Source organism: Triticum urartu, chromosome 6, assembly GCF_003073215.2.
Source record: "Triticum urartu cultivar G1812 chromosome 6, Tu2.1, whole genome shotgun sequence".
Classification (NCBI taxonomy): domain Eukaryota; kingdom Viridiplantae; phylum Streptophyta; class Magnoliopsida; order Poales; family Poaceae; genus Triticum; species Triticum urartu.
The window spans coordinates 558133608-558205696 of NC_053027.1; the positions used below are offsets into that span (position 1 = coordinate 558133608).

The 72089-nt window shown below is 45.1% G+C and overlaps 1 protein-coding gene and 1 long non-coding RNA gene across 7 annotated transcripts; one reads left to right on the plus strand and one right to left on the minus strand.

The window, feature by feature from the left end:
* The first annotated feature begins 46269 nt into the window (after positions 1-46269).
* Positions 46270-47509, plus strand: LOC125512979. Its single transcript, XR_007285618.1, has 2 exons — positions 46270-46637; positions 47164-47509. It is a non-coding gene; the product is annotated as an uncharacterized LOC125512979 (long non-coding RNA).
* Positions 47510-48612: 1103 nt separating this feature from the next.
* LOC125515355 (protein FAR1-RELATED SEQUENCE 5-like) lies at positions 48613-53078 on the minus strand. 6 transcript variants are annotated; one of them, XM_048680809.1, is made up of 7 exons: positions 52748-53078; positions 52430-52473; positions 51733-51818; positions 51580-51654; positions 50754-51496; positions 49162-50037; positions 48613-49085 (listed from the first exon to the last, which is right to left on the minus strand). In XM_048680809.1, the coding sequence occupies exons 3-7, from the start codon at positions 51814-51816 to the stop codon at positions 49052-49054; spliced, it is 1812 nt and encodes a 603-aa protein (XP_048536766.1). In that variant the 5' UTR covers positions 51817-51818; positions 52430-52473; positions 52748-53078; the 3' UTR covers positions 48613-49051. The 6 variants fall into 6 exon arrangements, with proteins under 6 accessions (XP_048536766.1, XP_048536764.1, XP_048536765.1 ...); XM_048680807.1 differs by having other exon boundaries at positions 51733-51822; XM_048680808.1 differs by having other exon boundaries at positions 52430-52481.
* Between the last annotated feature and the right edge of the window lie 19011 nt (positions 53079-72089).

Sequence of the window (72089 nt, forward strand, 5' to 3'; positions counted from 1 at the left end):
CGCTTTGTGCAGCTCGACCAACTGCTTTAGTTGGTCGCTCAGAGGCATCGGGTGTTCGGTCCCAGTATACTGAGACCAGAACAGCTTCTCCATTGAGCTTCCCTCCTCGGCCTGGTAAAATTGTGCGGCATCCGACACGTTGCAGGGCAAATCTGCGAATGCTCCTGGAGAGCTCCGAATCCGGATAAGTAATCGGTAATTTACTTTTACATGCTTGCTCTGCATATAGAATGCCTTACCCGCCGTTATCTTCTTCATTGCATTGATCTCCTGGAGGGCCTTTTGGGCTCCGGCCTTGGCACTTTTTGCGCCCTCGAGGGCCGCGGCAAGCTCAGACTCTCGCGTCTTCGAGTCAAGCTCCAACTCCTCGTGCTTCGTCATGAGAGCCTGGAGCTCTTGCTGCACCTCGCCCAAACAGTGATCCGGACCTCCGCAGTCAGTGCGGCGGACGCCAGCAGCGAAGCCTGCATATGCATATTGACATACTTATATTAGACTCCCGCGATATTATTTGATCCTCTGTTCGGCTTTTCTTTGTGAACACCGAACAAAGCATCAGGGGCTACTGTCTATGCGGTAATATTTTTCCTATATTTTAAAACACTTACCTCAAAGCCTGTTAGAAGGCTGGCACATGCTTCAGTCAATCCGCTCTTGGCGGACTGAACCTTCTGGACCACCGCACTCATAATAGTACGGTGCTCCTCGTCAATGGAAGCGCTGCGAAGCGCTTCCAGCAGATTGTCCGGCGCCTCTGGATGGACAGAGGTCACCGGCACAGGCGTCTTGCCCCTCTTAGAAGGAGGCCGCTTGCCCGAGCCAGGAACCATTGGAGGTTCCGGCGCGGTGTTCGGCTGAGGGCCGAACTCGGAGCTCTCAGGGGCCCCGTCCCCTCAGCTCCCGGAGTCCGGAAGGTCGCCTTGAGGCGCCTTCGGGACTGTCTCCCCCCGACCCGGTGCCTCTTGAGACAGCACCTCGGCGTCGTCAGCAGGATGAGGGGAGGTCGCGGTCGGGACTGGATCGCTATCCATGTCCGACGAGCCCAAGGAGCCGTCCGATGATACATCGATACTGGCTCGTGGCGGCCTGCATAATTATGTTCGGCGTTATGGAAAACAGTGCGACAAAGGAATGCTATGAGTTACTCTAGTATCTGAATACTTACGATCTCCCCAGGGGCTTGGCCCTGGGCAACCACTCGTCTTCGCCTTCGTCGGCGGCGGTGGAATTGTCCGGAAGGAGAGTCCTTCCCTTCTTGGACCCTTCGCCCCCCCAGTTGGGGCGGCCTTCCTCTTCTTATCTCCCCTAGCTGGAGGGGGAGCATCTTCCTCTTCTTCCTCGTCTTCGGGGGAGGAGTGCGCCGCAGAGTCATCGGACGGTGAGTCCGACGACGCCTGGCGTCGGGAACTCTTTCGGGTTCCCTTGGCCTTCTTGATCTTCTCCGGCACCGTATAAGGAGCCGGAGTCAGCATCTTCGCCAGAAGAGCGTCTGCTGGGCCTTCGGCAAAGGAGTCGGACAGTCGATCTGTCCGGCCGTCTCCTGCCAGTCCTGTCAAAGGTACGGGAATTTAGATCCCGCATGGAGTCAATCTATAAAAAATAAGTATCCTATGAAAGTTAAAGTAGCTTACCGCACTGGCTTGGCGCTTCGCGCTGAATCCGCGATCCTCAGTAATGGGAGAGGGGACCTCGGCGCTTTTGAACAGCACCCTCCAGGCATCTTCATGAGTTGTGTCGAAGGGCCTGTTCAGAGTTCGGTGCTGCGCCGGGTCGAACTCCCACAAGTTGAAGTCCCGTAGTTGCCACGGGAGGATCCGGCGGTGGAGCATGACCTGGACCACGTTGACGAGTTTGAGCTTCTTGTTCACCATGTTTTGAATACATGTTTGGAGTCCGGTCAGCTCTCCCGAACTACCCTAGGACAGGCCCTTCTCTTTCCAGGAGGTGGGCCACGTGGGGATGCCAGATCAGAACTCAGGGGCCGCTGCCCATGCAGGGTCACGCGGCTCGGTGATGTAGAACCACCCCGATTGCCACCCCTTTATGGTTTACACAAAGGAGCCCTCGAGCCATGTAACGTTGGGCATCTTGCCCACCATGGTGCCTCCGCACTCCGCCTGGCGGCTGCGCACAACCTTCAGCTTGACATTGAAGGTCTTCAGCCATAAACCAAAGTGGGGCTTGCTGCGGAGGAAGGCCTCGCACACAACGATAAACGCCGAGATGTTTAGGATGAAGTTCGGGGCCAGATCGTGGAAATCTAGGCCGTAATAGAACATGATCCCCCGGACGAATGGGTGGAGAGGGAATCCCAGTCCGCGGAGGAAATGGGTAAGGAACGCTACCCTCTCATGGGGCCCGGGGGTGGGGATGAGCTGCCCCTCATCTGGGAGCCGGTGCGCGATGTCGTCGGGCAAGTATTCGTCTCTCGTCGGCTTCTTGATGTCTCCCTCCGTGATGGAGGATACCATCCACCTGCCTCCCGCTCCGGACATGGTGGGGGAAGGTTGAGGTGGGAAGTGCGGACTTGGGCGCTAGAGCTCGAGTGTGCGAAAATGGATGAGCAAAGGAGGAAGAAGGCGTGGATGAAAAGGTGAATCCTTATCCCTTTATATGGGCGGACAAAACTATGCGCCCCCACTAGCCTGGTAAAACTCGCTTATCCCCCAAGCGCCGTAATCGATGGCGCGGTTGGGTTACCCACGCCCGTATTGATGAGAATCCCGTAATAAGGGGACACGATCTCTACTTTGACAAGACGTGTCAAAAAAGTGCCTCGCGTTATGTGTGGGGCTAGTTAAAGTAAACGGTTCGAATAATCACCGAGCCATGACATAACGTCATGCTGCCAAAACAAGTCAGCAAATTAGATTTGCGAAAATATTATTCTCTCTACAGTGGTATGTGGAACTTATTTTGCAGGGTCGGACACTATCCTTGTATTCAGATTCTTCCGTGGTGTATTCAGAGGAGGAACCTGCCTTGCAATACCGAAGAAAATACTGCGCGCCGGACTCATCATCATTGAAAGCCTGGTTCAGGGGCTACTGAGGGAGTCCTAGATTAGGGGGTCTCCGGACAGCCGGACTATATCCATTGGCCGGACTGTTAGACTATGAAGATACGGGATTGAAGACTTCGTCTCGTGTCCGGAGGGGACTCTACTTGGCGTGGAAGGCAAGCTAGGCAATATGGATATGTATATCTCCTCCTTTGTAACCGACCTTGTGTAACCCTAACCTCTCCGGTGTCTATATAAACCGGAGGGTTTTAGTCCTTAGGACGAACAACAATCATACCATAGGCTAGCCTCTAGGGTTTAGCCTCTCTGATCTCGTGGTAGATCTACTCTTGTACTACCCATATCATCAATATTAATCAAGCAGGATGTAGGGTTTTACCTCCATCAAGAGGGCCCGGACCTGGGTAAAACATTGTGTCCCCTGCCTCCTGTTACCATCTGGCCTAGACGCACAGTTTGGGACCCCCTACCCGAGATCCGCCGGTTTTGACACCAACAACACCGGTTGTGCACACCGGCAACGCGTCGGCGGTGGCCTTCCAAGACCCAAGAGGAAGCAACCTCTCCGCAAAGCTGGCTTCTTTCTCCCCCACCAGGGCATGGTTCTGCGAATGTTGATGATGAATGGCGCGGCCGCAGGTGCAGGAGGAGCGGTACTGCACTGCCTCGTCCATGGCAGCCACGATGCCCATGCCACTGTGCTCCCAGCATGCTAGTCTGGAACAACTCATCACTCCTCCGCGAGCTGGCTTGGAGCGGCAAGTTGTAGAACCACGCGCCGGCTTGGAACCTTGCTCGTGGTACTGACGGCCGTTGTTGTGACCATCTCCTTCAAGCTTCTCATCATGCTTCTTGACGGGCAAACCAACAACAAGGTCTCCGACGCTATATAATTCTCGCAAAAGGAGACACACTGATGTGTGAGATACCCCTGGACGATGCTCCCTTCCGAACGAGACATGTTACGAGTGAATTCTTTCATGACCCCATTCATCCTCTCGAATGGCATCATGCTGTGAAGGAATGTCAGCCCGAGATCGATGATGTCATCCATGATGTGGACACACAGATGCACCATGACGTCAAAGAACGCGGGCGGGAAGTACATCTCAAGCTCACATAGTATGACAACGATCTCTTCCTGTAGCCTTCGGAGCTGCTTCACACTTATGGACTTTCGAGATATAATGTCGAAGAAGTTGCAGAGACCAATAAGTGTGTCACATACGTGCTTCTCCAATATCCCTCTAATGGCAACCGGGAGTATCTGCGTCATCATCACGTGACAGTCATCAGACTTCATCCCGCTGAACCTTTTCTTCTTAGGGTCTAGAAATTTGCTTACCTTCCCACAGTAACCGGAACAGACTTAGATTCCCATAAGGCACTTGATGAATTGATCGATGTCCTTCGCACTTAAGGTGAAGCAAGAAGGGGGCAATAATTCTCCTCCTTCTAGTTGACTTTTTTGCCCCTTTCCCCCTCCTCTGTCTCTGTCTCCATCTCCTCCATCAACTTTTTACGGTGGAGATCTTTCCTGATCTTCAAATCTTCCAAGTCGTTCCTTGCCTTCGACCCATCCTTGGTCTTCTCCGGCATGTTCAACAGTGTGCCAAGCAAGATCTCGAGGACATTCTTTGGTATATGCATTGGATCAAGGCAATGAGGTGTGTCATGATTGGGCCAGTACTCCAAGTCCCAGAAAACAGACCTCGTTTTCCATACCTTCAGTAGCGGCTTCGGCGCCTTTTTGATCTTTCCCGGCACGGGGCATTGTTCCCAGTTTCTCAACAGCTCATCGATTTCGGCGCCGCTCATCTTACGTGGAGGTCCTTGAAGCTCAGCCAACCCATTGAATAGATCTCCACGCTTTCTCCACTGGTCATCCATCTCGAGCCATCTACGATGCCCCATGTACACGATTTTCCCGAACCCACCATCTTTCATTGACGTAAGCTGCTGAGACATTGTATCATCCATGCACCTCGTGCATCGGCGGTATCCATGGCACACCTGGCCTGAGGTGAACCTGTAACCGAGATAGTCGTGCACCGTCGTCATCAACGCGACTCTCATATGGAAATATTCTCCTTTGCTGGCATCCCATGTCCATGCCTGTGTTTTCCATAACGTGTCTAGATCCTCTTGCAGAAGCCCCATATACAGGTTAATACTATTTCTTGGTTGTTTCGGCCCTTGAATCAGCATGCTCATGTGTATGTACTTTGTCTTCATGCACTTCCATGGGGGGAGGTTGTACATCCATACAAACATGGGCCATGTGCTGTGGTTGGTGTTCTGGTTTCCAAACGGATTCATGCCATCGGTACTCGCCAAGCACGACATTCCTTGGATCTTCTGCAGCAAATACATATGCGGCGTTGAATGCTCTCCACTGGCTACCATCTACGAGGTGTCTCAGCCTCGGATCATCTCCATCGTCGGGCTTCTTCCTCTCCGTGTGCCAGCGCATGAGCTTTGCTTCCTTAGAATCTACAAAATACTGCTGCAGACGGGGAGTGATCGGAAAGTACAATAGAATTTTCTGAGGAGCTTTCTTTCCTGCCTTCTTGTATCGAGAAGCATTGCACACTGGACAACTGGTTTTTCCCGCGTGCTCCCCCCGATAAATGATGCAATCGTCGATGCATGCGTGGTACCTAATGTGCGGCAAATCAAAAGGGCAAACGATTTTCTTGGACTCCTCGACACTAGTAGGACACAGGTTCCCCGCGGGAAGAACTTTATTATGTAGAAACTTCAAATGCTTATCGAGGCTTTTGTCTATCCATTTGTTGTTGGCCTTCTTCTTTAGAAGTTCGAGCGTGAAACTCAAGCGGGTCACCTCAGGATCGCAACCGTCATACAATGGAGTCCTCGAGTCTACTTCAAGTTGCGCCAGCTTGGCCTCCTCTCTAGAAGCAGCTCTCTCGCTAGTCGTACTCTTGCGAAGGAGGTCTCGAACATGAGGGTCCTGCACGACTGCACTTAGTAGCGTCGAAGACTGCGGCGTGACCGCCGCCTCTTCTCCGCCATGTCCGGACTCTTCTTCATCGTGTCCGGAATCTTCTCCGCCACCGTCGTCATTTCCTGACTCTTCCCCGCCGACATGTCCGGCGCCATCATCTTCTTGTCGATCGGTCATCTCTTCGTCTAGCCCCATGTCTTTATTCCCTGCCATGTGGACGTCCTCCTCATCATCATCTTCTTCACTTATCCACTGAGTATAGCCATCCATGAAACCATTCATCAGCAGGTGCGCCTTCAAAGTGACACGATCAAAACGGTCCAAAGGGACTCCTTCCTTGCATCTTGCACACGAACATCTAATCCTAATCTGATTATTTGCATACATGTCCATCACCGCGGATTGCATGTACTGCTCCACCTTCCATCCACTCACCTTCATGACTGACTGCATGGTATAACAAGAAAAAGGGTTATGAAATAAACAATGCATGCTTCAAAGTCATATATATATATATACATAAACACTATTCTGATCACGGGATCAGAATAATATTCTGATCACAACCTGAACTGCCTGAGTAACACACCAGAACTTCTCTCTGTACGTACCCAACCTTCGGGCTATCTTCGCAACTGTGCCTTCTACCGCGAGTTTTTCTGGTTAGTCGTGTTCCATGTGATGTAAGTGTAATCTTCAAATGATTTTTATCAACTAAATACTCGTTTTAGATAGGAATCTCGCTCATAGGTGGATTTTGCACTCGGGTCATGAAGAACTCGCATTTTTTGTGATTTTACTGCCTGAGTTGTTCGACCTGAACTTCCCCCTGTGCTAGGTTGAACTTCCCGCAACATTGCCCAAATAGGGCTGGCTATATACCGTTGGAAAGCTATGGACACGAGTATCATGACCCAAGTTAAATTTTTCGCAAAATGTAAGCGGTTTAAGAGCAGTTTTGAAAACCGTTTTTTCTTCACACAAAAACGTGAATCGTAATTTCGATCGCATTTCTAAACCGTTTATCGGAATGAGGCAAGTAATATGGCATTGGAAAACTGCTGCAAAACCACTCCTTCCACATGTTAAAAGTTTTCTCTAATTCCCTACGGTTAAAGAGTAATTTGAAAAATCGTAAAATTTCACAAACCGAACAGCCGTGTTCGTATTTTCGATTTCATTTCTAAACGGCTAATCCAATTGAGGCAAATGATATGGCGTTGGAAAGCTTATGAAATTGCGCTATTTTTTCATGTTGAAAGTTTTTTGTAATTTTAAACGGTTTAAAAGTGATTTATAAAACGGTCCAAGTTACGCCGAGTGTGTATTTTCGAGCTAATTTTTTAACCGTACGTCCGAATGTAGCAAATGATATGGCGTTGGAAAGCTTGAGGAAATGTGAAACTTTTTGGTATATATTGTTTCTCCCAATTCCTTACTGTTTTAAGTCAGTTTTGAAAATGGTTAAAAACATATTTTCGCCATAATTTCTACAAACGTTATCGGAATGGGGCAAATAATATACCACTGAAAAGCTACGGAAAATGCAAAACTTTTTCATGTTGATGGTTTTCTCTAATTCCTAGCCGTTTTCAAGTAATTTTGAAAACGGCGAGATCATTCGTTCTGCCTTTATCGCGAAACAGATTCTTCGGAAATGCACCGCGTAAAGAACTTGAACTTCTCGGCATGTTTACTTGAACTTCACTCTATTTTTCACGTGATTTGTTTTGCTCGTAGCTCTCAATCCACTACTCGTAGCTCTCCATCCACTCATCGGAATTGAGCAAGTGATATACTAATGGAAAGCTTCTGTAAACACGCAACTTTCCCGTGTTGATCATTTTTTCATACTCGCGACGGTTTTAAAAGTTTTTCTTGTGAAATTCATTCATCGTAGTAGTTGAACTTCCTGCTGTTTTCACGTTGAACTTCTGTGACATATTTTCATTTGTAATTTTCTCATTCATTCGCTAGTGTTAAACAAATGGTATTTCTTTTGTATAAACCTATCTCACAATATTTTTTTAGCTTTCTCCGACCGAGAACTTGAACTTACACAAATGATATTCCTGTCGTTTTGAAGTAAATTATAAAACGACGAGATCATGATTTCTGCCTTCATCATGAATGGAAACGCACTGCGTGAAGTAATTAAACTTCTCGGGCATGTCTGTTTGAACTTCACTCTATTTTTTGACGTGCTGTTTTTTGCACTGCGTGAGGTAGTTGAACTTCTTGGGCATGTTTGTTTGAACTTCGCTTTGTTTCACTTTATTGTATTTTTCTTATATGAAATACACACCATTTAGTACGTGAACTTCCGGTTGTTATCACTTTGAACTTCTCTCTGGTTTGAGAGAATTATGTTAAAACACAAAAAACAACATATTTTTATGTATTTTGGTCATCTAAATACACGGTGAACCTCTCTCACAATAATTTTTTAACTTTCCCTTGCCAAGCACTTGAACTTATAGCAACCATTTTTACGTTTATGAGATTGTTTTCAACAGTGCAAAAATGGCGTTGTGCTTTTTATTTTTTGAAAAGGTAAATCCTAGGTTTTAATAAACTCCGAACTTCTATGTTATTTCAATTTGAACTTCACCTTTTTATATTTTTGAGTAAAGAATTGTATTCGATTTTCATACGGAAAAAATCGAACATGAAAATACAAGATGAACCTCTCTCGCAAGAATTTTTGAACTTCCCCGGATAGAGGACTTGAACTTCTTTCAACAAACCTTTTAAGCTTTTAACTTTCTATACTTTTATTCTCATTCGAAATGCATTCCTTGCAGTAGTTGAACTTCTCGTTGTTTTCACCTTGAACTTCTTTCAATAGGTAAGAATTTTTTGAATACATCAAAACATGTTTTAATTGGTATACATGAAAATTTTAAACCGTTCATCGAAATGTGACACATAATATACATGGTGGAAACCTTATGAATTGCAGCAAGTTTTTCATGTAGACATGTGTTACAAATTCGTTCTCGATTGAGAGCAGTTTTTAAAATGGCAAAACAACGTTGTTTTTTGCCTTTTGAAACAACATGTAAATTAACGACGGGCGTCTCGTAATATATTTTTTGAACCGTGCAGGGTGGAGCACGTGAACTTCTTGCAACAGACTTTTTAGGCTTTTAGTTTTGTATGCTTTTATTCTCTTCTAAAACACATTCTGTGTAGTAGTTGAACTTCCCGCTATTTTCACCTTGAACTTCATACGTTAATTTTGCATGGAAACAAAAAAGAATTTGAGTTTGTTGTATACATCAAACTATTCCATTTTGTAATATGAAATAATTGATTTCCTTTTTTAAAATGGAATTTCTCCCAAAAAATGACGCTACCTTTTAGCAACGGAAAAAATCTGAATTTTTATAGACATCAAAACCGTTCCATTTTTTCAATTTTTGAACCTCTTTGTGTATTTTTAGAAATATGAAAAATAGGAGCTTTTGTAATAAATGACGAAATTTTTCGTTATTTTGAACCGGACTTCTTGGTTTTATTCGTTAGTAACGGGGAAATTATGAGTTTTTTAATAAATATTGAGCTGCTCCATTTTTTGAAATTAAACTTCTTGGTTTATTATTTTATTAATGAGGAGAATTTGGATTTTTCATATACATTGAATTATTCTACTTTTTTTAAATTGAACTTCTTGGTTTTTTTCAATATGGACTTCTTTGGTGTTATCATTTGTAATGGAAAATAATGAAAAAAATAATGAATTTTTAACTACTCTATTTTTTAAAAAAAATTAGCTTCCTACATGATAAAACATACACAAAACTTTTATATATATTGAACTTCTTCTATGGATTTACATTTTTCTTTTTGCTGGTAGATTAAACAATATATTTTTGTCACATATTTTTTGAACTTTTGCATTTTTTTTCTTTGAACTTCCTTCTTTTTATACGCAAAAAGAAAAAAGAACTACCCATAGCACGAAGACACACACAACCATTTTTTGCATGCATGAACACAAGTGTGCTCTGAACTCGATCATGTATGTCATATAAAAAATTCCAGCAAATTAAAATGCACACATAACAATTGAAACACTGCTACCAAGATGTTTTGCAATGTTTAATAGTTGGATCCCGTAAACCATCACTTTTGAGAAACAGGGAAATACAAGGTTTTTATACTCATTGGACTGCTCGGTTATTTCAAATTGACCTTCACATTCGCGCACTATAATATATTTCCAACATCAAGCACCGACGTGAACCATAAACAAGCATCATTTAATCACTTCAAAAAGAGCAGGCATCAAGAAAGATTGCTGCAGTTAAACAAAAGGAAATTTTATCAGCTACAAGTTTTTTTGTGCTCGCCTGCATACACACAACAATTATGAACTTCCATATAGATGGACTTCAATTTTTCTAACATGAACTTTTGATGTTGTTCCTGTATATGAACTTCTCCTGTAACCAAAGAGAGAGGATGCAACAAGATAGGGTAAAATGCTACAAAAAACACACTTTTTTGTTTGAGACATATACATAAACGGCCATCGTGTTTTCTCCAGGTTGACATTTAGAAAATATATGCTGATAGTGATCCTGGAACATTTGTTTCCTTTCAACTTCCATAGGCATGCATGAGCGTGCTGGTTCATTTACATAAAGACCTAGCATGAAAAGGATTGCATACACTCCAGAGATGAGCCTGACATCCATTTTTCTTCCTCTCTCTTTTTGCGTTGTTGATGCTTGCTAAACTAGAGCGTCTTCTGGTCAAAGAAGACAGGCCTGAAGTTCAAACATCAAGTCAATTCTTTCATAAGCAAAATACAGAAACAATTTGGTAGTTACTTTTAGTGCAAATTTGGAGAAGTTCAAATCCTCCAGTACAGAAGATATTTGTGAAGAAAGAGAGGTCAGGGAGAGGGAGGGAGAGAGGTCAGGGAAGAGATGTAGCAGCAATACTTGAAACATTGGCATCTGTCGGCCGTCGCCATGGTCAGAGTTAGGTTTGCGCCGTCGTTGAGCAGGTGGCCATCCGCGATGTATTCATGGAGGAGGAGCTACGGTGTCTGGGCGGGTGGTGCAGTAGCGGTGGCCCGGTTGGAGCAAAGGAAAGGAGGTGCTCGTGGGAACTTGATGGCTGGTGGTTTGCCAGCAGAGCTCGGGAGGGAGGGCGTCGCGGCGGTGGATCCAGGGGAAGGTTGTTCGCCGCCGCCATGGATCCGAGGAGTCCGCCGCCGCTGTGGATCCAGGGGGAGGGAGTTTTGGGCGGGGGAGAGATGGCGCCGGTTGTTGGGGCGGCAGCAGCACCAGAGGTTGGGGCGGCGTTGTCGCCGGAGGTAGTGCCAGGGCGGCGGCGCAGAGAGCAAGGGGTAGCGGGGGGCGGCACACCAAGAGCTAGGGGTAGTGGGGAGCGGCGGCGTAGGGGTTGCGGGGAGGGTGCTCCGTGGCCTGGCGGATGGTGGTGGAGGGCGGCCCAGCAGACGGCCAGGCGGCGGGATCCGGCGTGGCGGTGGCATGTGGTGGCAATAGCTGGCGGTGGGACTGGATCCGGGGGAGGAGGCATCGTGGAGGCCGGATCCGGGGGGAGGAGGCGGCGCGGCGGCCGGATCCGGGGGCCGGGCCGACTGGTTTGGGGGGGGGGGGGGGCGGGGGGGGGGGGTTTCGGGCATGGGGGCGGTGGACGTGGGTGGGGGGAGAAGTGGACGGGGTGTGCCTTTTTTCTGAATCTCAGGAACATCTCCGTCAGCGCCTATATAGGGTGCGCCGTGATCCAAATAACTATTCTGATCCTGGGATTATAATAGTGTTGTCCTATATATATATATAATTTTGGCATGACCTTGCCTAAAAATAGTGTTGGGGAACGTAGTAATTTCAAAAAAAATAGTGTTGTCCTATATAATTTTGGCATGACCTTGCCTAAAAATAGTGTTGGGGAACGTAGTAATTTTGGCATGACCTTGCCTAAAAATAGTGTTGTCCCTATATATATATATATAATTCTGATCCTACGCACACGCAAGATCATGGTGATGCATAGCAACGAGAGAGGAGAGTATCGTCCACGTACCCTCGTAGACCGTAAGCGGAAGCGTTATGAGAACGCGGTTGATGTAGTCGTACGTCTTCACGATCCGACCGATCCGAGTACCGAACGTACGGCACCTCTGAGTTCAGCACACGTTCAGCTCGATGATGTCCCACGAACTCCGATCCAGCAGAGCTTCACAGGAGAGTTCCGTCAGCACGAGGGCGTGATGACGGTGATGATGTTGCTACCGACGCAGGGCTTCGCCTAAGCATCACTACGATATGATCGAGGTGGATTATGGTGGAGGGGGCACCACACACGGCTTGGAACAATCAACTTGTGTGTCCTAGGGTGCCCCCCTGCCCCTGCATATAAAGGAGCAAGGGGGAGGCCGGCCGGCCCTTGCAGGGCGCGCCAGGAGGAGGAGTCCTCCTCCTAGTAGGAGTAGGACTCCCCTTTCCTACTCCTACTAGGAGGGGAAAGGGAAGGAGGAGAGGGAGAAGGAAAGGGGGGATCCCCTGATGTCTACTACACAACCTTCTTCTTGTAGACGTTGTTGGGCCTCCAAGTGCAGAGGTTTGTAGGACAGTAGCAAATTTCCCTCAAGTGGATGACCTAAGGTTTATCAATCCGTGGGAGGCGTAGGATGAAGATGGTCTCTCCCAAATGACCCTGCAACCAAATAACAAAGAGTCTCTTGTGTCCCCAACACACCCAATACAATGGTAAATTGTATAGGTGCACTAGTTCGGCGAAGAGATGGTGATACAAGTGCAATATGGATAGTAGATAATGGTTTTTGTAATCTGAAAATATAAAAACAGCAAGGTAACTAATCAGCATAGTGTGAATGGTTTATTCTTATTTAATCTCGAACGTGATGTTACAAATATTCATAGTGTGAATGCCAAAAGATATAAGGGTTATAATGATAGTCCCACATACTTGTGGCACTGCCGCCTTGGTCACATTGGTGTCAAACGCATGAAGAATCTCCATGCAGATGGACTTTTGGAGTCTCTTGATTATGAATCATTTGACACGTGCGAACCATGCCTCATGGGAAAAATGACCAAGACTCCATTCTCCGGAACAATGGAGCGAGCAACCAACTTATTGGAAATCATACATACTGATGTGTGCGGTCCAATGAGTGTTGAGGCTCGCGGTGGCTATCGTTATGTTCTCACCCTCACTGATGACTTGAGTAGATATGGGTATGTCTACTTAATGAAACACAAGTCTGAGACCTTTGAAAAGTTCAAGAAATTTCAGAGTGAGGTTGAGAATCAACGTGATAGGAAAATCAAGTTCTTACAATCAGATCGTGGGGGAGAATATTTGAGTCACGAATTTGGCACGCACTTAAGGAAATGTGGAATAGTTTCACAACTCACGCCGCCTGGAACACCTCAGCGTAATGGTGTGTCCGAACGTCGTAATCGCACCCTATTGGATATGGTGCGATCTATGATGTCTCTTACCGATCTACCGCTATCATTTTGGGGTTATGCTATAGAGACTGCCGCATTCACTTTAAATAGGGCTCCGTCGAAATCCGTTGAGACGACACCATATGAATTGTGGTTTGGTAAGAAACCTAAGCTGTCGTTTCTAAAAGTTTGGGGATGCGATGCTTATGTCAAGAAACTTATACCTGAAAAGCTCGAACCCAAATCGGAAAAATGCGTCTTCATAGGATACCCTAAAGAAACTATTGGGTATACCTTCTACCTCAGATCCGAAGGCAAGATCTTTGTTGCCAAGAATGGATCCTTTCTAGAGAAAGAGTTTCTCTCGAAAGAAGTAAGTGGGAGGAAAGTAGAACTTGATGAAGTATTGCCTCTTGAACCGGAGAGTGGCGCAGCTCAAGAAAATGTTTCTGAGGTGCCTGCACCAACTAGAGAGGAAGTTAATGATGATGATCATGAAACTTCAGATGAAGCTGCTACTGAACTTCGTAGGTCCACAAGGACACGTTCCGCACCGGAGTGGTACGGCAACCCTGTCCTGGAAATCATGTTTTTAGACAATGGTGAACCTTCGAACTATGAAGAAGCAATGGCGGGCCCAGATTCCGACAAATGGCTGGAAGCCATGAAATCCGAGATAGGATCCATGTATGAAAACGAAGTATGGACTTTGACTGACTTACCCGATGATTGGCGAGCCATAGAAAATAAATGGATCTTTAAGAAGAAGACAAACGCGGATGGTAATGTGACCATCTATAAGGCTCGGCTTGTCGCTAAGGGTTATCGACAAGTTCAAGGGGTTGACTATGATGAGACTTTCTCACCCGTAGCGAAGCTGAAGTCCGTCTGAATCATGTTAGCAATTGTCGCATTCTATGATTATGAGATATGGCAAATGGAAGTCAAAACAGCATTCCTTAATGGTTTCCGTAAGGAAGAATTGTATATGATGCAGCCGGATGGTTTTGTTAATCCTAAGAATGCTGACAAGGTGTGCAAGCTCCAACGCTCAATCTATGGGCTGGTGCAAGCATCTCGGTGTTGGAACATTCGATTTGATGAGATGATCAAAGCGTTTGGGTTTACGCAGACTTATGGACAAGCCTGTGTTTACAAGAAAGTGAGTGGGAGCTCTGTAGCATTTCTCATATTATATGTGGATGACATACTATTGATGGGAAATGATATAGGATTCTTGGAAAGCATAAAGGCCTACTTGAACATGTGTTTTTCAATGAAGGACCTTGGAGAAGCTACATATATATTAGGCATCAAGATCTATAGAGATAGATCGAGACGCCTCATTGGTCTTTCACAAAGTACGTACCTTGACAAGATATTAAAGAAGTTCAATATGGATTAGTCCAAGAAGGGGTTCTTTCCTGTATTGCAAGGTATGAGATTGAGCACGGCTCAATGCCCGACCACGGCAGAAGATAGAGAAAAGATGAGTGTTGTCCCCTATGCCTCAGCCATAGGGTCTATCATGTATGCCATGATGTGTACCAGACCTGATGTAAACCTTGCCATAAGTTTGGTAGGAAGGTACCAAAGTAATCCTGGCATGGAACACTGGACAGCGGTCAAGAATATCCTGAAGTACCTGAAGAGGACTAAGGATATGTTTCTCGTTTATGGAGGTGACGAAGAGCTCGTCGTAAAGGGTTACGTCGATGCTAGCTTCGACACAGATCTGGATGACTCTAAGTCACAAACCGGATACGTGTATATTTTGAATGGTGGTGTGGTCAGCTGGTGCAGTTGCAAGCAAAGCGTCGTGGCGGGATCTACATGTGAAGCGGAGTACATGGCAGCCTCGGAGGTAGCACAAGAAGCAATCTGGATAAAGGAGTTCATTACCGACCTAGGAGTTATTCCCAATGCGTCGGGCCCGATGACTCTCTTCTGTGACAACACTGGAGCTATTGCCCTTGCCAAGGAGCCCAGGTTTCACAGGAAGACTAGGCATATCAAGCGTCGCTTCAACTCCATTCGTGAAAATGTTCAAAATGGAGACATAGATATTTGTAATGTGCATATGGACCTGAATGTCGCAGATCCGTTGACTAAACCTCTTCCTCGAGCAAAACATGATCAACACCAGAACTCTATGGGTGTTCGATTCATCACAATGTAACTAGATTATTGACTCTAGTGCATGTGGGAGACTGTTGGAAATATGCCCTAGAGGCAATAATAAAATGGTTATTATTATATTTCCTTGTTCATGATAATTGTCTATTGTTCATGCTATAATTGTGTTATCCGGAAATCGTAATACATGTGTGAATACATAGACCACAACATGTCCCTAGTGAGCCTCTAGTTGACTAGCTCGTTGATCAATAGATGGTTACGGTTTCCTGACCATGGACATTGGATGTCATTGATAACGGGATCACATCATTAGGAGAATGATGTGATGGACAAGACCCAATCCTAAGCATAGCGCAAGATCGTGTAGTTCGTCTGCTAAAGCTTTTCTAATGTCAAGTATCTTTTCCTTAGACCATGAGATTGTGCAACTCCCGGATACTGTAGGAATACTTTGGGTGTGCCAAACATCACAATGTAACTGGGTGACTATAAAGGTGCACTACGGGTATCTCCGAAAGTGTCTGTTGGGTTGGCACGAATCGAGACTGGGATTTGTCACTCCGTATGACGGAGAGGTATCTCTGGGCCCACTCGGTAAGACATCATCGTAATGAGCTCAATGTGACTAAGGGTTGGTCACGGGATGATGTGTTACGGAACGAGTAAAGTGACTTGCCGGTAACGAGATTGAACGAGGTATTGGGATACCGACGATCGAATCTCGGGCAAGTAACGTACCGATTGACAAAGGGAATTGTATACGCGATTGCTTGAATTATCGACATCGTGGTTCATCCGATGAGATCATCGTGGAACATGTGGGAGCCAACATGGGTATCTAGATCGCGCTGTTGGTTATTGGCCGGAGAGTTGTCTTGGTCATGTCTGCATGGTTCCCGAATCCGTAGGGTCTACACACTTAAGGTTCGATGACGCTAGGGTTATTAAGAAGACTTGTATGTGATTAACGAATGTTGTTCGGTGTCCCGGATTCGATCCTGGACGTCACGAGGAGTTCCGGAATGGTCCGGAGGAGAAGATTTATATATGGGAAGTTGTCATACGGTCACCGGAAAGGTTCGGGGGCATATCGGTATTATACCGGGGCCACCGGAGGGGTTCCAGGGGTCCACCGGGAGGGCCCACCTCTCTCGGAGGGCCTCATGGGCCGTAGAGGAAAGGGAACCAGCCCTTGGAGGGCTGGGCGCATCACCCCCTTGGGCCCATGCGCCTAGGGTTGGGGGAAAACCCTAGAGGGGGTGCCCCCCTTGCTTGGGGGGCAAGCCACCCCCCTTGGCCGCCCCCTCTAGATCTCATCTAGAGGGGGGCGGCCCCCTTCCTCCTTCCCCTATAAATAGAGGGTCAAGGGGAGGGTTGCACAATACATCAAAGGCGCAGCCCCTCCCCTCCCCAACACCTCTCCTCCTCCGTTAAGAGCTCGGCGAAGCCCTGCCGGAGTACTGCCGCTCCACCACCACCACGCTGTCGTGCTGCTGTTGGAGCTCTCTTCCTTAACCTCTCCTTCCTCCTTGCTGGATCAAGGCGCGGGAGACGTCTCCGCTCCGTACGTGTGTTGAACGTGGAGGTGCCGTCCGTTCGGCGCTAGGATCATCGGTGATTTGGATCACGTCGAGTACGACTCCGTCAACCCCGTTCTCTTGAACGCTTCCGGTCGCGATCTACAAGGGTATGTAGATGCACTCCTCTCCCTCTCATTGCTAGATGACTCCATAGATTGATCTTGGTGATGCGTAGAAAATTTTAAATTTCTGCTACGATCCCCAACAGTGGCATCATGAGCTAGGTCTATGCGTAGTTTCTATGCACGAGTAGAACACAAGTTGTTGTGGGCGTCGATTTTGTCAATTTACTTGCCGTTACTAGTCTTATCTTGATTCGGCAGCATCGTGGGATCAAGCGGCCCGGACCGACCTTACACGTATGCTTACGTGAGACTGGTTCCACTGACTGACATGCACTAGTTGCATAAGGTGGCCAGCGGGTGTCTGTCTCTCCCACTTTAGTCGGATCGGATTCGATGAAAAGGGTCCTTATGAAGGGTAAATAGAAATTGGCATATCACGTTGTGGTTTTGGCGTAGGTAAGAAACGTTCTTGCTATTAACCTATAGCAGCCACGTAAAAACTTGCAACAACAATTAGAGGACGTCTAACTTGTTTTTGCAGCATATGCCGTGTGATGTGATATGGCCAAAAGGATGTATGAATGATATATGTGATGTATGAGATTGATCATGTTCTTGTAATAGGAATCACGACTTGCATGTTGATGAGTATGACAACCGGCAGGAGCCATTGGAGTTGTCTTAATTTATTTATGACCTGCGTGTCAACAAAAACGTCATGTAATTACTTTACTTTATCGCTAACCGTTAGCCATAGTAGTAGAAGTAATAGTTGGCGAGACAACTTCATGAAGACACGATGATGGAGATCATGATGATGGAGGTCATGGTGTCAGGCCGGTGACGATGATGATCATGGCGCCCCGAAGATGGAGATCAGAAGGAGCAAAATGATATTGGCCATATCATGTCACTATTTGATTGCATGTGATGTTTATCATGTTTTACATCTTATTTTCTTAGAACGACGGTAGCATAAATAGGATGATCCCTCGCAATAATTTCAAGAAATTCCCCCTAACTGTGCACCGTTGCTAAGGTCCGTTGTTCCGAAGCACCACGTGATGATCGGGTGTGATAGGTTCTAACGTTCACATACAACGGGTGTAAGCCAGATTTACACATGCAATACACTTAGGTTGACTTGACGATCCTAGCATGTACAGACATGGCCTCGGAACACGGAAGACCGAAAGGTCGAACATGAGTCATATAGAAGATACGATCAACATGAAAATGTTCGCCGATGATGACTAGTCCGTCTTACGTGATGATCGGACACGGCCTAGTTGACTCGGATCATGTATCACTTAGATGACTAGAGGGATGTCTATCTGAGTGGGAGTTCATTAAATAATTTGATTAGATGAACTTAATTATCATGAACATAGTCTAAAAATCTTTGCAATATGTCTTGTAGATCAAATGGCCCACGCTAATGTTGCCCTCAACTTCAACGCGTTCCTAGAGAAAACCAAGCTGAAAGACGATGGCAGCAACTACACTTGGCCCACGCTAACATCTAGCCTCTCTTGCAACCATTTAGTTTCCAAATACTTATGCCTCTTGCAAAATCTATCTTCCTAGTTAGTTATGCACTTGCAAACTCTATGCACTCCACAAAAATCGACATGCTTATAAGAGATATTTTCATCATAACTAGTGCAATCATCATTAGTACTATGGATATTCAAAGAGTTCATACTAATAACATTGCAATCATGCTCATCATTCAAAGATTTAGTGCCAAACATTCTATAGACTTCTTCTTCTAGCACTTGAGCACAATTTTCCTTTCCATCATTCTCACGAAAGATATTAAAAAGATGAAGCGTATGAGGCAAACTCAATTCCATTTTTTTGTAGTTTTCTTTTATAAACTAAACTAGTGATAAAACAAGAAACTAAAAGATTCGATTGCAAGATCTAAAGATATACCTTCAAGCACTCACATCCCCGGCAACGGCGCCAGAAAAGAGCTTGATGTCTACTACACAACCTTCTTCTTGTAGACGTTGTTGGGCCTCCAAGTGCAGAGGTTTGTAGGACAGTAGCAAATTTCCCTCAAGTGGAAGACCTAAGGTTTATCAATCCGTGGTAGGCGTAGGATGAAGATGGTCTCTCTCAAACAACCCTGCAACCAAATAATAAAGAGTCTCTTGTGTCCCCAACACACCCAATACAATGGTAAATTGTATATGTGCACTAGTTCCGCGAAGAGATGGTGATACAAGTGCAATATGGATAGTAGATAATGGTTTTTGTAATCTGAAAATATAAAAACAGAAAGGTAACTAATGATAAAAGTGAGCACAAACGGTATTGCAATGTGTTGAAACAAGGCCTAGGGTTCATACTTTCACTAGTGCAAGTTCTCTCAACAATAATAACATAATTGGATCATATAACTATCCCTCAACATGCAACAAAGAGTCACTCTAAAGTCACTAATAGCGGAGAACAGACGAAGAGATTATGGTAGGGTACGAAACCACGTCAAAGTTATCCTTTCTGATCGATCTATTCAAGAGTCTGTAGTAAAATAACACGAAGCTATTCTTTCCGTTCAATCTATCATAGAGTTCGTACTAGAATAACACCTTAAGACACAAATCAACCAAAATCCTAATGTCACCTAGATACTCCAATGTCACCTCAAGTATCCGTGGGTATGATTATACGATATGCATCACACAATCTCATATTCATCTATTCAACCAACACAAAGAACTTCAAAGAGTGCCCCAAAGTTTCTACCAGAGAGTCAAGGAGAAAACGTGTGCCAACCCCTATGCATAAGTTCATGAGGTCACGGAACTCGCGAGTTGATCACCAAAACATACATCAAGTGGATCACGTGATATCCCATTGTCACCACAGATAAGCACATGCAAGACATACATCAAGTGTTCTCAAATCCTTAAAGACTCAATCTGATAAGATAACTTCAAAGGGAAAACTCAATTCATCACAAGAGAGTAGAGGGGGAGAAACATCATAAGATCCAACTATAATAGCAAAGCTCACGATACATCAAGATCGTACCACCTCAAGAACACGAGAGAGAGAGAGAGAGATCAAACACATAGCTACTTGTACATACCCTCAGCCCCGAGGGAGAACTACTCCCTCCTCGTCATGGAGAGCATCGGGATGATGAAGATGGCCATTGGAGAGGGATTCCCCCCCTCTGGTAGGGTGCTGGGGCGGGTCTAGATCTGTTTTCGGTGGCTACAGAGGCTTCTGGCGGCGGAACTCCCGATCTATTCTGTTCCTCGATGTTTTTGGGTATATGGACATATATAGGCGAAAGAAGTCGGTCAGGGGAGCCATGAGGGGCCCACGAGGGTGGGGGCGCGCCCAGGGGGTTAGGGCGCGCCTCCCTGCCTCGTGGCTTCCTCAAGGCTTCCCTGACGTCTACTCCAAGTCTCCTGGATTGCTTCCGCTCCAAAAATAAGTTCCGTGAAGTTTCAGGTCAATTGGGCTCCATTTGATTTTCCTTTTCTGTGATACTATAAAACAAGGAAAAAATTGAAACTGGCACTGGGCTCTAGGTTAATAGGTTAGTCCCAAAAATCATATAAAATAGCATATAAATGCATATAAAACATCCAAGATTGATAATATAATAGCATGGAACAATAAAAAAATTATAGATACGTTGGAGACGTATCAGCCCCCCCCCTTCCCTAGTCCAATTCGGACCAGAGGGGGAGGGGGCGCGTGACTGATACGTCTCCGTCATATCTACTTTTCCAAACAGTTTTGCCCTTGTTTTGGACTCTAACTTGCATGATTTGAATGGAACTAACCCGGACTGACGTTGTTTTCAGCAGAATTGCCATGGTGTTATTTTTGTGTAGAAATAAAAGTTCTCGGAATGATTTGAAAATCAACTGAGAATTATTTTGGAATATATAAAAATTACTGGAAGGAAGATCCACGTTAGGGGGGCCTCCGCCTATCCACGAGGGTGGGGGCGCGCCCTACCCCCTGGGCACGCCCCCCTGCCTCGTGGGCCCCCTGACACTCCACCGACCTCAACCCTGACTCCATATATTCACTTTCGGGGAGAAAAAACAAGGGAGAAGGATTCATCACGTTTTACGATATGGAGACGCCGCCAAGCCCTAAACTCTCTCGGGAGGGCTGATCTGGAGTCCGTTTCGGGGCTCCGGAGAGGGGAATCCGTCGCCATCGTCATCATCAACCATCCTCCATCACCAATTTCATGATGCTCATCGCCGTGCGTGAGTAATTCCATCGTAGGCTTGCTGGACGGTGATGGTTTGGATGAGATTTATCATGTAATCGAGTTCGTTTTGTTAGGGTTTGATCCCTAGTGTCCACTATGTTCTGAGATTGATGTTGCTATGACTTTGCTATGCTTAATGCTTGTCACTAGGGCCTGAGTGCCATGATTTCAGATCTGAACCTATTATGTTTTCATCAATATATGAGAGTTCTTGATCCTATCTTGCAAGTCTATAGTCACCTACTATGTGTTATGATCCGGCAACCCCGAAGTGACAATAATCGGGACCACTCTCGGTGATGACTGTAGTTTGAGGAGTTCATGTATTCACTATGTGTTAATGCTTTGTTCCGGTACTCTATTAAAAGGAGGCCTTAATATCCCTTAGAGCATTACTAGTAGAACCCTCAAACCCTCGAACCCTCACTAACGTTTTAAGGGTCCAAAAATGATCTTTTTGTGCACTTTTACGGGTTGAAAAACAGGGACAAAAATTAGAACCCTCAAACCAACCCTTATAACGGAATATTCCCCATGAACGACGTTGTCGTTGCGCGCGGGAGGTCGACGGGGCGGTCGCCGGCGATGGGCGCGACTAGCAGCGGCGGTCGCGGGTGTGGGTGCGGGAGTTGGGAGAATTTTTCCCTCCCGCGCGAGTATAACCGCCAAATGAGGGTTGGGGTAGGTTTTGCTCCCCAACCCTTACTTTTGAGGATTGGGAGAGGGTTTGAGGGTTGGACCTTTAAAAAAATTTGAGGGTTTGAGGGTTAAGGGGTTCTAGTCTACGGCTTTTTTTCGACGAAAACTGTAAAAAAAGCAGTTATTTTTAGGGGTTTGAGGGTTTGAGGGCTCTACTAGTAATGCTCTTAGTTTCCAATAGGACCCCGTTGCCACGGGAGGGTAGGACAAAAGATGGCATGCAAGTTTTTCCGTAAGCACGTATGACTATATTCGGAATACATGCCTACATTACATTAATGAACTGGAGCTAGTTCTGTGTCACCCTATGTTATGACTGTTACATGATGAACCGCATCCGGCATAATTCTCTATCACCGATCCATTGCCTACAAGCTTTCCATATATTGTTCTTCGCTTATTTACTTTTCTGTTGCTATTGTTATCATCACTACAAAACACCAAAAATATTACTTTTGCTACCGTTACCTTTTACCACCGTTATGACTACTATCATATTACTTTGCTACTAAACACTTTGCTGCAGATATTAAGTTTCCAGGTGTGGTTGAATTGACAACTCAGCTGCTAATACTTGAGAATATTATTTGGCTCCCCCTGTGTCGAATCAATAAATTTGGGTTGAATACTCTACCCACGAAAACTGTTGCGATCCCCTATACTTGTGGGTTATCAGTGACCTGCCCTGGCCGGCCCTCTCTCTCTCTCCACTAAGGCCCATGTGGCCCATTACTTCTCCCGGGGGGGTTCCAGTAACCCTCCGGCACTCCAGTTTTCTCCGAAATCACCCAGAACACTTCCGGTATCCGAATATAGTCGTCCAATATATCAATCTTTGTGTCTCGAACATTTCGAGACTCCTCGTCATGTCCGTGAACAATTCCGGGACTCCGAACTACCTTCGGTGCATCAAATCACATAAACTCATAATACCGAACGTTAAGCGTGCGGACCCTACGGGTTCGAGAACTATGTAGACATGAACGAGACATGTCTCCGATCAATAACCAATAGCGGAACCTGGATGCTCATATTGGCTCCTACATATTCTACGAAGATATTTATTGGTCAAACCGCATAACAACATACGTTGTTCCCTTTTTCATCGGTATGTTACTTGCCCGAGATTCGATCGTCGGTATCTCAATACCTAGCTCAATCTCGTTACCGGCAAGTCTCTTTACTCGTTCCATAATGCATCATCCCGCGACTAACTCATTAGTTGCATTGCTTGCAAGGCTTATAGTGATGTTCATTACCGAGAGGGCCCAGAGATACCTCTCCGATAATCGGAGTGACAAATCCTAATCTCGATCTATGCCAACTCAACAAGTACCATCAGAGACACCTTTAGAGCACCTTTATAATCACCCAGTTACGTTGTGACGTTTGGTAGAAAACAAAGTGTTCCTCCAGTAATCGGCAGTTGCATAATCTCATAGTCATAGGAACATGTATAAGTCACGAAGAAAGCAATAGCAGTAAACTAAAATGATCAAGTGCTAAGCTAACGAAATGGGTCAAGTCAATCACATCATTCTCCTAATGATGTGATCCCGCTCATAAAATGACAACTCATGTCTATGGTTAGGAAACATAACCATCTTTGACCAACGAGCTAGTCAAGTAGAGGCATACTAGTGACACTCTGTTTGTCTATGTATTCACACATGTATTATGTTTCCGGTTAATACAATTCTAGCATGAATAATAAACATTTATCATGAAATAAGGAAATAAAAAATAACTTTATTATTGCCTCTAGGGCATATTTCCTTCAGTCTCCCACTTGCACTAGAGTCAATAATCTAGATTACACAGTAATGATTCTAACACCCATGGAGCCTTGGTGCTGATCATGTTTTGCTTGTGAGAGAGGCTTAGTCAACGGGTCTGCAACATTCAGATCCGTATGTATCTTGCAAATCTCTATGTGTCCCACCTGGACTTGATCGCGGATGGAATTGAAGCGTCTCTTGATGTGTTTGGTTCTCTTGTGAAATCTGGATTCCTTTGCCAAGGCAATTGCACCAGTATTGTCACAAAAGATTTTCATTGGACACGATGCACTAGGTATGACACCTAGATCGGATACGAACTCCTTCATCCAGACTCCTTCATTTGCTGCTTCCGAAGCAGCTATGTACTCCGCTTCACACGTAGATCCCGCCACGACGCTTTGTTTAGAACTGCTCAAACTGACAGCTCCACCGTACAATATAAACACGTATCCGGTTTGCAATTTAGAATCATCCAGATCAGTGTCAAAGCTTGCATCGATGTAACCATTTACGACGAGCTTTTTTTCACCTCCATAAACAAGAAACATATCCTTAGTCCTTTTCAGGTATTTCAGGATGTTCTTGACCGTTGTCAAGTGATCCACTCCTGGATTACTTTGGTACCTCCCTGCTAAACTAATAGCAAGGCACACATCAGGTCTGGTACACAGCATTGCATATATGATAGAGCATATGGCTGAAGCATAGGGAACACTTTTCATTTTCTCTCTATCTTCTGCAGTGGTCGGGCATTGAGTCTTACTCAACTTCACACCTTGTAACACAGGCAAGAACCCTTTCTTAGCTTGATCCATTTTGAACTTCTTCAAAACTTTATCAAGGTATGTGCTTTGTGAAAGTCCAATTAAGCGTCTTAATCTATCTCTATAGATCTTGATGCCCAATATATAAGCAGCTTCACCGAGGTATTTCATTGAAAAACTCTTATTCAAGTATCCTTTTATGCTATCCAGAAATTCTATATCATTTCCAATCAACAATATGTCATCCACATATAATATTAGAAATGCTACAGAGCTCCCACTCACTTTCTTGTAAATACAGGCTTCTCCAAAAGTCTGTATAAAACCATATGCTTTGATCACACTATCAAAACGTTTATTCCAACTCCGAGAGGCTTGCACCAGTCCATAAATGGATCGCTGGAGCTTGCACACTTTGTTAGCACCCTTTGGATTGATAAAACCTTTAGGTTGCATCATATAAAACTCTTCTTCCTGAAATCCATTCAGGAATGCAGTCTTCACATCCATTTGCCAAATTTCATAATCATAAAATGCGGCAATTGCTAACATGATTCGGACAGACATAAGCATAGCTACAGGTGAGAAGGTCTCATCGTAATCAACTCCTTGAACTTGTCGAAAACCTTTCGCAAAAAGTCAAGCTTTGTAGACAGTAACGTTACCGTCAGCGTCAGTCTTCTTCTTGAAGATCCATTTATTCTCGATGTCTTTCCGATCATTGGGCAAGTCAACCAAAGTCCACACTTTGTTCTCATACATGGATCCCATCTCAGATTTCATGGCCTCAAGCCATTTTGCGTAATCTGGGCTCATCATCGCTTCCTCATAGTTCATAGGTTCGTCATGGTCAAGTAACATGACCTCCAGAACAGGATTACCGTACCACTCTGGTGCAGATCTTACTCTGGTTTACCTACGAGGTTCGGTAGTAACTTGATCTGAAGTTTCATGATCATCATCATTGGCTTCCTCATTAATTGGTGTAGGTGTCACAGGAACTGGTTTTTGTGATGGACTACTTTCCAATAAGGGAGCAGGTACAGTTACCTCATCTAGTTCTACTTTCCTCCCACTCACTTCTTTCGAGAGAAACTCCCTCTCTAGAAAGGATCCATTCTTAGAAACAAATGTCTTGCCTTCGGATCTGTGATAGAAGGTGTACCCAACAGTCTCCTTTGGGTATCCTATGAAGACACATTTCTCCGATTTAGGTTCGAGCTTATCAGGTTGAAGCTTTTTCACATAAGCATCACAGCCCCAAACTTTAAGAAACGACAACTTTGGTTTCTTGCCAAACCATAGTTCATAAGGCGTCGTCTCAACGGATTTGGATGGTGCCCTATTTAACGTGAATGCAACTGTCTCTAAAGCATAACCCCAAAACAATAGCGATAAATCAGTAAGAGACATCATAGATCGCACCATATCTAATAAAGTATGATTACGACGTTCGGACACACCATTACGTTGTGGTGTTCCAGGTGGTGTGAGTTGCGAAACTATTCCGCATTGTTTCAAATGAAGACCAAACTCGTAACTCATATATTCTCCTCCACGATCAGATCGTAGAAACTTTATTTTCTTGTTATGATGATTTTCCACTTCACTCTGAAATTCCTTGAACTTTTCAAATGTTTCATACTTATGTTTCATCAAGTAGATATACCCATATCTGCTCAAATCATCTGTGAAGGTGAGAAAATAACGATACCCGCCGCGAGCCTCAACATTCATCAGACCACATACATCAGTATGTATGATTTCCAACAAATATGTTGCTCACTCCATAGTTCCGGAGAACGGCGTTTTAGTCATCTTTCCCATGAGGCATGGTTCGCAAGTACCAAGTGATTCATAATCAAGTGATTCCAAAAGTCCATCAGAATGGAGTTTCTTCATGCGCTTTACACCAATATGACCTAAACGGCAGTGCCACAAATAAGTTGCACTATCATTATCAAATCTGCATCTTTTGGCTTCAACATTATGAATATGTGTATCACTACTATTGAGATTCATTAAAAATAGACCACTCTTCAAGGGTGCATGACCATAAAAGATACTACTCATATAAATAGAACAACCATTATTCTCTGATTTAAATGAATAACCATCTTGCATCAAACAAGATCCAGATATAATGTTCATGCTCAACGCTGGCACCAAATAACAATTATTTAGGTCTAAAACTAATCCCGAAGGTAGATGTAGAGGTAGCGTGCCGATGGCGATCACATCGACTTTGGAACCATTTCCCACGCACATCATCACCTCGTCCTTAGCCAATCTTCGCTTAATCCGTAGTCCATGTTTCGAGTTGCAAATATTAGCAACAGAACCAGTATCAAATACCCAGGTGCTACTACGAGCTTTAGTAAGGTACACATCAATATCATGTATATCACATATACCTTTGTTCACCTTGCCATCCTTCTTACCCGCCAAATACTTGGGGCAGTTCTGCTTCCAGTGACCAGACCCTTTGCACTAGAAGTACTCAGTCTCAGGCTTAGGACCAGACTTGGGTTTCTTCTCTTGAGCAGCAACTTGTTTTCCATTCTTCTTGAAGTTCTCTTTCTTCTTCCCTTTACCCTTTTTCTTGAAACTGGTGGTCTTGTTGACCATCAACACTTGATGCTCCTTCTTGATTTCTACCTCCGCAGCCTTTAGCATGCAGGAGCTCGGGAATTGTTTTATCCATCCCTTGCATGTTATAGTTCATCACGAAGCTCTTGTAGCTTGGTGGCAGTGATTGAAGAATTCTGTCAATGACACTATCATCCGGAATAACTCCTAGTTGAATTAAGTGATTGTTATACCCAGACATTTTGAGTATATGTTCACTGACAGAACTATTCTCCTCCATCTTGCAGCTGTAGAACTTATTGGAGACCTCATATCTCTATATCCGGACATTCGCTTGAAATATTAACTTCAACTCCTGGAACATCTCATATGCTCCATGACATTCAAAACATCGTTGAAGTCCCGGTTCTAACCCGTAAAGCATGGCACACTGAACTATCGAGTAGTCATCAGCTTTGCTTTGCTAGATGTTCATAACATCTGGTTTAGCTCCTGCAGCAGGTTTGGCACCTAGCGGTGCTTCCAGGACGTAATTCTTCTGTGCAGCAATGAGGATAATCCTCAAGTTATGGACCCGGTCCGTGTAATGGCTACCATCATCTTTCAACTTTGCTTTCTCAAGGAACGCATTAAAATTCAACGGAACAATAGCACGGGCCATCTATCTACAACAACATAGGAAAAATAGTATCACGTACTAAGTTCATGATAAATTAAAGTTCAATTAATCATATTTAAGAACTCCCACTTAGATAGACATCCCTCTAATCATCTAAGTGATCACGTGATCCAAATCAACTAAATCATGACCGATCATCACGTGAAATGGAGTAGTTTTCAATGGTGAACATCACTATATTGATTATATCTACTATATGATTCACACTCGACCTTTCGGTCTCAGTGTTCCGAGGCCATGTCTGCATATGCTAGGCTCGTCAAGTTTAACCCGAGTATTTCTGCGTGTGCAAAACTAGCTTGCACCCGTTGTATGTGAACGTAGAGCTTATCACACCCGATCATCACGTGGTGTCTCGGCACGACGAACTTTGGCAATGGTGCATACTCAGGGAGAACACTTGTACCTTGAAATTTAGTGAGAGATCATCTTATAATGTTACCGTCAATCAAGCAAAATAAGATGCATAAAGGATAAACATCACATCCAATCAATATAAGTGATATGATATGGCCATCATCATCTTGTGCCTTTGATCTCCATCTCCAAAGCACCGTCATGATCACCATCGTCACCGGCACGACACCTTGATCTCCATTGTAGCATCATCGTCGTCTCGCCAAATATTGCTTCTACGACAATCGCTACCGTTTAGTGATAAAGTAAAGCAATTACAGGGCGATTGCATTGCATACAATAAAGCGACAACCATATGGCTCCTGCCAATTGCCGATAACTCCGTTACAAAACATGATCATCTCATACAATAAAACATAGCATTATGCCTTGACCATATCACATCACAACATGCCCTGCAAAAACAAATTAGACGTCATCTACTTTGTTGTTGCAAGTTTTTTGTGGCTGCTACGAGCTGAGCAAAAACCGTTCTTACCTACGCATCAATACCACAACGATATTTCGTCAAGTTAGTGCTGTTTTAACCTTCAAGAAGGACCGGGCGTAGTCACACTCTGTTCAACTAAAGTTGGAGAAACTGACACCCGCCAGCCACCTGTGTGCAAAGCACGTCGGTAGAACCAGTCTCGCGTAAGTGTACGCGTAATGTCGGTCCGGTCCGCTTCATCCAACAATACCGCCGAACCAAAGTATGACATGCTGGTAAGCATTATGACTTGTATCGCCCACAACTCACTTGTGTTCAACTCGTGCATATAACATCTATGCATAAACCTGGCTCGGATGCCACTGTCGGGGAACGTAGTAATTTCAAAAAAAATCCTACGCACACGCAAGATCATGGTGATGCATAGCAACGAGAGAGGAGAGTATCATCCACGTACCCTCGTAGACCGTAAGCGGAAGCGTTATGAGAATGCGGTTGATGTAGTCGTACGTCTTCACGATCCGACCGATCCAAGTACCGAACGTACGGCACCTCCGAGTTCAGCACACGTTCAGCTCGATGACGTCCCACGAACTCCAATCCAGCAGAGCTTCACAAGAGAGTTCCGTCAGCATGACGGCATGATGACAGTGATGATGTTGCTACCGACGCAGGGCTTCGCCTAAGCGCCGCTACGATATGATCGAGGTGGATTATGGTGGAGGGGGGAACCGCACACGGCTAGGAACAATCAACTTGCGTGTCCTAGGGTGCCCCTGCCCCCGTATATAAAGGAGCAAGGGGGAGGCCGTCAGGAGGAGGAGTCCTCCTCCTATTAGGAGTAGGACTCCCCTTTCCTACTCCTACTAGGAGGGGAAAATGAAGGAGGAGAGGGAGAAGGAAAGGGGGGCGCCGCCCCCCTTCCCTAGTCCAATTCGGACCAGAGGGGGAGGGGGCGTGTGGCCTGCCCTGGCCGGCCCTCTCTCTCCACTAAGGCCCATGTGGCCCATTACTTCTCCCGGGGGGGTTCCGGTAACCCTTCGGCACTCTGGTTTTCTCCGAAATCACCCGAAAACACTTCCGATATCCAAATATAGTCGTCCAATATATCAATATTTATGTCTTGACCATTTCGAGACTCCTCGTCATGTCCGTGATCACATCCGGGACTCCGAACTACCTTCGGTACATCAAATCACATAAACTCATAATACCGATCGTCACCGAACGTTAAGCGTGCGGACCCTACGGGTTCGAGAACTATGTAGACATGACCGAGACACGTCTCCGGTCAATAAACAATAGCGTAACCTGGATGCTCATATTGGATCCTACATATTCTACGAAGATCTTTATCGGTCAAACCGCATAACAACATACGTTGTTCCCTTTGTCATCGGTATGTTACTTGCCCGAGATTCGATCGTCGGTATCTCAATACCTAGCTCAATCTCGTTACCGGCAAGTCTCTTTACTGGTTCCGTAATGCATCATCCCGCAACTAACTCATTAGTTTCATTGCTTGCAAGGCTTATAGTGATGTGCATTACCGAGAGGGCCCAGAGATACCTCTCTGACAATCGGAGTGACAAATCCTAATCTCGATCTATGCCAACTCAACAAGTACCATCGGAGACACCTGTAGAGCACCTTTATAATCACCCAGTCACGTTGTGACGTTTGGTAGCACACAAAGTGTTCCTCCGGTAATCGGGAGTTGCATAATCTCATAGTCATAGGAACATGTATAAGTCATGAAGAAAGCAATAGCAGTAAACTAAAACGATCAAGTGCTAAGCTAACGGAATGGGTCAAGTCAATCACATCATTCTCCTAATGATGTGATCCTGTTTATCAAATGACAACTCATGTCTATGGTTAGGAAACATAACCATCTTTGACCAACGAGCTAGTCAAGTAGAGGCATACTAGTGACACTATGTTTGTCTATGTATTCACACATGTATTACGTTTTCGGTTAATACAATTCTAGCATGAATAATAAACATTTATCATAAAATAACGAAATAAATAATAACTTTATTATTGCCTCTAGGGCATATTTCCTTCAAATAGGACATATGGGTTTGCTCGAAATTCAACGAAACAGAAATAAATCGACATTTCGGCAAAACATAAGAAACTCGAGGGCATTAATGGGGAGAGAAGAGAGGTGTAGGAGAAAGAGAGAGGCCATTTATGGAGGAGGGTGCCATTAATGAGGAGAGAAGAGAGGTAGGAGGAAGAGAGAAGAAGAGAAACAATGGTGGAGCTAGAGTGGAGAGGGGAGAGGGGAAAGGAGGGGGGAGAGGGCAAAGTGGGGGAGAGGGATGGGAAGGGGTGGAAAAGGTGGCACCAGTCGCAACTAGCAGTAGCGCCGCTTTGCAAAAAGCGCTGCTGGTATTGGACTTAGTAGTAGCGCTTTTCAGGAAAAGCGCTACTACTAAGGAGGGCGCACTAGCAGTAGCGGCGCATAAAAACGGAGCGCTACTACTAAACTGTTAGTAGTAGCTCTTTTTTCTATACGCCGCTACAACTACGAAAACATTCGGTGGCCTCGTCTGGTCCCACATAGTAGTAGCGCTTTTGTAACACCCCGGATATGATTTTCCCAATTTGTAATCCAACTCTTGCCGTTTCCGGCGTAAGTTATTTTATTTTCTCGGGTTCGGGTCTTTGTCTCCATGTGTTGTTATCATTGTCATGCATCTCTTATCATGTCATCATGTGCATTGCATTTGCATACGTGTTCATCTCTTGCATTCGAGCATTTCCCCGTTGTCCGTTTTGCATTCCGGCGCTTCATTCTCCTCCGGTGGTCATTTCTAGCTTTCTTTCGTGTGTGGGGATTAAACATTTCCGGATTGGACCGAGACTTGCCAAGCGGCCTTGGTTTACTACCGGTAGACCGCCTGTCAAGTTTCGTACCATTTGGACTTCGTTTGATACTCCTACGGTTAACCGAGGGACCAAAAAGGCCTCGTGTGTGTTGCAGCCCAACAGCCCTCCAATTTGGCCCAAAACCCACCTAACTCTGCTCCATCATCTAGAGCGTTCGATCACGACTGCGTGGCCGAAAACCGCACCTCATTTGGACTCTCCTAGCACCCTCTATGCCTATAAATAGGTACCCTCCGTTTTTGGATCTCCTTCCTCCCCGAAACCCTAAATTCACAACGCGCGCGCCGGACATGTCCGCTTCTCGCCGGACACGATGCGCCGCCGCCCCGAGCCAGTGAACGCGCGCCACATGGCGCCGTGCCCAGCCGCTTCCGCTGAGGCCCGCCGGGCCCAAGCCGGCCCCCGAGGGCCCAGTCCGCGCGCCGCCCTCCCGCCTTCGTCCTCCACCGAGCCGTCGCCGCCTCTCCGCCGCGAGCCGCAGCACGCCGCGCCCAGCCGCCCCTCGCCGGCGCCCGCTCGCCCTCGTCGTCCGAGGCCCCACCGGCCGCCGCCACCACCTCGCCCGGCCTCGCCCCGTCGCCTCTCCGGCGAGCCCGTAGCCGGATCCGCCCCGCCGTGGCTCCCCGTCTCCGGCCGCCATCGCCCCGTCTCCGGTGAGGTATTCCCCGGCCATCTTCGGGAACCGCGCCACCGGTGAACAGTGCTCTCGCCCGATCCAGATCTGGGGAACAGTAAACCCTAGGTCATTTTTTCCCTAAGTCCTGAAATTTGTAGATCCATGTGCCCTTTTTCATCATGCTATATCTCCGCATCCGTAGCTCCGATTCATGCATATAGCATATCAAAATGTTCGCCTCAGAGGGTACATCATTTCATTCCATTGCACCATTTTCATTTGAGCTCATCTTGATGCCCGAAATGCTGTTAGAAGAGGGTACTTGAGTTAATTGTCAGATCTGCTACTCCATCTTAGACATTTGTCATTTTTGCCATGATTATTGTGTGCATGATATGCCCATGAGTTCTACATATGTTTTGTTAAGGGTTTTGTCATCTTTCCAGAGGTGCAACCCATGTATTTTTGTGATGTGTGTGGTGCCTAGTGCAAGCTTGCAAAGTGAGGCACCCGTTAAATCTGTTTTCAGGGACTTAGTAATTTCACTAAGTCCTGGGATTGTTTAGTTCATGATGCCATATGTTCATGTTGTTTCCTAGTGATCCGTGCCTCTTTTGAGGATGATCAGTAAAGGAGTTTTGTTAATATTGTAGTGCTCTATCCATCTGGGTCTTTGTTTGCATATATGGAGCATCCTAGCTTGAGTCAATCGAGCTCTACTTTTGCTTCGTTGTGAATCTGGGCATATCGTCAACTTGTTTGCGATTTTGCCGACGTTATTGCAATTGATCCGTGCATGCTATGCTATTGTTCTTGCCATGTCTAGCTTGCATTTTGTGCCTTCTTAATGGATGTATGCTTGTCTTACCATGAGTTGCACCGTGGTGAGTGCATCGAGCTCGTAAACATGCCTACTTGAGTTATGTTTCAGCATGTCCCAGTTTTCACTAAGTCTCAAAACTGATTATGTTTTTGCTATGTTCGTGTGCTTGTTAGTATATTTTGTGATCACTTTTGGCTCAAGGTCACTAAGGGACTTTTGTTAAACTTGTTGAGTAGCTCCATGCCATGTATTACTTTGTCATGTTCAGGTCCTGTAGCATGTTGTTTTGTTGCTCCGAAGAGGGCTATATGATCTGAAATTCCAGACAAGTGTTAATTTCACTAAGTCTGAGATCTGTTTACCATTTGCATTTTTGCCATGCTTGTTTGAACCTGTTAATGGATGAATTGGCCGTATCTCAGTGCTAGACTTTTGTTAAGCATGTTCATCTCATTGCATTTAGATGCCTACTTGCTGTAAATCGCAGACCGGTGTCATATTTGAATCGCTTGCCATTTCCAAACCGTAACTCCGATTCCGGTGATTTTTATATAGTTTTCAAGCGATTTCATCTCATCTTTCCAGTGGCACACTTGGTTTTCCAAGTTGAGGCCAGGTTCATGAATTTCCTATCATATCTTGCATATGCATACCGCATTGCATCCCGCATAGCATACCATGTTTGCATCTTCTTGTTTGATCCTTGCACGTGGTTGATTGTGTTCTTGTTGCTTGTTTGTCTTGTTTTGGTAGAGTCGGGAGACGAGTTCGCTATCGAGGAGCCCGTTGAGTTTGCTTTCAAGGATCCAGGCAACTCTGAAAACTTTGCAGGCAAGATGATCATACCCTTGAAATCACTACTATTTTTGCTATGCTAGTTTGCTCGCTCTTTTGCTATGCCAATGCTACGATGCCTACCACTTGCTTTCAAGCCTCCCAAATTGCCATGTTCAGCCTCTAACCCACATTGTCCTAGCAAACCGTTGATTGGCTATGTTACCGCTTTGCTCAACCCCTCTTATAGCGTTGTTAGTTGCAGGTGAAGATTGGAGACCGTTCCTTGGTGGACCATTTATTTACTTGTTGGGGTATCATTATCTTGCCATGTTATCTTAATGCATCTATATACTTGGTAAAGGGTGGAAGGCTCGGCCTCTCGCCTAGTGTTTTGTTCCACTCTTGCCGCCCTAGTTTCCGTCATATCGGTGTTATGTTCCCGGATTTTGCGTTCCTTACGCGGTTGGGTTATAATGGGAACCCCTTGATAGTTCGTCTTGATTAAAGCTTTTCCAGCAATGCCCAACCTTGGTTTTACCATTTGCCACCTAGCCCTTTTTCCCTTGGGTTTCCGGAGCCCGAGGGTCATCTTATTTTTAACCCCCCCCCCGGGCCAGTGCTTCTCTGAGTGTTGGTCCGAACTAGAGTCCTGTGCAGCGCCCCCTCGGGGAAACTCGAGTTTTGGTTTACTTGTATGGAGCGCTCATCTGGGTGTTCCCTGAGAACGAGATATGTGCAGCTCCTATCGGGATTTGTCGGCACATTTCGGGCGGTGTTGCTGGTCTTGTTTTAACCTGTCGAAATGTCTTGTTGTACCGGGAGACCGAGTCTGATCGGAATGTCTCGGGTGGAGGTCTATTCCTTCGTTGACCATGAGAGCTTGTCATGGGCTAAGTTGGGACTCCCCTGCAGGGATTTGAACTTTCGAAAGCCGTGCCCGCGGTTATGGGCAGATGGGAATTTGTTAATGTCCGGTTGTAGATAACTTGAACCTTAACTTAATTAAAATGAATCAACCGTGTGTGTTACCGTGATGGCCTCTTCTCGGCGGAGTCCGGGAAGTGGACACGGTGTTGGAGTAATGTTTGCGCAGGTTGCTCTCTAGTTTCTCGCTCGCGCTTTGCCTCCTCTTCTCGCTCTCTTTTGCGAATAAGTTAGCCACCATATATGCTAGTCGCTTGCTGCAGCTCCACATATATTTACCTTACCCTACCTATTAAGCTTAAATAGTCTTGATTGCGAGGGTGCGAGATTGCTGAGTCCCTGTGGCTCACAGATTACTATTACACCAGATGCAGGGCCAAATGATACAGCTCCAGATGGCGCGCTTGAGCTCAAGTGGGAGTACGACGAGGACTCTCAGCGTTACTATGTTTCTTTTCCTGATGATCAGTAGTCGTGCCCAGTTGGGGTGATCGGGACCATGTCGCTTGTTGGGTTATCTTTTATTTTGGCACCGTAGTCGGGCCATGAGTGTTTGGATGATGTATGTTATTTATGTACTTGGTTGACGTGGCGAGTGTAAGCTAACTATGTTATAACTTTTATTTACCTATATTACATGGGATGTTTGTGATGATTGCCTGACTTGCGACATATGCCTTCAATGCGATTATGCCTCTAAGTCGTGCCTCGACACGTGGGAGATATAGTCGCATCGAGGGTGTTACAAGTTGGTAATCAGAGCCTTCCCCGACCTTAGGAGCCCCCACTGATTGATCCTTTTTAGCGGCCGAGTTGTGTCTTGAAAAATGTTTTGAGTCATTTAGGAATTATATATCGGAGAGCTTAGGAATTCTTTTTACTTCCCAGTCTCCTCATCGCTCTGGTAAGGCATCCTGACATAGAGTTTTAACTCTTCTCTTCTCAAATTTCACTAACAAAAATTTTAGGATCACGCGGGCATCTTGGAATCGTTCCGATGGTTTTATGATGAGAACATTGTCTTGGTGCCTCCTGTCAGGGGTTTAGTGGAAGTGTCCCGGGGAGTTGAGCTCTGAGGTGTTGTCATCATAATTTTATCGTTGCAGTTCTGGAATACCTAAGTTTAGTACGCCGACATTGAAAATCTCTTTTATGCAGGTCGTTGGTGAGATAACCTCGACGCCACCCAGTACTGGGGCGGGAGTTCGGGAGTATCGCCATAACTTGTATAACGGATGTTTTTCGAAGGTTGAGGTAGATGGTTCCCGAAGGTTTCTTGGTTATGTGTTGAAGGATGGATACATCTGGATGTAGGATTTGCTAGTTTGGGTGAGATATTATGCTTCCCCTGTATCCCCAACACCTGATTGCATAACCGGAAAGGTTCGGGAGTTTCATAGGTGGGAATTCTTGTAGCTCTAGTTCTTCTTCCACGGATATTGGTTTGAGATTGGGATTTCTTACCGATTATTCGTTCTTGGTCCGTACCTTGTTTATTTACTTCTTCTACCTAATTCTATGTGGCTTCGCAATTTATGGATATGTGACCATTTCAAGAGGAATGCATTCATTCATTTTGTTCGGATGTGAAGACTTTATGTTGCTATTTTCATTCCGTTGGATTCAGCTTCATTTGTCTATCAATGTGCTAATGGATGTCAACCTCTTCAGGATGGCTCCTCCAATGCGCACGACTCCGAATCAAGATCCGCCACCACCTCCACCTCCTCCGGAGGCATGGCAAGCTGTGTGGCCGCAACCAATGCAAACACGCAGTTGATCATGCAAATCCTCCAAGAGCGCAATCAAGGCAACAATCAGTACCACTTTGCTACACTGAACCAGTTCCTTGCTAATGGGCCAAAGACGTTCAGCAATTGTGTTGAGGCAACCGATGCTGACGATTGGCTTGTGGATCTGTGTAAGCATTTTGAGTGCAGCAACGTCAGGCCTGAAGATTTCGTCAAGTTCGTTTCCTTCCAACTCAAAGATCAAGCTGCAGAATGGTTCCAGCAGTACAAGGATTCCAGAGGTGGACATCTGATCACTTGGGATGAATTTCGTCAAGATTTCCGAGCTCATCACATCCCTCAAAGTGTGACTGAAAGTAAGCGTGAGGAATTCCGCAACTTGAAGCAAGGCTCTTTGTCTGTCTATGACTACAACAAGTTGTTCTAGAAGCTCGCCCGCTTTGCCAAGCAGGACGTACCTGATGAGAAGAGCATGATATACCAGTTCAGGGGTGGTCTCAGAGAAGAAATTCAGCTCGCTCTTGTCCTCTTTGAGCCGTTGAGGTACGATGAGTTCTACAACATGGCACTGAAGCAAGAGGCTGCTCAGTTGAGGTGTGATGCTTCCAAGAAGCGAGTCAGAGATGTTACTCCTTTTTCCTCTACTCAAGTGGCCAAGCAGCAGAAGTATTGGCTTCCTCCTCCTCCGTTCCGTCAGCCGTATCAGAAGAGCAAAGGTGGCAGTGGTTCTTCCCACCCACCCAACCCTGGCTTTCAGAACAAGACTTCGTCGCAAGCTCCAAGATTGAGTGCTCCGTACCACCGTCCGCTTTCAGAGGTCACGTGCAACAAGTGCCAACAGAAGGGTCACTATGCCAACAAGTGTTTCAACCAGAGGCATCTTCCTCCTCCTCCTCCTGTCAGATCGGCAAGTACAGCAGTGGTCAAGCATAACCCCAAGCACGCCAAGGTCAATTTGATGAATGCAGCTCAGGCAGAGGATTCGTCAGATGTCATCATGGGTAACCTTCCTGTTAATGATATTCCCGCAAAAGTTCTTTTTGACACGGGTACATCGCATTGTTTCATCTCGAGGCCGTTTTCATCTAAGCATGGTTTGGCTTTGCAAATTTTGCCTAGTCCATTAGCAGTTGTCTCTCCCGATAGGCGCATGCAGGCTAACTCCATTGCTCCGGATGTTACTATCACCTTGGGGAACTACAAGTTTCTGGCTTCTCCATCAGTTCTTGGTGACTCGGATATTGATCTTATTCTCGGAATGGATTGGCTCTCTAAGCACAAGGCTCAGCTTGATTGTGCAGCCAGGCAGATTCAATTGACTCATTCGTCTGAGGATGTAATTGTCTTTGCCGCTCATGATGATACAATCCGGTTGTTTTCTCTTAATGAGAAGGGTGAACTGGATGCTATCTCGCAAATTCCAGTCGTTTGCGAATATCAAGACGTCTTCCCAGAAGAGCTTCCAGGAATGCCTCCGCACCGGCCAGTTGAATTTGTCATTGATCTTGAGCCCGGTACAGAACCTGTGTGCAAGCGTCCTTACAAGCTCGGACCTGAAGAGTTGAAGGAGCTGAAGAAACAACTCGATATTCAAGAAAGAATGGGTCTCATCCGGCCTAGTTCTTCTCCGTGGGGTTGTGGTGTTCTTTTTGTGAAGAAGAACGATGGAACGGATAGACTTTGTGTTGATTACCGTCCATTGAACAAGAAGACCATCAAGAACAAATACCCACTTCCCAACATCAATGAGCTGTTCGAACAACTCAAGGGTGCCCAAGTATTCTCCAAGCTTGATCTCCGTATGGGTTATCATCAGATTCGAATCTGTGAGCAAGATATTCCCAAGACGGCCTTCAGGACAAGCTATGGGTCATGTGAATACACTGTCATGTCTTTTGGCCTCATCAACGCTCCTCCAACTTTCTCTCACATGATGAACTTCATCTTCAACCCCTACACCAATGACTTCGTTTTGGTCTATCTCGACGACATTCTGGTTTTCTCGAAGAACAAGGAAGATCATGCCAAGCACTTGCGTTTGGTTCTTGATAAGCTGAGGGAACACCAGTTCTACGCCAAGTTCTTCAAGTGTGAATTTTGGCTCGATGAGGTTCTTTATCTTGGTCATATCATCTCTGCCAAGGGCATTGCCGTGAATCCTGAGAAGGTGTCTGCAATTGTGAATTGGGAACCTCCTCAGAACGTGAAGCAACTCCGTAGCTTCCTCGGTCTCGCAAGCTACTGTCGAAGATTCGTTGAAAACTTTTCTAAGATCGCGAAGCCTCTCTCAAATCTCCTCCAGAAGCACGTCAAGTACGTTTGGTCTCCGGAGTGTGATATTGCTTTCAACACTTTGAAAGAGAAATTGATCACTGCTCCAGTTCTGACTCCGCCTGATGAATCCAAGCCGTACGAGGTCTTTTGTGATGCCTCTCTCCAAGGTCTTGGTGCAGTATTGATGCAAGAGAAGAAAGTTGTTGCTTATACCTCTCGCCAGTTGAAGCCTAATGAGAAGAACTACCCCACTCATGATCTCGAGTTGGCGGCAGTTGTGCATGCTCTTTTGACTTGGAGACATCTTCTATTGGGAAGAGAAGTGGACATTTTCACTGATCACAAGAGTCTCAAGTACATCTTCACTCAGCCTAATCTCAACCTCAGGCAAACTCGATGGGTCGAAATGATTCAAGAGTATAATCCGAGTATCGAGTATACTCCAGGCAAGGCCAATGTGATTGCTGACGCTTTGAGCAGGAAAGCGTATTGCAACAGTCTGATTCTCAAGCCTTATCAACCCGAGCTTTGTGAAGCTTTCCGCAAACTTAATCTGCAAGTTGTTCCTCAAGGTTTCCTCGCCAACCTTCAAGTCTCTCCTACCTTGGAAGACCAAATTCGCCAAGCCCAGCTTCTTGATGCTATGGTGAAAAAGGTGAAGATTGGGGTTGCCAAGAGTCAACCCAAGTACAAGTGCTACGGCCTTGATGACAAGGACACTCTCTTCTTTGAGGATCGAATTGTTGTACCCAAAGGTGACCTCCGCAAAGTGATCATGAATGAGGCTCACAATTCTCTCCTCTCCATCCACCCTGGGAGCACGAAGATGTATCAGGACCTCAAGCAAGCTTATTGGTGGACTCGAATGAAGCGCGAGATTGCTCAATTCGTGAATGAGTGTGATGTCTGCAGAAGAGTGAAGGCAGAACACCAAAGGCCAGCTGGTCTCCTCCAACCTCTTGCCATTCCAGAATGGAAGTTTGACCACATTGAGATGGACTTCGTGACTGGGTTTCCAAAGTCCAAGCGTGGCAATGATGCTATATTCGTTGTCATTGACAAACTCACTAAAGTGGCTCATTTTCTGCCTATCAAAGAGTCGATCACTGCAGCGCAATTGGCGGAACTCTATACCTCTTGAATTGTCTCTCTGCACGGTATTCCTCAGGTGATCTCTTCAGACCGTGACAGCATCTTTACCTCCAAGTTTTGGGATTCTTTTTAGAAGGCCATGGGCACCAACATCCGCTTCAGCACAGCTTTCCATCCTCAAACAAGCGGTCAAGTTGAGCGTGTCAACCAGATTCTTGAAGATATGCTCAGGGCTTGTGTGATCTCCTTCGGCATGAAGTGGGAGGATTGTCTTCCTTATGCTGAATTCTCCTACAACAACAGTTTTCAAGCAAGTTCGGGCAAGGCCCCATTTGAAATTCTGTATGGCAGGAAGTGCCGTACCCCTCTCAACTGGTCCGAAACCGGTGAACGTCAGCTGCTGGGTAATGACTTAATCACAGAGGCAGAAGAAATGTGCAAAGTCATTCGTGATAACCTCAAAGCAGCCCAATCTCGTCAGAAGAGCTACTATGATAGTAAGCACCGTGATTTGGCTTTCGAGATCGGAGATCATGTTTACCTCCGCGTCTCTCCTATGAAAGGGACTCGTCGTTTCGGTATCAAAGGGAAGCTTGCCCCTAGATACGTGGGACCTTACAAGATTGTCAGCAAGAGAGGCGACCTCGCCTATCAACTCGAGCTTCCGTCAAACTTTGCAAATGTTCATGATGTGTTCCATGTCTCTCAGCTCCGAAAGTGCTTCAAGACGCCTGATCGCACCGTCAACTTCGAGGACATTGAGCTCCAAGAAGATCTCTCTTATCGTGAGCACCCAGTTGCTATCCTTGAAGAGACTGAACGCAAGACTCGCAACAAGTCGATCAAATTTCTCAAAGTCAAGTGGTCACACCATTCCGACCGTGAAGCTCCATGGGAACGCGAGGATCACCTCCGTTCTGAGTACCCGGCGTTCTTTCAGTCCTAGATCTCGGGACGAGATCTTTTCGTATTGGTGGAGTGTTGTAACACCCCGGATATGATTTTCCCAATTTGTAATCCAACTCTTGCTGTTTCCGGCATAAGTTATTTTATTTGCTCGGGTTCAGGTCTTTGTCTCCATGTGTTGTTATCATTGTCATGCATCTCTTATCATGTCATCATGTGCATTGCATTTGCATACGTGTTCATCTCTTGCATTCGAGCATTTTCCCCGTTGTCCGTTTTGCATTCCGGCGCTTCGTTCTCCTCCGGTGGTCATTTCTAGCTTTCTTTCGTGTGTGGGGATTAAACATTTCTGGATTGGACCGAGACTTGCCAAGCGGCCTTGGTTTACTACCGGTAGACCGCCTGTCAAGTTTTGTGCCATTTGGACTTTGTTTGATACTCCTACAGTTAACCGAGGGACCAAAAAGGCCTCGTGTGTGTTGTAGCCCAACACCCCTCCAATTTGTCCCAAAACCCACCTAACTCTGCTCCATCATCTAGAGCGTTTGATCATGATCGCGTGGCCAAAAACCGCACCTCATTTGGACTCTCCTAACTCCCTCTATGCCTATAAATAGGTCCCCTCCGTTTTCGGATCTCCTTCCTCCCCGAAACCCTAAATTCACCCCGCGCGCGCCGGACATGCCGCACCGCTGCCCCGAGCCAGTGAACGCGCGCCACGTGGCGCCACACCCAGCCGCTTCCAACGAGGCCCGCCGGGCCCAAGCCGGCCCCCAAGGGCCCAGTCCGCGCGCCGCCCTCCCGCCTTCGTCCTCCACCGAGCCGCCGCCGCCTCTCCGCCGCGAGCCGCCGCACGCCGCGACAAGCCGCCCCTCGCCGGCGCCCGCTCGCCCTCGTCGTTCGAGGCCCCGCCGGCCACCGCCTCCACCTCGCCCGGCCTCGCCCGCCGCCTCTCCGGCGAGCCCGTAGCCGGATCCGCCCCGCCGTGGCTCCCCGTCTCCGGCCGCCGTTGCCCCGTCTCCGGCGAGGTCTTCCCCGGCCATCTTCGGGAACCGCGCCACCGGTGAACAGTGCTCTCGCCCGATCCAGATCTGGGGAACAGTAAACCCTAGGTCATTTTTTCCCTAAGTCCTGAAATTTGCAGATCCATGTGCCCTTTTTCATCATGCTATATCTCCGCATCCGTAGCTCCGATTCATGCATATAGCATATCAAAATGTTCGTCTCAGAGGGTACATCATTTCATTCCATTGCACTATTTTCATTTGAGCTCATCTTGATGCCCGAAATGCTGTTAGAAGAGGGCTACTTGAGTTAATTGTCAGATCTGCTACTCCATCTTAGACATTTGTCATTTTTGCCATGATTATTGTGTGCATGATATGCCCATGAGTTCTACATATGTTTTGTTAAGGGTTTTGTCATCTTTCCAGAGGTGCAACCCATGTATTTTTGTGATGTGTGTGGTGCCTAGTGCAGGCTTGCAAAGTGAGGCACCCGTTAAATCTGTTTTCAGGGACTTAGTAATTTCACTAAGTCCTGGGATTGTTTAGTTCATGATGCCATATGTTCATGTTGTTTCCTAGTGATCCGTGCCTCTTTTGAGGATGATCAGTAAAGGAGTTTTGTTAATATTTTAGTGCTCTATCCATCCGTGTCTTTGTTTGCATATATGGAGCAGCCTAGCTTGAGTCAATCGAGCTCTACTTTTGCTTCGTTGTGAATCTGGGCAGATCGTCAACTTGTTTGCGATTTTGCCGACGTTATTGTAATTGATCCGTGCATGCTATGCTATTGTTCTTGCCATGTCTAGCTTGCATTTTGTGCCTTCTTAATGGATGTATGCTTGTCTTGCCATGAGTTGCACCGTGGTGAGTGCATCAAGCTCGTAAACATGCCTACTTGAGTTATGTTTCAGCATGTCCTAGTTTTCACTAAGTCTCAAAACTGATTATGTTTTTGCTATGTTCGTGTGCTTTTTAGTATATTTTGTGATCCCTTTTGGCTCAAGGTCACTAAGGGACTTTTGTTAAACTTGTTGAGTAGCTCCATGCCATGTCTTACTTTGTCATGTTCAGGTCCTGTAGCATGTTGTTTTGTTGCTCCAAAGAGGGCTATATGATCTGAAATTCCAGACAAGTGTTAATTTCACTAAGTCTGAGATCTGTTTACCATTTGCATTTTTGCCATGCTTGTTTGAACCTGTTAATGGATGAATTGGCCGTAGCTCAGTGCTAGACTTTTGTTAAGCATCTTGAATGCTTCCCTTACATGTATTTTGATGCCATGTTTGAGTGCTGTAGCATGTTTATCTCATTGCATTTAGATGCCTACTTGCTGTAAATCGCAGACCGGTGTCATATTTGAATCGCTTGCCATTTCCAAACCGTAACTCCGATTCCGGTGATCTTTATATCGTTTTCAAGCGATTTCATCTCATCTTTCCAGTGGCACACTTGGTTTTCCAAGTTGAGGCCAGGTTCATGCATTTTCTGTCATATTTTACATATGCATACCGCATTGCATCCCGCATAGCATACCATGTTTGCATCTTCTTGTTTGATCCTTGCACGTGGTTGATTGTGTTCTTGTTGCTTGTTTGTCTTGTTTGGGTAGAGCCGGGAGACGAGTTCGCTATCGAGGAGCCCGTTGAGTTTTCTTTCGAGGATCCAGGCAACTCTGACAACTTTGCAGGCAAGATGATCATACCCTTGAAATCACTATTATTTTTGCTATGCTAATTTGCTCGCTCTTTTGCTATGCCAATGCTACGATGCCTACCACTTGCTTTCAAGCCTCCCAAATTGCCATGTTCAGCCTCTAACCCACATTGTCCTAGCAAACCGTTGATTGGCTATGTTACCGCTTTGCTCAGCCCCTCTTATAGCGTTGTTAGTTGCAGGTGAAGATTGGAGACCGTTCCTTGGTGGACCATTTATTTACTTGTTGGGATATCATTATCTTGCCATGTTATCTTAATGCATCTATATACTTGGTAAAGGGTGGAAGGCTCGGCGTCTCGCCTAGTGTTTTGTTCCACTCTTGCCGCCCTAGTTTCCGTCATATCGGTGTTATGTTCCCGGATTTTGCGTTTCTTACGCGGTTGGGTTATAATGGGAACCCCTTGATAGTTCGTCTTGATTAAAGCTTTTCCAGCAATGCCCAACCTTGGTTTTACCATTTGCCACCTAGCCTTTTTTTCCCTTGGGTTTCCGGAGCCCGAGGGTCATCTTATTTAACCCCCCCCCCCCCCCGGGCCAGTGCTCCTCTGAGTGTTGGTCCACCTATCAGCTGCCGGTGGCCACCAGGGGCAACTCTGGGCTGGCCTACCCGTACCTAAGACAATCTGAGTGTGCCTTGAGAAAGAGATATGTGCAGCTCCTATCAGGATTTGTCGGCACATTCGGGCGGTGTTGCTGGTCTTGTTTTAACCTGTCGAAATGTCTTGTTGTACCGGGAGACCGAGTCTGATCGGAATGTCTCGGGTGGAGGTCTATTCCTTCATTGACCGTGAGAGCTTGTCATGGGCTAAGTTGGGACTCCCCTGCAGGGATTTGAACTTTCGAAAGTCGTGCCCGCGGTTATGGGCAGATGGGAATTTGTTAATGTCCGGTTGTAGATAACTTGAACCTTAACTTAATTAAAATGAATCAACCGTGTGTGTTACCGTGATGGCCTCTTCTCGGCGGAGTCCGGGAAGTGGACACGGTGTTGGAGTAATGTTTGCGCAGGTTGCTCTCTAGTTTCTCGCTCGCGCTTTGCCTCCTCTTCTCGCTCTCTTTTGCGAATAAGTTAGCCACCATATATGCTAGTCGCTTGCTGCAGCTCCACATATATTTACCTTACCCTACCTATTAAGCTTAAATAGTCTTGATCGCGAGGGTGCGAGATTGCTGAGTCCCTGTGGCTCACAGATTACTATTACACCAGATGCAGGGCCAGATGATACAGGTCCAGATGGCGCGCTTGAGCTCAAGTGGGAGTACGACGAGGACTCTCAACGTTACTATGTTTCTTTTCCTGATGATCAGTAGTGGTGCCCAGTTGGGGTGATCGGGACCATGTCGCTTGTTGAGTTATCTTTTATTTTGGCACCGTAGTCGGGCCATGAGTGTTTGGATGATGTATGTTATTTATGTACTTGGTTGACGTGGCGAGTGTAAGCCAACTATGCTATCCCTTTTATTTACCTATACTACATGGGATGTTTGTGATGATTGCCTGACTTGCGACATATGCCTTCAATGCGATTATGCCTCTAAGTCGTGCCTCGACACGTGGAAGATATAGTCGCATCGAGGGTGTTACAGCTTTTCTGCTTTTCCTGAAAAACGCTACTGCTAAATAGCAGCAGTGTTTACTTCTTTCCCGCGCTACTACTATGCTACTGTGTATAAGCGTTTTTCTAGTAGTGCTTGCCTTATTAATTGCCATGCATGACATAAATTAGTACAACATTTAATATGATACGGTATCATAATATGATATGAAACCACATCCTCTCTTTTCTCATCTAATTATGTGCTACATCATCCAAAAAATCTAGTTGGCATGCATGATACCCCTTAGACTAGCCACAATAGATAGTAACATATACTAATAACATACACATATTTCTAGACGATATTACTATCTTCATAGTGGGTAATAACTTAAGTGTGATAACATGCAAAGATTCATTTATTAGGTTATAGACTCATATTACATTGGAACATGTGATGTTACAGTAACTAGCTAAGTTACTACAACTATCTCTCTCTTTATTAACTCATTGCCACATAAGCAAATTTGCTGAGTTGGACTCGATGTTACTGCTAAAATTACTCCCACTGTGGCTAGTCTTATGATACTTCCATTACGACCAGCCTTATTCCCTACACCAGCCATAGCTCATAGGCCCGCAACCAATAGCACACCAATCCTCCTACGTCCTACATGACTCCTCGAAACAATGAAATATTAACTCATCACTAGCAGACTTGGTCCAACTCACGACCAAGTGATGCCCAGTTCCCTTAACCGCCTCCTGTTGTATCAGAATTCCACAAAATGTTGCTTGTGCTCCCTTTGCCGCATCCAAGAGGCCGCCCACCAAAGGAGGGTGCATCATTGCTAGACTACTTACCCAACATAACTTGAATTTTAGACTCATCTATCTACTTTTTAAAAATATAAATGTTATATATTGTACCCTTTGGATACCCAGTGGGTATGAGTATGAGTATGGGTGTCAATTTGTGTCCATGTGTATTGAACTGGATGGGTATATAAAGTTTTTTTGGGTATGAGTTTGGGCAGAAGGGGGTTGTACCCACCCGAGAACGTATCTGGTGAAACGACCGAATTGGTGCACCAGATGCACCAGCTATGTATGGGCCGTTGGATTCGAAAGAAAGGGACATGATTCAGTGCGATGACGGGCCTGATGGTACATTTGCAGACCAGTCCTTGCAGCTCAGCTAAATCCAACGAATTGGCCTCCCCGTACTCAAATCGTCTTCCTCCCCTTTGCCAGATTCTGTACCAGTACATCCTCTTGAAGCTAGGGTTAAGGTCCAGCGAGCTCAAAGATTGATCTCAGAGCTTAACGAAACGCGGCTGTCTCTCCCTCTTCTGTACCACTCAGGCGAATTAGGGCTATTAAATTTCGACGGTCTCTCTCAACAATCCGCCGCCGGCGCCGCCGGCGCCGTCAGCACTATCCAACGATAGCAGCTCAAGGATGTAGGTATGTTCGCTTCTTCCTCTATCCATCTTGTTCCAGTTGACTAAAGGGCATGTTTTTGTTGATTAAGAATTGGAATAGTGTGCTGTGAGCACCAAATTTAGGTATGAGCTGCGACTATATTTCTACAATCTGCGTGCCAATTACAAGGGATGCACTCCCTGTTTTCATCCTTTATTGGTAAACAATATTAAAGAGAACGTGTACTTACAGAGTCTAACTGAATTTCGTGAAAGCATTACGAGTTCATCTTATTGATTTTGTTATCTAGTTCGTCCTTTACTCATCATCAATTTATGTTTTCCATAGTTACAAAAACATTTTTAGCTAACTACTGCTGAGCCAAATCAATATGTATCACCAATGGTGCATCGCTACTTCTCTAGTAGTGACTGTCCTTTGTGTTCTAAAAATGTGATACTTTGGAATCCAATGTTATTTCCACACAGAGATGCCTATGATTGTAGCTTAGGGTGTCACTACTAAGTTTAGCTTGGCTCCCCTGATGCCACCATTATTTTGTTTGAAGGTCATTACGGAGTCTCATTGCCCGGAGCCGGTAAATCTGTTGAAGAGCCTGAGCTATGACTGGGTAATCTTCAGAGGAGTCATCTTCATAGGTCTCCAAGATGGCATTGATGAAACTGATAATTTCACCTCTCATACTAGTCCAGATCGTGTATGGCTGTCTCAGGCTTCAGTTTTTGTAGCACCATGTAATCATCAAGAATGTACATTTGCTAGAAAATCTTGTATGCAGGTTTTCTGTAGTTTACATGAGTGGTTGTTGTACAATATACAGATGCTTGTGTTGTTCCGATGTGAAAGATGTGATGTTCTTGCATAGAAGCATCTAAATAAAATGTATTCAGATATCTTTTGGTTGTTACCGGTACTGATTTAGCAGGGCAGCAATAAAAGTTAATTGATATGATAAAAAAGAATACAGTATGAAGTCCCAGGTTGTGCGTATCTTTCCACTAGATATGTCGATCAAAAATTTCCAGAGATAATGGATGTCGGCTGCACAAATCTTGTGATGTATATCACATCTTCTATATATCCACAGGAAAAGATGTAACTGGGTTACAACAAATAAAAGAAACACCATGTATACAGGCTGACATAATCCTACCGTGGAAATTTAGTAGTTTCTCTTCTCATTTTTCTAACCATAATTTTCACATGTTCATGATCTAATTGTTTCTAAGCTGAGAGACGTAAATTATGAAGCTCTCTATTCACATTCTTTTTAAATGCATCTCTTCAGAAATTTGACATCAGGTTGAATGATTAAAAGTTTACAATTACACTGTATCCTCCAGTTCCTTGCTCGGAAATCCCACGAGTGCCCATGTCATAACCAGAACTCAGAAGATCAGGTTTGTCCGGGTCTGGATTTTCTGCTTTGTCATACTAACGATTTGAAAGCAAATATGCAGCAGATGTCACATTCTTCCAGGTGAAAGAAGAATGCATTATGGTCATCCTCATAGCTATGCAAAAAACCTACTCCAGGCTCCAGACTGAAGACTACTATTCCAGGCCAGATGAGCTAATCTGGTCCTAGGTAGGCTTCTCCAGAATCACTACAGGAAGCTCAAGATCACTCTAACTCCATAAAATGTTACAAAACAAAAGCTCTTTTGTTCACTTACAGAAAAAATCATCACGGCAGTTACTTGTAAAGTTGCATCTTTTATACTTAATATAACAGAGTTATATTTATCAAGCTTTCCACTTAAACATTACATATTTAAAGAAGCAGTACAGATTTCCATACATCTTAAACATTACATATTCTATTGCATTCTTTATTTTCAGATTTCCTGAACTTCAGGCAAGGGTCATGTCAGAATTTTCATCACTTCACTCCTGCAAAAATGCCTAAAAATATCTATTACAGATGAACATGTTCTCACTTATCGAAATTCAGATGATGATGCTAAAGCACAGAGCAACAAAAAACAGAGGAAAATAAATGAACGGTGCTCAATACACATAGTAATAAGGTTGCCCTAATTCAGAAAGTGTTCACATGAGCACGACATATAGCAAGCTGGCTACAGCTGCGACAATAACACAGAAAGACAAACCAAATCTTAAAACCTACATTAAGCTAGGCTTAGCAATTCGTTGCCCGGTCATACAATCTTTTCTTCCTGGTTAAACATGGCTAATGGGACAACATGGTTTACTGTTAGCGACTTCCTGAAGCTAACAGTGACCACATCCAGAGTTACAGACATAGAACATATGCATTCTTCAGTGACACATTTGCAAATGTGAGCTCCTGGAAGCACCAAAAGTCGAAAACCTCATCGCCTATGAATATCACTGCCATTTCCAGCAAGAATGTAGCCAGCTGAATGACTTCACATAATTATTCCAACATCAAATTAGTGAAACCACCGCCCCTACTTATCAGGAACCTTTTGGATGCTATTTGCCCTGTAAAGAATAAGAAAACAACATTAGCAAAATTGTAGAAAGGACATCGACATTTTTTCAAGGTTGCTTACTTTACCTCTTCTTCTTTTGGTTCACTGTTTGCTCTGAACCCCTTTTCAATCTCTTACCACTCCCTTTTGTGTTTGCTACATCTGGTGGATGAATACTGATCACACTTGGGAATGATGTTCCGACGAAGGATTCAAATTCTTGAACTTTACTTTGCTCACTAATGGCACCCATCTGTTCCAATTGCGTGAAGGCATCACCAACAACCTTGTGAAAATATCTCATTTTCTCCTCACAATGTTTCGCCGCATGAAGTGCCAAGCTAAATTTTGAACATGTTTCCGAGTACAACTTTTTTATGGTAGGTGAAAGACATGTAGATGGGCCTTCTAGCTCATGTCCGTTGGCGTCATAGGAAAGCTGACGTGCTGCCATTTTAGTCCACCTATGCAACACATATTGACTAGGAATTTCATTACACCCCTCATTCTTTAGGACAACAATGATGTGACGGCAGATGATACCCAGTGATTCGAACATACTACAAGAACAGTGTGCTGCCTTAGTACTAGTGTTGAAACTAACTACTCTAACTTTACCACTCTTGCTGCTAATACCAATGGTCCGGACCTCACCAACCTGGACAATTGATTTAACATGACAATAATCCCTTGCAGCCACCACCTGACGTTGAAATTCAGCAAAAACCTCATGAGTATAAACATCTCTACCATGACTCTCGATACTCCAACAAGTCTCGAGCATAGGTAGTGTATGAAGGCTGGCATTGTCTTCTTGCAATTCTTCTTGCCGCTGTTCCTCTAAAGCTGTTTCAAACCTGACCCAAAACTCAATCAATGCAAGATTTCGGTTGGCGAAGTGTCTGAAGAATGCATTCTCACTCTCAGATCTTGATGTAGTACTCCCTCCGGTCCTTTTTACTCTGCATATTAGAATTCTCTGAAGTCAAACTTCACAAAGTTTGACCGTATTTATATGAAAAAATATCAATATCAGAAATGCTAAAGTTATACAATATGAAACTTTAAGTCATGACACATCTATTGATATTGATTTCAGATTGTGAATGTTGGTACTTTTTTCTATAAAGTTGGTCAAACTTTACGGGACTTGACTTTAGTCAAATCTTATATGCGAACTAAAAAGGACCGGAGGGAGTACGCAAGATTCCGCCAAGGTGGGTCTCCATAAAATATGCCGGAATCCATGAGTTGCGTGACTCATACTTCTCCTGCAACCATGTATTATCTGCTAGCCCAAAGTCGGAGATTATTGAACACCATTGTGACTCAAACTCACTTGGTGTCTCTGATCCCCAAACACATGACATGAACCGTTCATGAAAATCTGGATTATTTTTCATGGTGGTGCCAACCTTTTCACTAAGCTTCATGAGGATGTGCCACATACAAAGCCTATGCTTAGTGTTTGGAAAAACTTGTTCTATTCCTATTCTCATGCTTTGGTCTTCATCGGTCATGATGAGCTTAGGCGCAACCCCAGACATTGCTTTCAAAAAAGTCTTGAACAACCATATATAAGATTCTTTTTTTTTCATTCCATAAAAAAGCAGCACCAAATGTGACACAAGATTTGTGGTTGTTAACTCCTGCGAAAGGGGCAAATACCAAGTTATACCTATTAAATCGATATGTTGAGTCAAAAGACACAACTTCACCAAACAATGAGTAGTTCTTTCTGCATATGCTATCCGCCCAGAAAATATTTATAAGTTTGTCATTCTCGTCGACTTGGTAATCAAAATAGAATGCTGGATTGGCAGCCTGCTTACTTTTCATTATATCTACTATGATCTGCCCATCTGCTCCCTTAATTGCTCTTTTAAAATCACGGTGAGAGTTTTGGAAGTCACGCTTTGTGCAGCCCACATTTTCCGGACACCCCTTCTCTACACTAAGCAAGCGATATGCTGCAGATGTGCCAACCATTGCTTTATGACATGTAAGTAGTTTGCTCCTCAACTCACTACTTACTTCCCTATTTGACTTGATGAGATGTCTCTTACTTGGCGAAATAAGTTGGTGAGTGTGTGATTGAACAAACCGGGCAACCTTATATTTGCCATCATCCTGCCTCCTCAGTCCAATCATAGCCTCACAACCACACCTGGTTAACTTGAATTTTCGTTTAGGTTTTATCCTTTCCTCTTCTGGGGCCTCCTTTCTCCAACCCTCCCTAGCACAAACAAACCTCTTCCATAGTACGCCATGTTCATCTTTGTGTGTCGTCCATGTGCGAACCGAGAACCCGACTTCATGAGCATACATTTTGTAGAATGTCATACCTTCCTCCCAAGTGTCAAATTGCATACCAATTACGGGCTGTAAGTTAGGATCACACTCCGGCTCATATCTTGACCCCTGGATATGCAAAATAAAAAGATGTGCGGTTCATAAACTACAGCTCATGCATTGGATGTGCGAAAAAAAACTACTATACTTACACAAAACGGAAGACTGCTAGTTCGTGTTGGCGTGTGGTAGCTATTTTCATTGTTTTCGACCTGCTGGATCGTGCCCTAGAAATTTCAGAAAAAATCATCAGGTGACAGAAACTGTGCGACGTACGTATGTGACCAATACAACAAATGAATTACCATGGCAAAGCTGTTGGCATCATCTTCAACTCCCATTGCCGTAGTTGACCCAATACTTAGAGCACCACTTGTCATGGACTCCATGGCTGACTATTTTTCATGCAAATATAACACAAAACATCACACGCAGGTTAAAAAGTGGATAATTAACCTAGTACCAGGCAAAACACATCAATACTTTTTACTTAAGAGCATAGGTACAATGTGGACATCAGCAAAACAAAATGAGGAACATGAACAACTAGGATTACCATAGAAAGTTTAATTGAACATTGCAAATGCCGTTCCCATTTCATATCAGCGATGTGGAAGAAGTTCATATAGTACATTACTAGTTCATGTACAAGAACCCCGTAGGAACAACCAGTAACTAACCCACTCTTGCCATGTAGTAGGCTCCTAAGAAGTCATTTCTTTCACATACATGCCGAGTTGTCCACCTTACTATCAAGTTAGCAAAGGTATAAAAAAATTGTATACAAAGGAACAGAACACACAGAGCACATCCCCCTCAACTATTTGCACCGGCTGTTGTGATTACTACTAGAATTTTACCAACATCCAACGGATCAATTTTGTGCCCATACTATTCATATTCCCAAATGCCATTGGCTTCAAACACATGGAAACTGAATGGCCTGGAGGAAGCAAATATACTGTACATGGATAACAGAACAACCAAATTCGATGCTCATACCTTGGATCCTGAGCTATAAAGGACGATGGCTAGGTACTATTCAACTGCACAGCTGCACAAACCTTACTTTAGAGTTTGCATCAATATGGTTTTTCTATACTACAAAATACATATTAAGGTTCAGAACACTAGTTATTCAACTTTGCATAGGCTATTTTGCAGTAGAATATCTGCAGTCGTGTATCTCATACAGAAATCAGGTGCTCATACTACTTATTCAAGTCGCAATGATACTAGTTTGGAATAAATTGGGGAAATCCCAAAGGGGAAGAACCCAATATGACCATGATAAATGGATAATGGGATAAGAGAACATACCCTAAAATCCTCGAGGCGCAGAAGATAGCTGACTCCTTTGGGCAGTTCCTCTTCGCCCCCAGGAGCTACAGCACAACTCCTCTACATTTACGTGCTCGCCGGCGGCAATGGCGTCTTCGTCGGGCGCGACTCAGAGGAGAGGAGGGGAGCTCGTGCTTCAACGGCGCCGGAACTAGGTCCAAGATAGAAGTCGGAGAAAGTCCAGGAGAGGGGGCGAGAGAGGCGACGGAGCAGACTTCCCGAACCCTAGCGCGCAGCTGGACGGCCTGGTACAGAGTATGGCAAGGGGAGGAAGACGATGTGGGTACAGAGAGGTCAGATCGCTGGATTTAGCTGTAATGCAAGGACTATTTTGCAAATGTACCGACAGCCCATCATCACACTGAATCCTGTCCCTTTCTTTCAAATCCAACGGCCCATACATAGCTGGTGCATCTGGTGCACCAGTTTAGTCGTTTCACCAGATACGTTCTCGTACCCACCCATACCCTACCATTGCCATCCCCTACAGCTGGAGCCACTCTAGTCTGGTACTCTAACCATTACTAGTGATCATTGATCAACCTTAACTAGTTTGGGTGCTTAGCCAAGTTTGATCGTTTGCTCTTTCTCTTACTTTTGTATTGCCTCATTTTCATGCATCACTTAAGCTCCTCACCTCCTTGGTCTGATGAGCTGATTTTCCAATTCACTAACAATTGCCCGTGCGTTGCAACGGGAGTATAAACATTCTAGTAGATTACCCCTGACTGCACGTCTATTATTGTATTATTGTTTTTGAGAATCCCCGTATATTATTATATTGATACGCTAAAATTTTACCAAATCTTTGTATGCAATCGCCATGATTTATGTGCCATTTTATTGTTAAGCACTTACTTGGTAAGAATTTAATGACTTGCCAACAAAATATGTGTTTATTTTGATAAGATAATAAACATGAGACAATTGAATGGATGGGAGAAAAATCAAATATGGGAGGAAAAAATCAAAGAGGATAAGGAAAGAGTGGGACGTATATATAGAAGGTTAGACGAAAGAGAGGTGAAATGGGAACCTTACATTCTTTTTAAGTATTTCAATTCATAAAAGCTTGACGAAAGCATTCTCCCCACACAAAAAACAAAGAAATAGAGCATGCCGTAGCTAGACAATTATTAGTCTCCTAATCAATCTGATCCACCTGCACCCGCAAAAAAAAATCTGATCCACCTGCCTACCATGCACGCGCGTGTGATCCCTAGCAGCAAGCTAGAGCTAGGAGTTGAAGTGCCGTATTCTGATCATGTGGTTGTTTTGGTGAAGGGATCGGCCGAGCAGGGACCAACAGGGCCTAAATGTCGACGTTATGAGTTGTTCTGGGAGAGAGATGCAACGCTACCGGACATGATAAAAGAGCCTTGGGAGGCTGTAGGTATTGTGCAGAACCTAGGCCAACTGCGTGATGCCCTCACAAAGACTATGGTGACCCTGGGTTCTTGGAGTAAAAATTTTGGTAATGTGACCAGGGAGCTTGCCAAGTCACGATCCCAGTTAGAAGAATTGATGCATATGAATGCAGATCAGCAGGATATTCATTTGGTCACAGATAAAATGAATGAATTACTTTATCAAGAAGAGATGATGTGGTTACAAAGATCTCGAGTCACGTGGCTAAAGGAGGGCGATAGAAATACAAGATTTTTTCAGAATAAGGCTGTCTGGAGAGCACAAAAAAATAAAATTCGTGAGCTGAAGGATAGCATTGGAGTGGTGCATTCTGATTTTGTTGCGATGGGAAAGCTAGCGAACGAGTACTTCCATGGTATTTTCTCAGCGGACCCCTCGCTTGATGCTTCTCCAGTACTTGATCTTCTTGATGCTATGGTGTCGGATGAAGACAATATCAAGTTATTATGTGCACCTTTCACAGATAAAGAAATTGCAGATGCTTTATTCCAGATTGGTCCCCTAAAGGCATCGGGGCCGGATGGATATCCAGCAAGGTTTTTTCAGCGAAACTGGAGCATACTAAAGGACGGTGTCCTTGCTGCGGTGAAGGATTTCTTCATGACGGGTATTATGCCCGAGGGGGTAAATTCCACGTGTATTGTTCTTATTCCAAAAATTTCTAACCCCACAAAAATGTCTGAGTACAGGCCCATTAGTCTCTATAATGTGATATATAAAGTTATTTCTAAGTGCCTTGTTAATAGGTTGAGACCCCTTCTGGATGACTTAATTTCTCCATAGCAAAGTGCCTTTATTCCAGGGAGGATGATCACTGATAATGCATTGGTGGCTTTTGAGTGCATTCACTTTATCAAGCAGGAGAAGGATCCTACAAAAAGCTTCTGTGCTTATAAGCTTGACCTGTCAAAGGCATATGATAGGGTGGATTGGGGCTTCTTGAAGCGAGTGATGCAAAATTTGGGTTTCTCTCAGCGATGGATTAATTGGATAATGACGTGTGTCACATCGGTGAGATATCCTGTCAAATTAAACGGAACCCTCTAGGATTCATTTGCACCGGCGCGTGGTCTTCGACAGGGTGATCCCCTTTCACCTTTTTTATTCTTGTTTGTGGCGGATGGCTTGTCAGCTATTTTGAAAAGTAGAGTACGTATGGGAGACATTACCCCAGTTAAGGTGTGCAGAACGGGCATATCACACTTGCTTTTTGCTTATGATACTTTGTTGTTCTTTGAGGCATCTAGAGATCAAGGGAGAAGTGAAGGCAGCATTGGACTTATATGGTGAGGCCACCGGTCAGAGTCTGAACTATAATAAGTGCTCAATATTTTTTGGTACTGCTTGCCCGACCATGTTACAGGAGCAGGTTAGGGAAGCTCTGAATGTTACGAGCTTGGTGTTCGAGGAGAAGTATCTTGGTCTTCCAACACCGGAGGGACGTATGTCAAAGGGACGCTTTCAGAACCTTCAGGCGAGTCTGACAAAGCGTTTAATTCAGTGGGGTGATGGTTTTCTAGCCCAGCCGGGTAGGGAAGCTCTTATCAAGTCGGTGGCCCTAGCGCTGCCGATGTATATTATGGGTGTTTTTAAACTTCCCTACTCAGTATGTGATGATCTTACGAGGATGGTGAGAAATTTCTATTGGGGGTCCAAGAAAGGGAAAAGGAAAGTTCATTGGAGGGGTTGGGATTATTTGTTAGAGCCCAAAGATAAAGGAGGTGTGGGATTCCGTGATTTCCGGATGTTCAACCAAGCTCTGTTGGCCCGTCAGGCTTGGCGACTTCTTTCCAAACCTGAAAGTTTGTGTGCTCGTGTGCTCAAGGCAAGATACTATCCGCAAGGTAACTTAGAGGATAGGTCTTTACTGGAAACGCATCATCTACTTGGCAAGCTATAAGTCATGGACTTGATCTCTTAAAAAAAGGATTGATATGGAGGGTTGGCAATGGAAGAAGCATCAGGGTCTGGAGACATAACTGGATTCCCCGACCTTTCTCTTATAAACCAATATCTCAACGGGAAACTTGCCGTATCCGGTTCCTAACAGACCTTCTGAATAATAATGGCTGATGGAACTATGCACTGCTAGCACAATTTTATGTCCGGCTGATGTTGAGGAAATCTTAAAAATACGGGCTTCTCCAAGATTGGGCGATAATGTGATTGCTTGGGGTCCTGGTAATCTTGGTGTCTTCACGGTTAAATCAGCGTATATGCTGGCGTTTGAGGAGGCACATAGGGGTACAACAGTTTCTTCTAGTACTTTGGCAAATGGAAGTAGACCTTGCTGGCAGTACATATGGAAGAGCGGGGTTCCGCCCACTGTGCGTAATTTTGCATGGCGACTAGCAACAAATGCGCTCCCGACGTGGAAGAATAAGAATAGGATAGGCCTAGAGCAGTCCAGCAGATGCCCAGTTTGTGGTGTGGAGGAAGAGGACAATTATCACCCGTTTTTGAGATGTCAATTTGGTCGTGATCTGTACCTGGCTATGGCCAAGGTGTGGAATCTGCAGGCAATTGAATCGATTAGTCCTAATGGGAAAGAATGGCTTCTTCATGCTCTGGCTCCACTTGGTGAGTTTGATCGTATATTGATGTTGCTAATTTTCTGGAGAACCTGGTACATCCGTAATGAATTAGTTCACTACAAACCAGCGCCGCCCATGCAAGTGTCAATCTGTTTTCTTCAGAGGTACAGAGAAGAGTTGTTGTGCATTAAGCTGAACCCACATGCAGATCCAGTGAAAGGAAAGTCGATCATTACGCTCGACCGGGCCGCCAGACAACCTAGTGTTGCCGCGCCAGAGAAGGATTTAGCTTGGGTCCCTCCAGTACTTGATTGGGTTAAACTAAATACGGACGGCTCCTTTGTATCAAGTTCTAGTGCAGTTGCAGGGATGACTCTGCGAGATAATATGGGCTCCATCATTTTTTCGGCTTGCAGAGCACTATGGTCTTGTAGAGATGCTTTGAAGGCGGAGCTGTGTGCGTGCATGGAAGGACTGTCTCTGGCGTTACAGCGATCTGATCTTCCTATAGCCATTGAGATGGACTCGAGCATGGCTGTGTCTATGATCTCATGTGCGACATTGATCGCTCAATTTATGCTTCCCTGATGAATGAAATCAGACTTCTTTTAAGTCTTAGGCAGACTTCTATTACTCATGTTTCTAGACTACAAAATAAAGTAAGTGATAGACTAGCTAGCTTTGCTAGAGTTGAAGGTCGAACTATGACTTGGCTAGGGTCTGGTCCAGTAGAGGTTTTGGAACTAGCTCAAAGTGATTGTAAGGACATTGTGATTGAGTAATACAAGTTCTGTTGCCGCAAAAAAAAAGTGTTGAAATATCGTGCCAAAAACCTGCCTTGTCTTAAGGCAGAAATTTGTCATGGAGCTGTTAGCTGTCGCGAAGAAAAAAAACAGGTCATGGAGAAAAGTCGGAGCTAATTGCATGTAATCATGGGCTGGGCCGTATCTTCTTGTGGCATTGCGATCAGTTTGGCTCAATCCTACAATCGAATCGCCTTAGCGGTATCAAACCTACTGGACACATACTGTTTGGCTTCGGGACAGAGGATAAATCACGATAAGTCATCAATCTTTTTCAGCAGAGGCTGCCCGCAACAGGTTAGAGAGGATACGAAGAATATTCTGAATGTACAAAATGAGTCACTCAGTGACAGGTACCTGGGTATGCCAACGGAGGTCGGACACTCGAAGAATGGGACTTTTAAGTACTTGCGGGATTGTGTTTGGGAAAAGGTGAAAGGTTGGATGGAGAAACTTTTATCCTCCGCAGGGAAAGAAGTACTAATCAAGGCGGTTGCTCAAGCAATTCCAGTATATTCTATGGCATGCTTCCGTCTTCCTCGAGGCCTATGCGAGAGTGTTACTTCGCTAATCAGGCAATTCTGGTGGGGGAGCAAACAGGGCAAGAGGAAACCTAGCTGGGTGGCTTGGGACGTGATGACATTACCAAAGAACCTTGGAGGCCTTGGTTTTCGAGACATGGATGTTGGAAATATGCCCTAGAGGCAATAATAAATTGGTTATTATTATATTTCCTTGTTCATGATAATCGTTTACTATCCATGCTATAATTGTATTGATAGGAAACTCAGATACATGTGTGGATACATAGACAACACCATGTCCCTAGTAAGCCTCTAGTTGACTAGCTCGTTGATCAATAGATGGTTACGGTTTCCTGACCATGGACATTGAATGTCGTTGATAACGGGATCACATCATTAGGAGAATGATGTGATGGACAAGACCCAATCCTAAGCATAGCACTAGATCGTGTAGTTCATATGCTATAGCTTTTCTAAATGTCAAGTATCATTTCCTTAGACCATGAGATTGTGCAACTCCCGGATACCGTAGGAATGCTTTGGGTGTATCAAACGTCACAACGTAACTGGGTGGCTATAAAGGTGCATTACAGGTATCTCCGAAAGTGTCTGTTGGGTTGGCACGAATCGAGACTGGGATTTGTCACTCCGTGTAGCGGAGAGGTATCTCTGGGCCCACTCGGTAGGACATCATCATATGCGCAATGTGACCAAAGAGTTGATCACGGGATGATGTGTTACGGAACGAGTAAAGAGACTTGCCGGTAACGAGATTGAACTAGGTATTGGATTCCGACGATCGAATCTCGGGCAAGTAACATACCGATAGACAAAGGGAATTGTATACGGGATTGATTAAGTCCTTGACATCGTGGTTCATCCGATGAGATCATCGTGGAACATGTGGGAGCCAACATGGGTATCCAGATCCCGCTGTTGGTTATTGACCGGAGAACGTCTCGGTCATGTCTGCATGTCTCCCGAACCCGTAGGGTCTACACACTTAAGGTTCGGTGACGCTAGGGTTATAGAGATATTAGTATGCGGTAACCCGAAAGTTGTTCGGAGTCCCGGATGAGATCCCGGACGTCATGAGGAGTTCTGGAATGGTCCGGAGGTAAAGAATTATATATATGAAGTGCTATTTCGGCCATCGGGACAAGTTTCGGGGTCATCGGTATTGTACCGGGACCACCGGAAGGGTCCCGGGGGCCCACCGGGTGGGGCCACCTGCCCCCGGGGGCCACATGGGCTGTAGGGGGTGTGCCTTGGCCTATATGGGCCAAGGGCACCAGCCCCAAGAGGCCCATGCGCCAAGAGAAGAGAAAAAGGGGAGAGTCCTAAAGGGGGAAGGCACCTCCGAGGTGCCTTGGGGAGGATGGACTCCTCCCCACCCTTGGCCGCACCCTTCCTTGGAGGAAGGGGCAAGGGCTGCGCCTCCCCCTCTCCCTTGGCCCTATATATAGTGGGGAAAAAGGAGGAGCAAACCAATCTAAGGCCTGGCGCCTCCCTCTCCCTCCCGTGACACATCTACCTCGTCCCGCAGCGCTTTGCGAAGCCCTGTTGGAATCCCGCTACTTCCACCACGCCGTCGTGCTGCTGGATCTCCATCAACCTCTCCCTCCTCCTTGCTGGATCAAGGCATGGGAGACGTCTCCGTTCCGTACGTGTGTTGAACGCGGAGGTGCTGTCCGTTCGGCGCTAGGATCATCGGTGATTTGAATCACGACGAGTACGACTCCATCAACCCCGTTCTCTTGAACGCTTCCGCTTAGCGATCTACAAGGGTATGTAGATGCACTCTCCTTCCCCTCGTTGCTGGTTTCTCCATAGATAGATCTTGGTGATACGTAGGAAATTTTTGAATTTATGCTACGTTCCCAACAGTGGCATCATGAGCTAGGTCTATGCGTAGATTCTATGCACGAGTAGAACACAAAGTAGTTGTGGGCGTTGATTTTGTTCAATATGCTTGTCGTTACTAGTCTTATCTTGATTCGGTGGCATCGTGGGATGAAGCGGCCCGGACCGACCTTACACGTATTCTTACGTGAGACTGGTTCCACCGACTGACATGCACTAGTTGTATAAGGTGGCTAGCGGGTGTCTGTCTCTCCTACTTTAGTCGGATCGGATTCGATGAAAAGGGTCCTTATGAAGGGTAAATAGCAATTGGCATATCACGTTGTGGTTTTGCGTAGGTAAGAAATGTTCTTGCTAGAAACCCATAGCAGCCACGTAAAACATGCAAACAACAATTAGAGGACGTCTAACTTGTTTTTGCAGGGTATGCTATGTGATGTGATATGGCCAAAAGGATGTGATGAATGATATATGTAATGTATGAGATTAATCATGTTCTTGTAATAGATGATCATGGAGCCCCAAGATGGAGATGATATTGGCCATATCATGTCACTATTTGATTACATATGATGTTTATCATGTTATGCATCTTGTTTACTTAGTACGACGGTAGTAAATAAGATGATCCCTCATTAAAATTTCAAGAAGTGTTCTCCCCTAACTGTGCACCGTTGCTACAGTTCGTCGCTTCGAAGCATCACGTGTTAATCGGGTGTGATAGATCCTTTCGTTCACATACAACGGGTGTAAGAAGTTTTACACATGCAAAAACACTTAGGGTTAACTTGACGAGCCTAGCATGTGAAGACATGGCCTCGGAACATAGAGACCGAAAGGTCGAGCATGAGTCGTATAGAAGATACGATCAACATGAAGATGTTCACCGACGTTGACTAGTCCGTCTCACGTGTTAATCGGACACGGCCTAGTTCACTCGGATCATGTAATCGCTTAGATGACTAGAGGGATGTCTATCTAAGTGGGAGTTCATAAGATGAACTTAATTATCCTGAACATAGTCAAAAGGTTTTTGCAAATTATGTCGTAGCTCGCGCTTTAGTTCTACTGTTTAGATATGTTCCTAGAGAAAAAATTAGTTGAAAGTTGATAGTAGCAATTATGCGGACTAGGTCCGTAGACTGAGGATTGTCCTCATTGCGTCTTAGAAGGCTTATGTCCTTAATGCACCGCTCAGTGTGCTGAACCTCGAACGTTGTCTGTGGATGTTGTGAACATCTGACATACACGTTTTGATAACTACATGATAGTTCAGTTAAACGGTTTAGAGTTGAGGCACCAAAGACGTTTTGAAACGTCACGAAACATATGAGATGTTTTGAGGGCTGAAATTGGAATTTCAGGCTCGTGCCCACGTCAAGAGGTATAAGACCTCCGACGATTTTCTTAGCCTACAAACTAAGGGAGAAAAGCTCAATTGTTGAGCTTGTGCTCAGATTGTCTGAGTACAACAATCATTTGAATCAAGTGGGAGTTGATCTTCCAGATGAGATAGTGATGGTTCTCCGAAGTCATTACCACCAAGCTGCTAGAGCTTCGTGATGAACTATAATATATCGAGGACATATATGATGATCCTTGAGATATTCGCGATGATTGACACCACAAAAGTAGAAATCAAGAAGGAGCATCAATTGTTGATGGTTTGTGAAACCGCTAGTTTCAAGAAGGGAAAGGGCAAGAAGGGATACTTCGTGAAACGGCAATTCAGCTGCTGCTCTAGTGAAGAAACCCAAGGTTGAACCCAAACCCGAGACTAAGTGCTTCTGTAATAAAGGGAACAGCCACTGGAGCAGAATTACCCTAGATACTTGGTAGATTAGAAGGCTGGCAAGGTCGATAGAAGTATATTGGATATACATGGTGTTGATGTGTACTTTACTAGTACTCCTAGTAGCACCAGGGTATTAGATACCGGTTCGGTTGCTAAGTGTTAGTAACTCGAAATAAAAGCTACGGAATAAACGGAGACTAGCTAAAGGTGAGCTAACGATATGTGTTGGAAGTGTTTCCAATGTTGATATGATCAAATATCGTACGCTCCCTCTACCATCGAGATTGGTGTTTGCGTTGAGCATAGACATGATTGGATTATGTCTATCGCAATACGGTTATTCATTTAAGAAGAATAATGGTTACTCTGTTTATTTGAACAATACCTTCAATGGTCTTACACCTAAAATGAATGGTTTATTGAATCTCGATCGTAGTGATACACATGTTCATGCCAAAAGATAGTAATGATAGTACCACCTACTTGTGGCACAGCCACGTAAGTCATATCGGTATAAAACGCATGAAGAAGCTCCATGTTGATGGATCTTTGGACTCACTCATTTTTGAAAGTTTGAGACATGCGAACCATGTCTATTGGTGTGTATGCATGAAGAAACTCCATGCAAATGGACCGTTTTGTACTCACTTGATTTTGAATCACTTGAGACATGCAAATCATACCACATGGGCAAGATGACTGAAAGCCTCGTTTTCCGTAAAATGGAACAAGAAAGCAACTTGTTGGAAGTAATACATTTTGATGTGTGCAGTCCAATGAGTGCTGAGGCATGTAGTGGATATCGTTATGTTCTTACTTCACAGATGATTTGAGTAGATGTTGAGTATATTTACTTGATGAATCACGAGTCTGAATTATTGAAAGGTTCAAGTAATTTCAGTGTGAAGTTGAAAGATCGTCGTGATAAGAGGATAAAAATATCTATGATATGATCATAGAGATGAATATCTGAATTACGAGTTTGGCACAGAATTAAGACATTGTGGAAATTGTTTCGCAACTGATACAGCCTGGAACACCATAGTGTGATGGTGTGTCCGAACATCATAACTGCACCCTATTGGATATGATGCATACCATGATGTCTCTTATCGAATTACCACAATAGTTTATGGGTTATGCATTAGAGACAACCGCATTCACTTTAAATAGGGCACCACGTAATTCCAATGAGATGACACCGTATGAACTATGGTTTAGAGAAACCTAAGCTGTCATTTCTTAAAAGTTTGGGGCTGCGACGCTTATGTGAAAAGGTTTCAGGCTGATAAGCTCGAACCCATAGCGGATAAATGCATCTTCATAGGACAACCCAAAAACAGTTGGGTATACCTCCTGTCTCAGATCCGAAAGCAATAAAGGATTGTTTCTAGAATCGGGTCCTTTCTCGAGGAAAAGTTTCTCTCGAAAGAATTGAGTGGGAGGATGGTGGAGACTTGATGAGGTTATTGAACCATTACTTCAACTAGTGTATAGCAGGGCACAAAGAGTTGTTCCTGTGGCACCTACACCAATTGAAGTGGAAGCTTATGATATTGATCATGAGACTTCATATCAAGTCACTCCCATACCTCGTGGGATGACAAGGATGCGTACTACTTCAGAGTGGTACGTAATCCTGTCTTGGAAGTCATGTTGCTAGACAACAATGAACCTACGAGCTATGGAGAAGCGATGGTGGGCCTGGATTCCGATAAATGGCTTGAGGCCATATAATCCGAGAGAGGATCCATGTATGAAAACAAAGTGTAGACTTTGGAAGAACTACTTGATGGTCGTGAGGATGTTGAGTACAGATGGATTTAAAAGTAAGACGGACAATGATGGTAAATGTCACCATTAAGAAAGCTCGACTTGTCATTAAGATGTTTTCTGACAAGTTCAAGGAGTTGACTACGGTGAGACTTTCTCACTCGTAGCGATGCTAAGAGTCTGTTGGAATTATATTAGCAGTCACTGCATTATTTATGAAATCTTGCAGATAGGATGTCAAAACATTGTTTCCTCGACGATTTTCTTGAGGAAAGGTTGTATGTGATACAACCGGAAGGTTTTGTCAATCCTGAAAGATGCTAATAAGTATGCGAAGCTCCAGCAATCCTTCTAAGGACTGGAGTAAGCATCTCGGAGTTGGAATGTATGCTTTGATAAGATGATCAAAGATTTTGGGTGTATACAAAGTTTATGAGAAACTGGTATTTCCAAAGAAGTGAGTGGGAGCACTATAGAATTTCTGATGAGTATATGTTGTTGACATATTGTTGATCAGAAATGACGTAGAATTTCTGGAAAGCATATAGGGTTATTTTGAAAGTGTTTTTCAATGGAAAACCTGGATTTAGCTACTTGAGCATTGAGCATCAAGATCTATATGGATAGATCAAAACGCTTAATAGTACTTTCAAATGAGCACATACCTTGACATGATCTTGAAGCTGTTCAAGATGGATCAGTCAAAGAAGGAGTTCTTGCCTGAGTTGTAAGGTATGAAGTTAAGACTTAAAGCTCGACCACGGCAGAATAGAGAAAAAGGACGAAGGTCGTCCCCTATGCTTAAGACGTAGGCTCTACAGTATGCTATGCTGTGTACCGCACCTGAAGTGTGCCTTGCCATGAGTCAGTCAAGGGGTACAAGAGTGATCCAAGAATGGATCATAGGACAGCGGTCAAAGTTATCCTTAGTAACTAGTGGACTAAGGAATTTTTTGATTATGGAGGTGGTAAAAAGAGTTCGTCGTAAAGGGTTACATCGATGCAAGCTTAACACCTATCCGGATAGCTCTGAGTAGAGATACCGGATGCATATAATGGAGCAACAATTTAGAATAGCTCCAAGTAGAACAGTTATTTGGAATAGCTCCAAATAGAGCGTGGTAGCTACATCTAGGAGATGACATAGAGATTTGTAAAGCACACACGGATCTGAAAGGTTCGGACCCGTTGACTAAAACCTCTCTCACAAGCAACATGATCAAACCTAAAACTCATTGAGTGTTAATCACATAGTGATGTGAACTAGACTACTGACTCTAGTAAACTCTTGGGTGTTAGTCACATGGCGATGTGACCTGTGAGTGTTAATCACATGGCGATGTGAACTAGATTATTGACTCTAGTGCAAGTGGGAGACTATTAATCGTGTGCTATAAAATAGAAAAAATATCTAGGCAGGTAGATATTTTCGAGATTGCAAGGGAGTAGATATTTTCGAGAGGGGGAGGGAAGCCTCGGGGATCCCAATCTACTGCGATCATGTGGGTGACAGGGGCAGGGGCGCGACACACGGGTAGTCCTAAGGAAACGTGTCTGTTTTGTACCTGATCGTAGACGGTTGCTCTGTCTGACTCGTATGTTGTTTATAAATTTGGCGAAAAAATGGGGGAAAGGGTCAGAACACGAACACACACTACTGCAGGATGCTGCTAATGCGAGACTACGATCAGAGACCCTTCGAGAAACTGTGTGTGATGCAATAATCGCAAATGGTGGTGTATGAAAACCGTCAAAAAAGGTGCAAAACGTTTGCAATGGTGGATGCATCAAACATGGTTTAGATTTTAGTTGCGTGTGTGATTCAGGCCACACGGTTAACCCGTTCGAACTGTTTGCGATGAGGCAGAACAACAGAAACAGGAAGCCATATCAATGTGTGTGCGATATACAACATACAGTTCACTCCGATGAACCGTTTGCTATTAGGGAGTGCAACATAAATAGTTAGCCAGATCAAGGTGTGTGTGATATAGGGCATACGATTCACTCGGACGAACTATTTTTGATTAGCGAACGCAACAGAAATTGTTCAACTTAACAAGATGTGCGTGATACATGGCAAACAACCGACTCGGTTGAACTGTTTGCGATGAGAAATTACAACACAGACGGTTAATACAGTTAGTTCATGTGCGATTCTGTGTGTAAAAAGAACTTTGAAAAATGCAAACTAGTTGCTTGTGGTGGCTAGGAGTATCGCACACGATGCATCTGCGAGTACTCATGTGCGATGATTAGTAAGTTACACATACATTTCCTTATGTTAACACTTGTGTGATAAAGAACACGTGGCACTGGATACGGTATTCGGGTTGTGTGTGTGCTCCACTTAGTCTTCCCGCGCTCCAGCGAATGCTTTCCACGCTCTAGCGAATGCTTCCCACGCTCCAGCTAATGCTTTCCACGCTCTAGCGAATGCTTCCCGCGCTCCACATGGAAGAATTGTAAAATCCACGCCTATTCCCTCACCGGTTTTCCACCACCAGCTAATGGCTTGCTGCATATAACCCAGGCGGCAACGCACTGCCGCGACACTCTGCGAAGATCTAGTCCTCACCCATCTACCATTAGTTATTCCAAGCATGCCAGGCAATGACCAAAGCTTTGACGTCGACGCCTACCTGCGTTCCATCTTCGGCAAGGAGAACGAGCCGGAGCAGGTCGGGGAGCAAGAGCTTCATCAGCCAGTGCAGACCATGGCCCATCGGCAGTGATATCGGCATCGCTGTCCTTGGGAGCACAATTGACATATTGCAGAGGAGGTGTGATGAGCAGTTTGCCATCCACCCTGCAAAAGATCCAGAGCTGCTCGGCGGCATGATCGACGACCCACCCGAAGAGCCACCGTCATGAGTGCTCATCGAGAGCCTGATGCCCAGCAAGGAATGGGCAGAGGAACTATACGATTCAGTCAAGATAAAGGCATCTTACGGCTTCATCATTGCCCGCGGCGGCCATGCCAACCTCGATCCTGATGATGTGGTGGCCAGGCTTGAGCGCATCCTTGGTGGAGTTGACGTCCCCGACGAAGTAGAACATCGCCAACGTGATATCTTGACGATGCAGGTGATCGACGAAATTTGCTACCAGGCCAAAGACATGGAAATGGAGTGGTTCCACAGAGTTGTCATGCACGCGATTGCATGCTGTCAAGCTTTTCTAGAAGAGGCCCAGCAGCCCCAAGAGCCTCCTAGCGCCAGCAGCTCCGTAGGCGGAGGCGGGTTGGGACACTCGGAGTGAACGGCCGCAAGGGTGCTATGTTGATCATTGAGTCCGAGAAGACCATCGTCAAAAGGCCGCTAGCTCAGTCTTTTAGCTTATATTTTATTATAATTGTATGCATATGTAGGTCATGAGTGTGCTGGGCCTTGCCGCATTTGGCATTTTAAATTATCCTAAATATGTAAGACAATTATTAAGAATTATTAACAGTTGCCATTGTAACTTTGCCTCAATGGCGAGCAGAGCGCGCGCAGGGACGCCAGAGCGAAGTGCACCGCGGCAGCCTCAACGGCGAGCTACCACGTGTTCAACCTTCTACCATCAATAAATTTTGACCATGTTTCTCGTCACATTGCTGATTACAATGCAATAAGTAATTGCAAATCTGTTCACACCTATCAAACTAATATGTGTTCACACTTAGCACCGGGCTATAAAAACTACCCACTTGAAAATTACTTCATAGTTCCTCTCCTCATCACCCACAAAACTGGTTTTCTCTGTCAAGTCGTTCCGCCATGACCAGTAGGGGGAGTTTAGGGTGGACATATAACCAAGCAGCAAAGAACAAGGCCGCGGAAGCACTAGAGAGGTCCCGCTGTGAAGCCGCAGCCGTATCAGAGATGTCCGGGCGCGCAGCGGATCCCTCGAACGAGCTCTCACGGGCATGCGAGGGCTCTCACAAGCGCATTCGCGGTGTCGGCCATCGCGACAAACCGGCGTTCCTGAAGTCCTTCACCGACGATGATGACATTCTCGCTGGCGTGACTACGCAGCAGGAGCTGGTCGACCACTTGATGAAGCTGCTCAAGATCAGCGATGCCTTGGTTGACAAGGCGACCGGCCTCATCGAGCAACTCATGGATGACAATGCGAAGCTCCTCAAGTTGGTCGCCGAGAAGAAGGAGGGGGCCGCCTGCTGGAAGATGCTGCATGAGTAGAGCAGTGCCTTGGAGATGACGCTGAAAGCGTTCGTCGAGGAACTGATGGGTGGCTTGAGGAAGCTTCGGATCAAGTGCTAGCAGGAGGTGGAGGAATCCATGGCTTCTTTCAAGCAAAGTCGTGAGGAATTGAAGAAGGAGCTTCAGGATTTCGCCGCCCGGCGATCCATCGACGAGTAGAGACAGTAGCGACCCAGATCGTTGTCTGCAATTTCCTTCTTCTCTTGCCCCCGTGTCTTCCAGGCTTTGCCGCATGTGGCATTTTAAATTATCCAGAATATGTAAGACAATTATTATGTGCGCCATTGTAAATTTGTCGTCCTATTATCCGTTGCCATTTTATTTGTGGTCGTATTATCCGTTGCCCTATGTGGCAATTTAAATTAGGGCGGAATACTAGTTGAAAAAACAAACAAAGAAAATGCTGCCATGGGATCACAAGCAAACACCCTCCGTTTAGGTGCTTTAATTAACCCATTAATGGAGAAGTTGTGAGCGAGGCGGGCGGCGGCTGGTGCATGGAGGTCAAAGAGCTCGCTTCCCGGTGAGCATGGGCGGCCTTGCTGCTCGCACGCGTCCCGTCGAGCCTGTGAGGTGAACAAGATGCACGCGTCCCGTCGAACCTGCACGGCGGCTTCTCGCACTCATCCCGTCTAATCAAACCGCTGCACGCACGCCAACCAGGGACACATGTACCCAAGGACACATGTATAATTTTTCTAGCCATTTTGGTGAACTGGAGCATGTAATTGTAGTTCAGATTTGAATTATGGACATTAAATGCCTAGGAAACTCAATTAGTGTATAAAAGGCCAAACAAACCCTGAATAAGTTTAAATTTCAGCACGGATATCCTATCGTTCCATGTTGCTCATAGAAGAAAATACTAGGTGAAAAGAGGTAGTGATTACGTTTCGCCCACAAGGGGGACACGTTTCCTATCGGAACCACGAGGCTTCTTTGAGAGAAGCTCGAGTTTGTAAGAGGCTTGTAATAAAACTTGCGCCACAATGGACGAAAAAAATTCCTCAACATATAAGTGCGATGTCGTGACACTATGGCAGGTATCACGATTTTCAGCTTAGTTTAGGATTTACGGGGATTTAAAAACCGAGATTCTTCTCACGAAATGTTTTCAAATAGCACATAGTTCACTCACGAAAGCCGATATTCAATGAAAACTTCGTGGAAACCATATTTTAAAGTTTCATAAAAATCTGAAAAAATGTGGGATGTTAAGAAGGTGATGTTTTATTGCGACACAAAATTTCAAGTTGAAAAACATTACGAGATGTGTGCTATGAAAAAGACAAATTCCGCCCTGAATAGTGACATTACTATTCAGCACTATTCAACACTGATTTTATCTTTTTCATAGCTCACATCTCTTAATGTGTTTCAACTTGAAATTTTGTGTGCCAATAAAACATCATCGTCTTAACATCCTGCATTTTTTTGAAACTTCAAATACAAACATCTTTTCTCATGGTTTTCACCTTTCCACCGAATGTTGGTTTCCATATGATATCTCCCCCCGCTGCACAGCGATCTAGTCCTGCGTTCTGACTGGCCAAGACCCCAAACCCCACGGATCGTACGTGTGCACCGTTGGATGCTCCCAGATCGAACGGCAACCCTGAGCCCTTTCGACAGCACATGCAGTACATGGGTAAGCACTGTGCGCATTCGTGTAGCTCATGCTTCCTTCTCTACTAGGTTTTCATTCAAAACAGGCTATCCATTTCTCGCCACTCCTCTCATCGGTTTCCCGCCTCTTCTCCCAGATATGCATGATGTAGATGTTCGTTTAATTCTTATAGTTCATCTCATCCAAAATCAATTAGTTTTGTAAAAAAACTATTTTAAGATTCATGGAATTGTGCATTGTAAAGGTAAAAAAAGTGACAATTCATTTAGAAAAAAAGGTTTGGGCAATTAAGATATGGAAGATTCTAGAGAACAAAGGAGAAGTGCTTGTGTTTAGAGGTTTGTGCATTATGCTTAAGTTCAACCATGGAGTCTTCTAGATTGTACATGTGGCAGAATCTGGTGGAATGTAGATGATATCCAACGGCCAGTAGTGCTCGGATTTGCCATCTCTGTACCGTCGGATTGGCTTCATCCAACGAGCAACTTTCATAGTTATTCGCACACTATATATGTGTATAGATGTATATATATATATATATATATAGATGTGTCCCATGCTAGACAAAATAAAGTTTGAGCGCATGCGTGGGACGACCCCCCCGCTGCGCCTCGAAGTTGGGAAACTGACATCATAGGTATTGAACCAGGCTTGGAGTCAGGTACGGTGTTTCGGTTTGTAATGTACTTGGCGTGGCCCATCGAAGTTGTGCATTTGGGATTTAAACACATCATACACCATCGTACCCATACATATTTTCGGGCCGCATGCAGTGTATACGGGGTCTTCTGATCGACCACGTCTCCCTTGTGCGGTTTTTTTGTGAGACACGGATATCTGTGGGCTCCCGAGTGTATATATATCATCCCTTTGACCGATAATGAGGGGTATGTGTTGGCCATGAATGGATTCCTCCTAGTTCATGTTAGGGCCGGTCACCGTCAAATGTCGCTCAACCAAAGCTCGAGCTCATGCGTTGTCAGGATTCCCTCCCGATGCTCGGATTGCTGGGTTCGACCTACATCAAACCCTGCGTAGTATCTCGTCCTTAACTACCTTGCCTTCATGGTTGTTGTCTGTATCGAGAGGTAGGCACCACATCTAAATTGTACATTATTCTATATTGAAAACACACATCACCCCTTCCCAACGTACATCATTTTGGGCCGCATGCAAGAGGTGCTGGTTTTGTGGTCCCTCTCGTGCGATGTTTATGATGGTTCAATCTATTGGCCCAAGCGGTTTATCGACAACAACAACTGTCATTTGACCAAACGAAAGATTCATTGGTCCGTCTTATGGTAGGTCATGGCGACATGCATGTATGACCAAAGTATCGATCATTACGTGCATCCGCCCCACTGACACGAAGTGGGAGGTGGTGGGCCAAGCATCCTAGCTAGGTACGACATTATGTCATTATATATATCCTAGCTAGGTGGTTGTTAGGGTGCTTTCGGGTTTGCGAGGCAGGTGCCACCAAAGTTATGCATTGTGTATTTAAAGTTTTAAACATCCCCAATATTCGTACATATATTTGGCCACTTCCAGGTGGTTCTTGACTTCTGGCCCCTCTCATCGATCTTCAATGACGAGCCCAACCGTGGGCCCGGGGTCAAAGTTGTGCATTGGAATTTTGAACATCACATACCACCCTTTTCACTCATATATATTTGGGCCACATGCTGGTGTGGTTATTTTGACTCCCTAACATTATTTTTTGCTGCAAAGACTCTGATGATCCTCAACAACACGGGTATAATATCTAACTGTGTGCGATACAAGTGCGATGTGAATCACCACGACCTGCGCAAGTGCGAGCAAATTAAGGTGGAGGTACTGGCTCAACCGTGTGCAATGCAAGTGCGCTGAAATCACCACGACCGCGCAAGCGCGAGCAAAGGGTGGAGGTACTGGCTCAACCGTGTGCGATGCAAGTGCGCTGAAATCACCACGACCGTGCAAGTGCGAGCAAAGGGTGGAGGTACTGGCTTAACCGTGTCCGATGCAAGTGCGCTGTAAAACCACCACCTATGGAAGCTAAAGGTGGGTAAGTTTATTTGGAAATTAGGACGAACCGTGTGCGATAGACCAACTAGCTAGAAAAATAAAAAAAACAAACTACCCGCCTTGAGCGTTGCAAAAATCGGCGGATCCGCGCCACTTTTCCTTATTATCATACACGCATATTGTTATTGGACCGTGCGCGATCTTGGGCACTCCCGCCCCGCATCAATTCCTTTACCCAAATTTTAGTAGTCGCCATACTTCAACCGTCGCCCACACTCCTCCAGCATCGACCTTATAGTAAAATTTTAGCAGCCGAGGCATTTGAACCGTCGCCCCCCTCGTTCACCACCATCCCCACCCACCATTACTAAAATTTTCAGTAGCCGTGGCGTATCCTCAAACACCACCCCCTCCACAGTCCCCCATCTGCCCCCTCCCCCCCTTCGAACCCTAGCTCGCCACCGCCGGTGCCGCTGCCAACCCTGCCGGTCTGCCCGTTCCTCCTAGCTTAGATAATAAAGTCCAGGTTATCCAGCGATTCCCATACCGCCGCCCCACTCCCCTGAGTTTTTAGATGAGGCCTAAGGTTTCCCTCCTCGCCAGATCCACATCCCCTCCTCCAGAATGTGGCAGCCTAAGCTCGACCACGTATCCCGGGGAGCCCGATGAGCATTCGACCAAGAGGTTTATCATGGCCTCTCCGACAGACGTTGACGAGGTGGCCGCCATTCACCCCGACCTATCGATCCCGGAGCAACA

Bases quoted from the DNA above. Each gene is read 5' to 3' on its own strand.
- LOC125515355 (XM_048680810.1), bottom strand. From the start codon at position 51,816: ATGGAGTCCATGACAAGTGGTGCTCTAAGTATTGGGTCAACTACGGCA. The intron at 51,655-51,732 runs GTAATTCATTTG...TGAAATTTCTAG, and splicing joins ATGCCAACAGCTTTGCCATG to GGCACGATCCAGCAGGTCGA. The intron at 50,038-50,753 runs GTATAACTTGGT...TCTAATATGCAG, and splicing joins TCAACATATCGATTTAATAG to AGTAAAAAGGACCGGAGGGA.